The sequence below is a fragment of the Osmia bicornis genome, chromosome 5 (genome assembly GCF_907164935.1).
Source record: "Osmia bicornis bicornis chromosome 5, iOsmBic2.1, whole genome shotgun sequence".
In the NCBI taxonomy this organism is placed as follows: domain Eukaryota; kingdom Metazoa; phylum Arthropoda; class Insecta; order Hymenoptera; family Megachilidae; genus Osmia; species Osmia bicornis.
In genome coordinates this window covers 8873089-8933480 of record NC_060220.1, presented here as the reverse complement: position 1 = coordinate 8933480, position 60392 = coordinate 8873089, and the positions used below count along the sequence as shown (strand labels likewise).

The 60392-nt window shown below is 41.0% G+C and overlaps 6 protein-coding genes across 10 annotated transcripts; all 6 read left to right on the top strand.

The window, feature by feature from the left end:
* Nucleotides 1–14848: 14848 nt before the first annotated feature.
* Nucleotides 14849–25192, top strand: LOC114872310 (transcriptional repressor scratch 2). 2 transcript variants are annotated; one of them, XM_029179400.2, is made up of 3 exons: nucleotides 14849–15193; nucleotides 20271–20922; nucleotides 21319–25192. In XM_029179400.2, the coding sequence occupies exons 1-3, from the start codon at nucleotides 14866–14868 to the stop codon at nucleotides 21956–21958; spliced, it is 1620 nt and encodes a 539-aa protein (XP_029035233.1). In that variant the 5' UTR covers nucleotides 14849–14865; the 3' UTR covers nucleotides 21959–25192. The 2 variants fall into 2 exon arrangements, with proteins under 2 accessions (XP_029035233.1, XP_029035232.1); XM_029179399.2 differs by having other exon boundaries at nucleotides 21316–25192.
* A 13938-nt stretch (nucleotides 25193–39130) lies between these two features.
* Nucleotides 39131–41990, top strand: LOC114872307 (juvenile hormone esterase-like). The gene is made up of 10 exons (XM_029179395.2): nucleotides 39131–39435; nucleotides 39506–39643; nucleotides 39719–39878; nucleotides 39939–40124; nucleotides 40196–40395; nucleotides 40713–40875; nucleotides 40945–41096; nucleotides 41151–41298; nucleotides 41487–41619; nucleotides 41708–41990. Exons 1-10 carry the CDS (start codon nucleotides 39238–39240, stop codon nucleotides 41922–41924), a joined length of 1695 nt encoding a protein of 564 aa, XP_029035228.2. The 5' UTR covers nucleotides 39131–39237; the 3' UTR covers nucleotides 41925–41990.
* A 490-nt stretch (nucleotides 41991–42480) lies between these two features.
* On the top strand, nucleotides 42481–51236 carry LOC114872305 (solute carrier family 26 member 6-like). Of its 4 annotated transcripts, none has more exons than XM_029179392.2 (14): nucleotides 42481–42680; nucleotides 44786–44899; nucleotides 45076–45237; nucleotides 45297–45407; nucleotides 45778–45950; nucleotides 46334–46501; nucleotides 48441–48542; nucleotides 48612–48745; nucleotides 48806–48968; nucleotides 49143–49319; nucleotides 49570–49842; nucleotides 49969–50118; nucleotides 50181–50307; nucleotides 50419–51236. In XM_029179392.2, exons 2-14 carry the CDS (start codon nucleotides 44803–44805, stop codon nucleotides 50562–50564), a joined length of 1983 nt encoding a protein of 660 aa, XP_029035225.1. In that variant the 5' UTR covers nucleotides 42481–42680; nucleotides 44786–44802; the 3' UTR covers nucleotides 50565–51236. The 4 variants fall into 4 exon arrangements, 3 of the variants coding, with proteins under 3 accessions (XP_029035225.1, XP_029035226.1, XP_029035224.1); XM_029179391.2 differs by lacking the exon at nucleotides 42481–42680 and adding an exon at nucleotides 43851–44078; XR_003788746.2 differs by lacking the exons at nucleotides 42481–42680; nucleotides 50419–51236 and adding an exon at nucleotides 43849–44078 and having other exon boundaries at nucleotides 49570–49849; nucleotides 50181–50272.
* Nucleotides 51237–51370: 134 nt separating this feature from the next.
* Nucleotides 51371–52175, top strand: LOC114872315 (signal peptidase complex subunit 1-like). The gene is made up of 3 exons (XM_029179405.2): nucleotides 51371–51514; nucleotides 51664–51723; nucleotides 51801–52175. Exons 1-3 carry the CDS (start codon nucleotides 51470–51472, stop codon nucleotides 51981–51983), a joined length of 288 nt encoding a protein of 95 aa, XP_029035238.1. The 5' UTR covers nucleotides 51371–51469; the 3' UTR covers nucleotides 51984–52175.
* Nucleotides 52176–53356: 1181 nt separating this feature from the next.
* Nucleotides 53357–54204, top strand: LOC114872316 (signal peptidase complex subunit 1-like). The gene is made up of 3 exons (XM_029179406.2): nucleotides 53357–53468; nucleotides 53615–53674; nucleotides 53752–54204. The coding sequence occupies exons 1-3, from the start codon at nucleotides 53424–53426 to the stop codon at nucleotides 53932–53934; spliced, it is 288 nt and encodes a 95-aa protein (XP_029035239.1). The 5' UTR covers nucleotides 53357–53423; the 3' UTR covers nucleotides 53935–54204.
* A 93-nt stretch (nucleotides 54205–54297) lies between these two features.
* Nucleotides 54298–59320, top strand: LOC114872314. The gene is made up of 4 exons (XM_029179404.2): nucleotides 54298–57905; nucleotides 58293–58351; nucleotides 58511–58793; nucleotides 59084–59320. Exons 1-3 carry the CDS (start codon nucleotides 57885–57887, stop codon nucleotides 58755–58757), a joined length of 327 nt encoding a protein of 108 aa, XP_029035237.1. The 5' UTR covers nucleotides 54298–57884; the 3' UTR covers nucleotides 58758–58793; nucleotides 59084–59320.
* The last annotated feature ends 1072 nt before the right edge of the window (nucleotides 59321–60392 follow it).

Below are 60392 nucleotides of genomic sequence, written 5' to 3'. Positions count from 1 at the left end.
GTGGTTTGAGCTGGACGATGCGAGAGACGGACCGCGCGTCGTCTAGCAGTACGAAAATCGAAGACGAAGATGTACCACCTGTGGGCGCAGAAGCAACAATTGTCCGCCGTGTATCGCGGTGGAGGGTAGCCCGACTACATGGCTCGTACCGGGTGTGGCTGGGGTGCAACTGCCAATGCAGCGTCGTCGAGCAGCGTCGCCTCGCGTCCTGGGCGCCTGCGTCCTTCGCACACCTCGGTTCGTGCAGCTTCCTTCGCCTTTCCCTCTTACACCCTCTCTATCAGGCAGGGAGCCTTTCTCCGTTTCGCTTTTGCTCCGTTCCACCTCCACACGCGAGCTGCTGCCACAAGCTTCCCTTTCCCGATCGAGCGTTGAATGCGAGCGTAGGAACGAGGAAGCTGAGCAAGAGGGTGGAATCGGTAGGGGAACGCACACAACCCCTAGCCACCCCTAGCCGCGACGCCGATGGTGGCTCTTGGCCATCGATTTTGTACGAGTTCGGGGCCGGAGCAACACCTGTTACCGCGTCGGATGGAAAGCAGTCGGACCAGGCGAGAAGGGGATGCGGGGGTGGTGGTGGTGGTGGTGGTGGTGGTAGCAGAGAGAGGAACGAAGGACCAACGTACAGCTATCAACGGCGGGAGGGTTGGATGGACGAGGAGAGGACGTGGTTGAGGGCGAAGGGTGGTTGAGAGGTTTCCTGGAGGGGAACAATAGCGGAGGTAGACAGAGAGAGGAAGTCGCATGGGGCAACGAGTTAGGCTGACAGAAAGTTCCGAGTAAATAGAGACAGAGGGTGGTGGTCGAGAGTGGCGGAGGTGAGAACGTGGGAGGGAAATAGAGAGGGAGAGAGAGAGAGAGAGAGGTGAGATTCTACAAGAGGGTGAGTCGAGAGGGATAGGGAGAAAGAGAAAGGAGACGTCGGCGGCGGGCAAATAGCGACGTGGAGGAAACGCCGACGCCAATCGATAGCGTCGACCCCGGCGTTGTGCCGCGCCGTGTTCGCTGGCAGGGTTTTGCGATAGCGCATCGCTCGCGTTGCTTTTTCTCTTTCTCTTTTTCTACCCAAAACCAGCCTGCTCTTTCTATCCAACATTTTTCTTCAACCCCCTGGCTATCTCTCTTCCTCCGGATTTTTCCTTTTCGCCTTCAATTTAACCCTCTTTCTTCCTCTCTGTTTTGCAGCTTTTTGCCCCGTTCCTCTTCTTCTTCTTCTCATCCAACAGGCTACGATCCTTGTCCGTCCCGAGCTCTCCTATCTTCCTCTCTGTCCACGTGTTCCCGCGAATAAGAGAGAGGAGGACGCTGCGCGTCTCTACCTCCAACCCCCGCGACGCTTTGTATGCGTACCTTATAATCTCGACGCTTATTCTCGGACGTCGTCTAACCGCTCGTATCGTCTGCGTCGTTCGCGATAGCGCATCGTTCACTTTTCTCCCCCGTTCAACCCTCCTCCTCCCTCTTCTCTGTTCATCCCTCTGCCTCTCCACGGATCAGGGGACGTCCTGGAGGGTGTAGAACCGTTTCTTTCTTTTTCCTTTCCTTCTTTACTCCTGTTGGCGTAGGTTTAACGATGTCGGGGAATACACGAAATCCTTCGTGGATCGTTTCGTCACCGAGTATTTTTCTAATTCCTCATCCCTTTCATCGCGGATTAATCAAGTTTCCGTAGAGAACGTACGTCATCGTTAAAATGATTCTCGCGATAAATTCTCTGATTAATATTTATCCAACTGTTTTCAGCTCGGAAACGTTCCGACCGACAACGAGACAATTAAAACGCTGGAGCGAATTCGACGTAAGCCCCGAGGATTAAAGGAAGGCTAATTAGCGAATCGTGTTAACGTTCGATCTTTAATTAAACGCGACCTGAATTTCCATTTACGATTGTTATCCTTTCACCTTTCTATGAAATCCTGTTCCGATAACGTATGCCAGAAATTGCGTGTTTTAATCCTACGTTCAATATCGGACAAACGTAAGATCGTAAATAATTTTAAGGTTCTTTGTTGTACAACTTTGAATATCCGAATAAAATTGTACAAACGTAGCGGTATGATCTGAAGAAAAAAATTCCACATTGTATCCCGTGTGAAATTGGAACTGGCGCAGAAAATTTCATTCTTTGTACCCGGTGGTCTGTAAATGGACGGCTTTTACGGTATACGTTACAGCCCTTAATTTAATACTTTTAATATTTCTCCTGTTTCTCGGAACAACACATTTCTTCCTTCGCGCAAATATTCCACGGTGGAGAGAACAAAATTTCTCCAGCTTGCCATAAGAGGAGGGTGAGAAGGTACGATAGAGTTTCGAAAATTCATGAGTAAAAAGCGGGGTGTGTTTGGATTGGTCGGAAGGGGATTCGAGGGATGACCGGTCGATCCGGTCCTATTTTAATCGGTTCTCGGCCTTGGAGGACGTATTTGCGTAGCTGGTTTCGCGTCATCCCGGTCCCGGGATGCCGGTAGACCCGACTCCGTGCCCCGAAGGTTGCCGAGCAACCGGTGAATATGCGCAATTACCGGAGGACCGGGCGAGAACGAGCGAACGGACGGCAAGTGGGAGTTGCCGAGGAGATTGTAAAATAGAATGTATCCCGCAATTACCCGGCCATCTAACGCGATCGAACCTAAGAGCCCGATTACTATGGTGGACCGTTACCGAAGAACCCCTTTATGGAAACAGCCTAACTACCCCCGATCCGAATCTTTCCTTTGCTCCTTATTATTTTTTATTATCTTCGATAAACTATCAACCCGTTACTCGGTGCTCTTTCGACGACTAAAGAAAGGAGCATCCAAAATCGTAACCTTATTAAAATTACCGATCGATTAAATCGGAGACTGACTCAGTGGCTTACGAGTAGCAACGGAACGTAGGTCTTCATAAATCAAAGGATTATTCGAGGATTACTTCGAGAATGAAATACGCGGGATCCCGTAGTCACGATCGTGAATTCTGGATCGTTTGTTGAACCGGCGTTATCTGCGAATCTCCCGTTACCGTTGTTCCCCTTTCCAGGATACCCAGGCTACCGAACGACACGTCCACGTCTGGTGGATCCAATGAAATTGCTTATGTAAGTAGAGAAACGGCCAATAATTTTCCAGACGCTTTAGAGGCGTGCGCTATGCATTCCGTCGAGTAGCTGGTGAATAGACTGGTTGGAAATCGAGGCACGTTTAAGCGCACCTTTACGTGGATACCGATTCTATTTTACGTGATTCAATCTGCATGATAAAAATTGTACGATGTTGGATAGGTCACTTTTTATAGCTGTATTAAAGTAACTGAATGTATAACGTGTTTCTTCTACTTGTCTGATCATTCGACTACTTATTCTACTTTCCTCTGTATCTGTCGATGCGTTCGTTCAATGATTTGTTTACCAGCGACGAGATTCACGGGGATGCGAAATGGAATCGATAACTAAATATCGTTGAACGAAGAGAATCTCGCGGTGAATGGTCTATAAGCAGCGCACAGTAGTTTCGGGATAATGGAAGGATATCGGCGGATCTGCGTATTCGTTGAATGCCATCCGGATATCTAGCCAACGTATGGAGAGATTACATCCGCGCTGGTTTCTATGCCATTTGTCTTGCGCGCGTCCATCCGGTCCAACCTTCGTGGACTACAATTTCGCGCAATTAATTATTTCGCATATACCGTCCGGAGAGTCGGCGACGCACGGTGCGCTCTGATTCAACCACGGTATTATCGCCTTTCGATATTTCTTCCAGCAACGTAGCAAAACGGAGACTTAAATTGGCACCGATTGCGATAGACAATTAAACGATCTTGAATCCTCGAAATGCGAATCTCTTACGAGATCTCAGCAGCCAGCTGTATCCGTCGCTGCTTTACCGTAATCGCGAGCGAACGATAAAGAATGCTCAGCAAGCTTGAGAACACTCGAGTAAATCGCACGGTCGTTTTACCAATCGTCAGATTGCATCTTGATATAAAGAGGATACAAATGGATTCGCCGTCGACGTTCATCGACGAGAGCACAGAGAACGAGCGAGCGTATTGGTGGCAAGTACGAGGAGCTAGCGTCGATTGTATCGCGGCATGATTCACTCTGGAAATGCAGCGGGATGCAGCACGAGCACCCTTCTTCTCTCTCGATTAGATCTCCCTGGATATATATCCTCGCAGCACGCCTCGCGTTGCCCTCGATTCTCAAACCCCAAGGATTTTCATTTCCAAGCTGAATCGTGTGAACGCAAACTGGATTCTAAAAGGCAAGATTAGTATTTCTATGCAGTGCCCTCTCCGTTTAATATCTTCCTATTCGTAAAAGGATCGGGAAATTATAATGCACTGGGCGGAACCTTTGACTGGCAAGTAGATATAATCAATGTTCGGTCAGGCAATATTATCGGCAGTAGTTATAGTCAATGCAATGTATGATCCGACACACTATTTTAAATTATCCTTTTACAAAGAAGCATCTCTCCCTATCGCGAAACCTTGATAGTTAAAGGAATGAGAAGAAAAAAACAATCTCCAGGAAGCCAGTTCTCGAGGCGCTCTCGAAAAAAGAAAGAGCCAGGTCCTTCGAAGCCGCACTCGTTTTAATAAAATCTCCTTTCTGCAGGGTGCATTTGATTAAAACAAACGGAAGAAGGAAAAAAAAGCGCGGAAGGAGAGGGAGGAGGATAGAGGAGGAAGAGAAAATCCTCTCTTCAGGGTGACACGCTAAGCTTACTTAGCCCCACTCGACCAACCCCCTCCCGCCCCCGCGATTCTACGTTCCTGCTTGAATCGCACGAGTTGTGTTCCTTTCTCGACGAGTACGCGGGGGGATTTCGAGGGTTGGCCAGCTACGAAGCGAGGATCAGTTTCGAAAGGGGGGGGGGGGTTTGAAGAGGGGACGAGGGGGAAATAGGAAACGGAGGAATGCACCACTTACTTCGAGTTGAGAAACGGCCTTTTTTTTCTCGCAATTTCATCCCGGGCGTGCATCGGAAAGGGCGCGGGCGAAGGGTGGCACGCAGGGGGTGGACATATTCGACGAATGTCGCGCACGGTGAAAATATCGCCGCGACGACGGAATTTACTGCCTTGCTCTGGAATTTCGTCTACCCCTTTCGCAATCTCTCTTTTTTCATCCCCCCCTCGCCCCGGTTTCTTGTTTCTCGACGGTGGTTTGTTTGTCAGCCGCGATATTTGTCAGACGCACGGATATATTTTTCAGTTCGTTTCTTGGACATCCCCAAGTGATATTTCACCCTGCTTCTCTTGGAAAAGCTAAGTTTTATCGAAAATTCAATTTAACAGCCGTGTTCCGGAGAACGAATGAAGGTAATTAAGGAAATTTAATGAGGAACGTTTCGCATCAAGCCCGTTGTAGCGAAATGAACTTGTTTTCCGTGAAATGTATCAATTGTGATTATTATAAAGTCTGCAATAAACGTTCTACGAGTTCGTTGTTTTCTTTCCAGGAAAACGGGCCGGGAAATGAAATGTTTGAAGCGATTCGTAAATAAATTACAAATTTTTGAAATGTTTCTCTCGTGTGTGTGTTCCATTTAATTACGCTGAAAAGTTTATTTATTTCCTTGGCCCAAAAGTTATCGCGAGAACAATCTACTTTCTAAAAATCTACCCTAGCCAAAGAATAAAAGCAATTACGCGGTCGGTTCATTAACTAAAACTTCCGCAACGTAATTAAGAAACAATAGGGAAGATAAAAGTGAACACAGCGTCAGATTAAGCTCGGTTCCCCAGGGTAGAGAGGAAGTATGTAAGTGGTTGGTAGTTAAGGGAAATACCAACATAATATCAAGCGTTATAAGAATATATTAATGTTGCATGCTGTGTTCCATAAAGGTCCGCTATTACGGGCCAAGATCTCCGCTTTTCGTTGGCGAGATTCGCGTGACAGGCTGATAACAAGCAAGCAAATGAGAGGGAGCATAAAACCTAATACGATGGTGCCGATGCCCGACAACGTGCCACCTTACGATATTTATTATTATTACTCTCGTATTTGCGCCACACGTTGGATAATGATTATGAGAAATCGTTACTCATTAGACGCGGTTACCTTTCGCGTAGGTTATTTACCCTTAAGTTAAAATTGAACCTTTGCGATTTTCTTTCGAGCTATTATTAAGATAACTTTTTTCTTTTTGAAAAATTCGTTCGTAAATTCCAACTTCTATTTGAAAATTTTCAGCAAATGAACGGGGCTTTGTTTCGTTTCGGGGGCATGTTGGAAATCGACGTAGACGTATGCGTGTGCCGAATAATTTACGAGCCACGGTCCGATCCGATTTAGGTCCCGATTTCGACCTCCCGCCGCGTCGGGACGGCATGGCAGCGCAAGAGATTGCGCGCCGCTGGGATGAAATTAGGCCCGACGTGTATCCACGTTGCTGATACGAATCGCCAACGACACGCTATTCGCTCGTGTCTCCTAATCTCGGGATAATATCACCGAGGACCCGATTGCCTCCGAAAACGGACGGGGCTTAATGCCTTGAACCCTCGTTAAAGCCTTTACAAAGGGCAACGGTATATTTCGTCGGGTCGCGTTAAACGGATCTGCTCGCGGACGCGTTTTTATAATCATGGAAAGAATTTAATTAAAACGACGGGGGGACGTCGGAAATTTTTCGAGATCTCCACGGCTTCCGTATTCAACCACTAGTTGCGATCCGTTCCGTGTGCACAAGAGGAGGCTGGGACCAACAGGAAAATCAACTACCTGTGGATGCAACTTAAGTGAGTACGCGCTGCACCAGAGCCCCACCCACACCAATTACGAACGATAAACTTTCAATAACCCGATTTTCATTTCCATCCGGTCGACCCGAGATTCCATTCGATTCTTCGTTAGAAAAATTCTAACAAAGAATTCGAAATTTTAATTGGAAATCGGTTAAATAAATTTTAATATACTTAATGTCGGATGCGTTATTTTTGCATCGACCTTACCAGCTGCCTTGTACCATTCATTTAAATCGCTTTAAGCGATAAATCTGCGGGCAAATCCGTTTAAGCGGCTGCACATTAGTTGCGCTCGAACGACATATTTATGTTTCGGTTTACTTGAATTATTCCTGCGAACGCGTCACCGTAATTCCCTGCTACATCTGCATCCGTTTCGAACGCGTTTTTATCGGAAATTGTTTCAATTTAAAAAACCCTTCTAAATTCAGCTATCAAAAACGACTTAACACCCCGTCAAAATCCTCTCGGCTTTGCTTTACGATGAAACGTAGCGTCGGTGGTCGTAAAACCTCGACGAGGAAACGAAATACTCTGTATTAAGAAGACGTAGCGCTGCGTCGAGAATTGCCATTTTCACTTCCACCTTTATCCCTCGTTTCAGCAAACCTGTACCGTTTTCAGTAACACGAGTCAACGATTCGTCGAATCTTAGGGAAAGGAAGAATATCGATGATCCTGTAACCGCGTTTCAATCGCAAATCTCGACGGTTCTTTCCTTAGAAAGGAGGAAAAGTGAGCTCGAAGAGTAATTGATCTATCCTGTGATTTACTATTTCAATTCTTTCGAAATTAAGAGTGGATAATTAATAAAAATGCTGGTTGATACAAAGGGGTTGAAAAATCAAAAGAAAACTGATCTACGATTCAATTTTTCTTTCCAGAAAAAAATGAGGAAGAAAACAAGCCAGAAGTACATACTTTCGACGTATGATAGGAAGCCCTTTGATCTCTCTCTCTCTCTCTTTCTCTCCCTTCTTGATGCAAGTAAATTGTGTGTCCTCAAAGAGGTTGTGATTGAAGTGACACGAACCGTGCAACGATGCTCCGTTCGTTCGCCTCGTTTTATTTCTTTATCAAAGGAATTACTTTCGCAAATAATTGGGGGGTTCTCTATTTTCTTTTTTAAATATTTCCTTGAATTCTTAATATTTCCTTAATTCGTCCACATTGAAAATCTTTTATATCATTCTCTTTTTCATTTCAACGAAAAGAAGAGGAGCGTGAATTTCCTATTATATCGAGCGTTCCACCCTTCGAAACGGGGGTGGCTCCGAACGGTATCGTAAATATCGTGGCGCGAAAGTGGAGAGAAAAGAGGAAACGGAGGAGTAAAACGAGAAACGCGTGACGTTCGACTACGTAGTTTCGGCTGTTTGAGAAACTCGGTGATCTCGTTCTGAAAATTGCATAACCCTCCTAATCGATCGTTCGTAGAACTCGGGACCTCGTTCCTTTGTCGGCGGCGGGTAATTGAATTTGGAACAAAAGCGAGCGAGGGACGAGCAGAAAAGACGGCGAGGAACCACGGGGGAGAAAAGTGAAGATAAAAAAAGAATATCGAACGACGGTTCTGCGAAAGGGAAAATCCATGATGGAACTCGAGAAAATTGTATTGAATTATTTAACCTTTCGTTTGTAAACTTTGGACGATCGAATGAAATATGAATCTATATTTCAAAGGTTTTCGCCATCGGGGGGTTAATTCCGTTTCATTATTAAAATATATTCCCGTCAATTTTGTATTAGCCTTCAGATTCTTTTTAAATAATTTCGCCTCTTTGAGGATGTCAATGCTGTCGCTCGTTCAAAGTTCAAACTCGAAGCGAAAGGATCGATGAGGAAGGGCATAAATTAATGGCTTCCTCCCTCCTCCTGTCGTTGCGAAAATCAAGGATGACTGAGGGGCGAAATTCCGGATACGCTGACTTTTATGAGGCAGCCTGAAACTCCGGCCCCATCAACGAGAAGAAAGACACCGAATAAGGGAGGGAGAGAAAAGGGAAGGAAAAGGGGGATGAGTCATTAAGGGTGACCCGATGCGCCTAGATCCGCTATTAACTTTCCCTTTGCGCGAGATATCGCTGGCTCTTCGAATTTACGAAATTTCTTATGCAGGAGCAGAATTTCTTTCCTGAAAATGATTAGGAAGGAAATTAGCGAAGTATCGTTCGAAGTTCCACTTTGGCGACGAGTTAAATCGTGGACGGAAAGGATTATTCGAGAAGAATTTCAACGATTTCTGAAGAGGGTGCCGGCATTCGCGGTGGAACAAGTGGGTGGTTCGGTTTTCGCGCGAACCCGAAGATTTATGCCCGCCGTTACAGATTATCACGGGTTGGAAATTATCTTCCGAAAGTGGGGTAGCTCCCGTCACGGAACTGTCCGCCGTCGCATCCCCTGTTTTCACCCTTCCAGTAAGTGCGTGCCAACTGTTGCAAGGAAAGGGAGCTTCTAAAACAATACTAACACGCATCCCCGACTCCCCGTTGCGTTTTATCGCGACACCACTGATTTACGATTTTCCACCTTGGAAAACGAGATTTTCTTTTTGCACATTATAAAATACCGATAAGATGGACGAAAAGAAATTGTTAGACTCTATTTCTCAAGATCGCCGACATACGATTCTTCTTATTCCCTCGTCGTTATCGAGTATTCGATTCGAAGACGATTCTACCCCTCGCGAAGGGGATGTTTCTCGTTTACAAAATTGCCCTCGTCCGGCACAAAGGATGGCTCGTAAAGTGGTTATTTTGACGGAATTCTCGAAATTTCCTATCTGATAACGATCGAGTTTCAATATATCATTCCGGTTACACTGGTGGAATTAATTCTGGACACTGAATATTTATGCAGAAAAAGTATATTCTGCTATGCTAAATTGATACCGTAATATTTTTATTGTAATCTATAATGTTTATACTTAATATTTTCACATGATCTGATTTGTAAATGTATTAAAATTTTAATTTAAAAAAATCTAAACTGTCTTCTTATTTTTATTTCTGCGCCTGGCAATATGAAACGTCGCATGATGTGAAATATCCAATCACAGGATGAAATATTAATTTTTTTCTACCTCCTTTGATGTGCTGAAATTGTATTTTTTATTGTATATTAAAAGTATGGCTGTGAATGGTCTTTTTACTGATTTTTTTATATAAGCGACACCTTAAAATTAGAAAACAATGATTAGATCATAAAATATAAATGATTATATATTAAATAATTTTAATAAATGCGAAATTTAATCAAAAATTTTTAAAATGTCCAAAATTAATTCCACTAGTGTAGGTCAAAGGTCACGATCCATCGCATCCATAAAGGTTTCAGCAATATTTTTCCAGAACAGGATATTACTTTCAGCGAGCTTCTAATTTGCATGCAGGCGTCTAGTTGAAACGTTAGCTGGTATTATTAATCACTTAAGTTTGTCACATTTTTGTTATCTCTATCGCGATACAGCACGGTGGGTCGATTCGCGCTCGTCCAGGGCCAAAGTGAATTTCCCAGTTACGTAGGCGGTGCTCGAACGTATCTGGAACTTTATCTGATCCTTCTTTACGCGGATCCCTTGGCATTCTGCCTTCTTGGCTCCGTGTCTCGGCATTCAGTGATAAAACGTCGAAATAAAGTCGGCACCGCATCAGATTGCTCGATATACGCGTTCCTTTCCACCCTCTTTCCACCCTTGTTGCTTTCCTTACATTTTCCACCAGTGTGAACACGTCTAATCGATCGTCCGTCGAACGATGAAACTAGAGATCTACGAGTATTCGATTTATTCGAGTACTCGAATTTCGAGTCGGACAATGTACGGTCGGTCGAGTCGAGTCGAGCGCTTGAATTTGCCGAATTTATTCCAATATTCGAGCTGAAAATTCATCTTCAAGTAAGTCAAAGCTCGTCGATTTCGAGTAATTCGGCAAATTCAAGAGTTCGACTCGGCTCGGACAATCGAAGCGAGTTCAGTTCGGCTTGTAAATTATTTTAATGAGAAACCTGCAAGATATCCGAATCACGAAACGCTTACACCGGTACTCGAAGATATCCTTCTTCAAAAATCCATCCTCATCCGTTGCTCAGCGATGAAAAAAGATTCGATTGTTGGCGAGCGACGGAATGCCCTGTTGCTAAGAGGAAGGATTTAGATTACGAAAGCAGTTTTCGTTCGGACCAGCCCACCGTTCGCCGATCGATCCGATACAGAGAGACATTATTGACGGTTACGCAATATTCGATGGAATCGAGTCGGCGAATCAAGTGGAACGAAGCGATTGTTCTCGCGATCGCCAGAAGATTAGGAATCCGAAGGTAAAGGCGTGCTCGGCGGAAACAGAATTCCTCCAACCTGTTTCCTGACCCTCCCCTTTCGCCTAAACGAACCACCCTCCTGCGATAATATATTCGCTAATAAAGAAAATTCGTATTTTCTTTCCTCGCGATTCAAACTTTTTCAACTTCCTGTATTTCCTAATGACACTTTCTATGGAAGCTCGTTAATCATCTTATCATCAATCGCTGTTTGCTTTGCGATGCTTCGACGAGATTATTCTCGTTCACAGGGAGACTAAAAATTCCTCCAAATGTCAAGCTCCTGACGTTAAATTATACGCGTCATTAGCGCTAATGTCCCATCGCTTTTCCACCCACGTTTATCGGATCCTCCGCCGATCGATAGACTCGTTAGACGTTTCAATCGTCGTTATTTAATTTCAAAATCGACGTCGACAATCTCGTATTTTCGGATCTCTGTTAAAAATAATAACCTTTCAGATCCGTAAAATCGGTTATCGCGAGACAAGGAAACGGAAGCGAAGGAGAGACAGGCGCGCGTGTGTAGGTGGGCAGGTGGGAATCAGGATAAAAAGCCGGCTGCTCGTCGGGTCAATAAACGTGATTAGCTTGTCCAAGAGCGTGTAGGCGTGACACGTGAGTCGGTGTGGCAAGGATGCATACGCAGGGGATCGGATAAATCACGCCAACCCTGTGGAACGTGTAATAAGACTTGGCTCGCGCCACCGTTTAATTAGCGATTGATTAGATAGCGGGCGGAAAGATGAATGCGCCACGAGATAGCGGCCTGATTCGATGTAAAGCGTTGTTTAATCGTGGATCAGGATTAACGCGCGCCTCGGCTGTAAATGAAATACAGCCGAAGGCTATGTTTTTCCCCAAGGTAAATTCAACATGCCCTGTTTAACGTCTGACGAGTTTATTCGCCGGAGAAATCGGGTTAACGGCGTGCACCGAAGTCAAGGTACTTCTTCAATTGTTTGCCTAAATAAAAGAATGCTTACGGTTCTGGAAGTTCTCGATTATTAGTCATCCGGGAAGCTCTACGAAGGTTGCCGTAGTTGTCGCAATCGCTCCGATTGCCTTATTTGTTCTCCCGAGAGGGTGTCAAGGGGTGTCGAATCGGTACGTTGGCTCTCGAGGGTGTGCGACAAAGCGCGAGCGCGTAAATATTTGAAGAAAATCTTGCAGAAAGATTCGAAAATTATAAATCAACGTCGTCGAACGCATCAGCTGTTGCGGCACGATTTCACTCGTGTGGCACGGTTATTACGCGACGCCACTTAGAAAGTTTGCACCCTGTTGGAAGGGTGACAATAGTCTGTAAATAGGACACGAGTTTCCCGCAACGTGGAACATCTGTCCGCGAAACCAATTTCGATATCGTGTCACCAATTTCTGTGATCGGTGGCCTCCGAACTTTAACGACAAAGGTGGGTGTTTTTGGAAACATGGGTTTTGTTCAGAAAAAATGTTATTAAATTTCGTGAAGAAAGTAAGTTAATAGAAAAAGAAGCAAGCGTTCAACTGATCGGAGAAGACGTGAGTCAGAATCGGTCGGGATTCGTGCGTGGCCCATTAGGAGTTCGGCAAAGAGAGAAAACGATGAAAGACATGGTTGGCATGGGTCAGTAGACAGGACAGGAAGGCCAGCGTGATATTCGATAGGAGGGATCGCGTGCGCGGGGTGGCTGGTGCCACCCTAACGTGGCACGTGGGGCGCTACCAGGTGTTGCCTAGACGTCGCGCGTCGGGTCGATGCCGAACGTTGGCGCATGTGCGACTCCCCTCTACCCCAGCTTGCCTAACCCTCGCGGACCTTTCCACCCCTCCATCTAGCCGACATTCTCGTTTTCTACCTTCTACAGCTCCCCCTCCCTTCTCCTCCCATTTTGCACAAGGGGAGATAGAACTACCCTCCTGCCACGTCTCACCCCCGAACGCGCACCAACACAAACAGTGAGCTACCAACAAGTTCGCGTCGCGTATCGCCGACATAGCGTCACCACTATGCAGCCAATCTTCCATAGGAATTACCATTGCCCTCCCCCCTTGGGAGTTTGCACACTCGTCGCGGAGCTAGGAAGGAGGCCGGTGCCCGTGGCACCCTAGCCAGCTGTTTTCTCTTCCGTTTTCCATGTCTACGTTCGACACGGGCTCGAATCGTGCCACGACCACCACCTACCTCCACCAGTCCCTCCCCCTTTCCTAACGTTTCGAGGCTTGTTTCTTTTTTTTGCCCGACAGAGTTCACTAACCTCCTTTGGACACGGCCGGATTCGAACGAGCTGAATTTATGGGCAAACGGTGGCCGGGAATATCGAATTGATCGAATTTTATATTTTAGAAATAGATAGAGTCGTCGAAGCTGGGATTAAAATTCGAGTTCGTACAAACTGTTCTACGAAGTGCCGTGGAAGAATCAAGGATAACAGAGTCATCGTCGAATCGTTATCCCATTTGAGAAAGCAACTCATCGATTCAGAAGCAGCGGACTGTGGCCACGCCAATGGGGATGCACACACGCGTGTACCGCGCAAACGTGAAGCCCGCGCGCGCACGCAATGAAAAGGCCTGCAGGAATCGAGAACTAGCATCGGCAGCCTCGAGGGGTTGCGCAGCCATCCCTTGCTTCGGCATAAACCATCAGCAGCAGCAGCAGCAGCAGCAGCAACGACGGCGATGGCAGCGCCGCTCCGTGATGCTGACTCAAGGGGTGAGCCGCAACGGAGGGGCGACGGGGGGGTTGCTGGTTCAGTAAAGGTCAGAGGGAGAAGCGGCAACAGTCGGTGCCGCGCGACGAGGAGAGTAGATAAACGTACGGTAGGGGATAAGCAGCGGAGCGGCAGCGCCACCGACTAAACAGTCGCACCCCGTCGTTGTGATCGTATTCGAGGGCACCCCCTGTCACTGGCGAGAGCCGCGACAGGGAGCGACCGAGAGAGTATTTGGACAGACAGACAGACGGACGGACGGACGGACGGACAGACGGTCAGTCAGTCAGTCAGTCAGTCAGTCGGTCCACTCAGCCAGCCAGCGGATAAGTTTAATCGTGTTGCACCGAAGGGACTGAAGAAGCACGGTGAACGGACAAAAAAAAAACAAAGAGGAACGACGTCCAGCTACGGCAGAAGTAACCGGAAACGAAGGGGATAACTAACGAAAGAAGAAACAAACGAGTCGTCAGTAAGCAGAGTAGAGAGTAGTAGTTTCTAGGGGGTAGTGCGGTGTGTAGCGAATACGGGGAATAAAAGTAATCGCTAGTTAGGAAAAGGGGTGAGGCTGAGAAAGTCGAGGAGGGTTCTCTGGTGCGAACAGGCTGGCATGGTGGCGGTGCATCCTACGAAGGAGCTGCCCTCGCTGTGCCGATGACGAGGCTGCAGATCACGCCCCAACGTGAGCAAGGAAGGACGAAGAGGAAGCCGCAGCAGGCACCGTCTACGGATACCCTGATCCCATCAGAGGTAAACAGGCTACAGATACGGACGGCGCTGAGTGACGGACGGCGGCGACGGAGACGACGGCGTCGCAACGTAGACGACCACCAGGTCGTCGCGGTCGACGTATCGTGTAACGGGGAACGGGAGAAGAAGAGCGGCGATAGTGGTGCCGGTGGCGGGCTAGTCGCGGGCATCCTTCGGATCGACTCGGTCGATCGGTACGAAGTTGGTGGTGCGTTTCGTGCGATACGTGAGGGTGTTGCTAGTGGTGTAACGAAAAATCCGGAGGTTTCTCGTGACAGGGATACTTGGTCGGGCAGGTCGGCTGATCGGGTCCTGGTGGACGAAGGACAGGACGTCGATCACCACCAGCACCGTCAACATGCCGCGTTGCCTCATGGCCAAGAAATGGAAGGCCTATCCTTGGCCGGATCGCGTGGACGATCCACAGGAGGAGGAAAACGATCCTTCGGCTATGCTTCAGGAACAGACGTCCCCGAGTCATACGGGGATTCAACAGATATCCGCCACGATGGAGAAACGGCAGCACAGGCATGAGCCGGAAGACGAGGAGATCGACGTGGTCGGGGACACGGATAGCAGGCAGGTCGATCATCAGCAGACCTGTTGGGGTCCGCACAGTCCTACCGCTGGTGCCACTGCACCTAGCCCACCGCCTCTCAACGCCTCCGGCGCTCTTTACTATCATGGTGAGTAACCTTCGATGTTATTGATTACCCTCCGAAACACACACACTCTCTCTCTCTCTCACGACCATTTATCCATCGAGATAAGCATGTCAACTCTAATCTCTCTTAATATAAAATTCCACGTGTAGGCTTGGCTTGCTACAATCTTCTCGTCCGTATCAGATAAACAACTCATAGGAGCAATAGTCATCATCATCCTATCCATTTATATCCCATCGTGCCACGCCCAACATTTGTCCAGATTCGTCGAGTCTAATCTGACTTGTCGATCGTGTAAGATGAAAACCTCTTCTCCCGCTTGGATTTTTATCCCCGATTGAGATTCGACCTTCGGAGTCTGGCCATGCGTGGCTCGCCACGGGGCTGACACACCCGCCGATTGGACGATCGTCTGTGCTATAGAGAAATTGCGGTAGTCGTCTGCTATGATAACACGGTACACCTCCAATCGTAGCCAAATATCAGCCAAACAATATGTATCTCCTTCTTCTTTTCCTTCGATTAATGATTTTTCTCGGCTGACCGTCCGATGAATTCTGGCCATGCGTCGCATACATACATACACACACACACACAGGTTCTCGGTGACACACCCGCCAGGCCGATCGTTGATTCTACTGCGGATCTTTGGGTGGATCGAAGCAAAGGGGAGGAATGATTCCTCTTTTTTTTCTTTCCTCTCTCGCCCGTCCCATTTGGGTCACGTTCCTTTTACGAACAAAGCTTTCGCTACCTTTCTCCCCGTTTTTCTCTATAAAACTATCTGTCTCGTGCAAACGAGGACACAGGAATTTCGGTATCTCTACTTTCGACTTGCTTGTTGCGCGCGATTAGAGATCGCAACAATGTTGTCCTATTTTTCTGCGCGATGGCGAGCCTGGTGCCGTTAGCATCGCGCTATGGGACACTGTTGCTCGCGCAACAGGAACGAGCCCGGTTTCTATTTCGTCGTTCGAGATTTGAATTTCAATAGAGATTGTATCGGGCCGGTTAATTGTAATGCAGGAATTATGATAGCATTGAAAGGAAAATTCTTTTCACAGCTATTTGGGTCAGGTTCCTTTGTCGAACGACGCTACCTGGCGATTCTTTTACGCTGCCGGCTTAAGAGTTCCAGATGAAAACGAGCAGTTTTCGCGAAATTTAGGACGCGTACCATTCAGAATAAAGAGAGGATATTCGCTACCAACGAGAATCGAGAAACAAGCTTTTGTAGTTGAAATTAAGGAGATGACTGAAATGTTTAGATAATAGAATCTTTCGATAAAATTAATTCTTCGGTTCGAAATATTCACTTGACACATGTTGAACGCATTCCACAAGTTGTACCACAAAATGGATACCTTCGATTAATTTTTAATCAAACACAAACTTTCGTCGTTCAAAGGTGATCTAATTTATCGAAATATTTAAAGATACCTAATACAGATGATTAGTTTTAATTTTCATGTAATTATCTTTTAATTGATTATTCAACGTTCCTCTCTAAACTACCTCGTTTGGTGACACACTAATGATTTAACGTTTCACGACATTCACGACATTTTAGCTAATCGTATTAGGTGGCCGGTTGTTGCGAAAAATAACGTGCGAGAGCAGCTGTTAATTGAATTCCGTTATCGATTCTGACCGTCGGGTCTTTAACATGGCGCGAAGCGTTATGTAACACGTGTACTCGTTCCACGAGGCTAAAAGTTGGACCTTGCAACAAAAGTCAACCAATTTTCACTATTTTTTTTTAAATGCTCTGTAAATCAATTTTGCAACCGTGTATAAAGTACATTTTTCATTTAACCTTCGAACATTTTCAAACTTCTCGAAAATCTCATTTTAATCCTTTGATAACCGATGTAATAAATTTGTGATTTCGATAAGTATCAGTAATTTAACTTCGTTTCAACAGATACCGTGTGCATAATTTTCCTATGAAATCTTTTATTACTGGAAATAATAGGGCACGAACGGTTCCGTTTCGTTTCGTTTCGTTCGATTTTATGCATCGTCGAATACGACCTTGCACGTCGAGATGAGAATTCAGGTCGAAAAATATGTAAGAACGACGTGGCATCGATTAAACGGCTTCCTTTTGCTGTGACTACTACGCAAATAACGAACGGTACTTTCTTTGTAGTAGTCACGTAATACTTCATTGTACGGGCTCGCTGTTACTTCTTTTAATTCCATGTTAATGATTAAGTATTCCTGCAACGAGGGGGGGTGCTCGCGACCCAAATTAATAAATTAGCACTGGTGACTGGTACAGTGGAAATAACCGTGCCTAGTACGACAAGGATACCATTTCGACGGTCGTTTGTTTTATGCAATCAATGGCAATCGTAATTTTTCAACTTGCTACAAAATAATCAGTCCATCGAATTTCTTCAATTTTCCTCAAGTTTCTATTAGCAGAAAGTAAAGTTCGAAAGCCTGGATGTTGCAGGGAATGAGTTTGCGCAACGCTCGAGGAATGTTCGAGGCGCGCAGAGGGTGTCTCGGGCAGGGTTCGCTTGGCGATAATGAGGCTGAGGCAATTAGCGAATCCGGCGACACGATTTTCAAGCGCCACCCAATCGTACAAAGTTTCGATGCGGTCTTTTGCGTTTCATAACACAATCTGTTGCAATTCTTATTACACTAATCCCTCCTTTCATATGGTATTATTTTTACCCTCTTTACATGGTCGAGAATGAAACGAATGTAAGGGAATTCATATCGAACGCGTTAAAAAAAATTCGAATTAAACGTTAACCCTTTTCGGGGCGAATTTAAAGGACACTGGACGCTCTGTATAGCTCAACTCTTTTTCAAGTAGTATAGGTAGTCGCGATCGGGCCATCTTCCGCGCCAAGTGCAGGCTATCAATCACGCGAAACATGCTGCAATCTTTGTACACATACCATGAAACGCAATTACGTTCTTGCACAGTATCGAACACTAGGATTCCTATCAATTTCAATTCGGTTTTGTTCGAGCATCCCGATCGTCCGCCGTTCGAAACGATCGACGAGCAACAATAGCAAAAGGACCTTACGTCGCCCTTTGAAAAGGCTAGAATCAACAGACTCGTGGGAGCGTGCTGAGCGTTCATTCGACATTATTGATTCTCACCCTCTCCTCCAACCCCTCTCTACTTCACCATCCCTTCTCTTTCATTCTTTGTCCCTCTCACTCTCTCTAGGCCGTTGATGAAATGTACTTCCAGACACGGCCACTCTTCTTTCCCTCTGTGTTGACTTCCTTTTATTTCAGCCAATAATAGATGCGCGTCGGTTGATCGATCGCCAGCACAGTTTTCTGATTTATTGCTGTCACGAAGACCACCCTTGCGACACCCCTGGCACCCCCTCGAGGGATCCGAGACCCTTTGCGATTCGTCAAAGTGGTTGCTTCTTTATATTTTATTTTTTCCACAGAATCACTGAATTTTACGTGAGAATTTTTCATAATTTCTGATGATCGCTCGATTAACACTTTGATTCTTCTTTTTCTTGCCTTGTTAATTATTCGTGGAGGGCGTAGCTGGATGATCGGAATAGGGTAAACGACCCCGGATAAAAAAATAATTCCTATGCGATACGTCGATCGCAACCGCGTTTCTCAGCTCGACGATGGTAAAAAATGAAGGAGAGCTAGCGGTATTGTTTCACCGGGACGGATGGAAGATTTTTCCTCGCTGGAAAGAGTCGCAGCTGACGGAACAGAAGGGAAGCGACACGCTCGACAATTTCACCGTTCTGTCGTGTTCAGGGCCCGTTCGCAACAATGCGAAATGTCGCGTTACATTGTCGCAGCGAGGGTATCGATCGTGTCCGGTGGAAAGCAACAACGAGCCATCGAAGGCTAACTGTCGCGTGTCCTTTCGCGTGGACAACGGCAATAAAAAGAAGGGCTGCCCGTTTATGTCGTTCGAGTGGATATTAAGCCGAGTACACATTGAACGAGCCTGTGCAAACGTCACGGTGTTTTTCACCCTTTAACCGGTGAATTCTTTGAAGGTACGATTGAAATCGTGACTTGAAATCTTATTCGTTTTCACATCGTGAAAAGCAGGAGTCGCGTTATGAAATTAAGCGACGTTCTCAAGGGAGGAAAGAAAAATGTGGAGTGGAGAATATTGAATGCAACAGATACTTTACATAGTATTACGCAAATCCTTCTTACCCTCTCTTACGCACAGGGAGTACTTTTTCTGTGTCGTTTTCTCGTTAATAAACGCATATGGCGTGAGCAGCTGACGTGTACCGGCAACAGGAAATGAAACGGCGTGGCGCACCGGTTTCGTGTGATTCACGAATTCAAATATTCATGGCTAGAACCAGGGGGGGTTTAGAAGCACCGGATGACCAAGAAACGGGGTGGAAAGAAGGAACGTCGCGTTATCGGTGGCCTTTCATTTTCGACATCGCAACGTTTCGTTCCACTCGAGAAAATCCTCGAGGGATAATTAAAAGCTGTTATTTCGAAGCCTTCGCTGCCGTTTTATATTCTGTTCGTTGGTCCTGAAAATGCTTCACCTCGTGATATTAATTTTTCAAGAATTTTTTTCAATTCTCCGAGCACTCGTTGAAAATTGAAGAGAAACCTTCGATCTGCATTATTCATTAGCGCAGCCTCTAATCAGCTCTGAATTCCCTATTAAGTCTGATTGAGCGTATATCCCTCATTAATTAATATTCAACGTTAATTTTAGCCCCCTCGATACGGAACGAGCCAATTCGTTAACTGTATCAACACGCTGAGCTTGGTAATTTCAATCCTGTCCTGTAACCGATAATTTACACCACAATAAGTTTGCGAGATTCAAAGGCAATCATAATTAATCAACTCGTTTGCAGAATCTTGGATCTCCTAATCTTGTGTGCAGGATTACCCTTTCTGATCCCAGGATGTAGATTAATTAGAGGACGTAAGATGGAAATCCTCAAAATCCCAGTTTAGTTAATTAATCCCTCCCTTTTATCAGAAGCTGTGGATTAACCGCGCGAATAAATCAATAATAAATCACACTTCCCTATTCGTGATCCATCCGCCTTATCCACGGTTGGCCGATTACATTATAAAATAATATTTTGCGCAGGTTACACGCACGAATCGTGGATCAACCACGAGGAGCCGCCAAAATACGCGACCCTGCGTTCGGCAGCGGAGCTGGCCCGACCGGTGGTCCCGTCTCCTCCGCCTCCAGCCGCGCAGCAGGAGCTGCCGGTGGTGGTGACCGGGTCCAGTTTGCACCAACCACACCCAGTAGCCCCAACGACCACCCCTTCGTCGTCCGCGTCGTTGAGTCTACCTCCTAGAAAAAGCCTGTCCATGTGTTTCACCAGCACCGGGACAGCTCTCTCGCTGCCCCCGAAGAAGAAGGACATCTACCGACCCTATAGCCTTCAGCCAACATCGGAGATCCGGACGTCGGCCGAGGAGGATCTGTCAGCCGCGCAGGCGATCCTCGACCTGAGCGCGTCACCGGCTGCGCCCACGCACTCGGTCTTCATTCACACGCTATCACCACCGCCGCCACCGCCGCCGCCGCCAACAGCGCCAACGGCGCCTAGCGCTGCGACGGCCGGCCAGCTGCAGCCGGCACAGCAGCAGCCTATACCCGTGTCGGTGCTGGTCCCGGTACCTAGCTCGCAGACCAGCCAGCTGCGACAACAAGAACAGACGCCGCAACCTCAGTCACCTGCCACCGCCGAGGCGAACGCAGGCAACTGCTCCGCTGGTAGAGATGGGTGAGTATCCGTATACTGATCGTTGCAATGGATCGTATGTTGGTCACAGATACAGGGGGGACACATAAGGCGTTAGGTGTGTTGGATGAACGCGATTCGATGTTTGCTGTCTCGCTTCTGTATACGATCGCTTGTTGAGTGTGTTGATTGGTCGTTTCTCATTGTCAGTGTTGCATGTTACTTTCCTGGGGTATCGTTTGATGTTTGATGGGGTCAGCGAAGTAATGAAAAAGGGCACGGATACGAAGGAGATTCCTCGTTCCTACATCCAAAATCCTTCGAAATCGGCTGCCTGTCCGTGCCCGGTAACGATGAATCCTCGAGTCCGTCCTAGATCACAGGCACTCGACGGGCTAGCAGCCTTCAGTTACCACTTGATCCTTGATCCAACAGCAGCAGTGGCAGTAGCAAGACGGTCGCGTACACGTACGAGGCTTTCTTCGTGTCGGACGGCCGGTCGAAGCGTCGTGGGAACAGCACTAACGGCGCCGCGGTGCCCGACAAGGAGGCTACCCAACCGGACAGGCCGAAGTTCACCTGTACCGAGTGCGGTAAGCAGTACGCCACCTCCTCGAACCTGTCCCGGCACAAGCAGACCCATCGCAGCCTAGACTCTCAATCGGCGAAGAAGTGCATCCATTGTGGCAAGGCGTACGTGAGCATGCCAGCTCTGGCGATGCACGTGTTGACCCACAAGTTGGCTCACAGTTGCGGCGTATGCGGCAAGATGTTCTCCAGGCCTTGGTTACTGCAAGGTCATCTCAGAAGTCACACAGGGGAGAAACCTTACGGGTGCGCGCATTGCGGCAAAGCGTTCGCCGATCGTTCGAACCTCCGCGCCCACATGCAGACGCACTCGGCGGACAAAAATTACGAGTGCTCCCGATGTCACAAGACGTTCGCGTTGAAATCGTACTTGAACAAACACCTGGAGTCCGCTTGCCTACGCGACGACGAGATACCGCCGCAGCAAGCGGCCGGCAGCAACAGCAACAACGCGACGCAACACCAGCAGAGCAACAACCGTGGTTTGTAGCAGCGCTTCGACGACGCGAACGCGATCATCACCAGACGCCCGGACGTCCTTAGCGAGTCTAAGGAGAGCTAGCGGTCGTTCCCGGCCACTGCCGGTTAACAGCCGGGCTTTCGAGGAAATCAGCAGGACGAGGATAAACGCATAAGGTTTGCCGTAGGTTTTAAGTAGAAAAGTGCCAGTAGTGAATTTCGGGAATAGAGAAGTAAACCGTGAGATGTAGAGTAAAAAGAAAAAAAGAAAAAAGAAAAGACGAGGCAGGGGAAGGAGGAGATCGAACGAACGAAGAGTTAGAGGAGGTGTCGGCTTCGTAAAATAATGTCTAACATTAATAAAAACGTCCAATAATGTTAAGTCTTAAAAAAAAAAAGGGGGAAAAAAGGAGAAACAAAACGAGAGAAACGAGAACAGAGAACACGTCGAACGGTGACGTCCACACTGCAGTCTAGTCACTCTAGTCGATTATACCTAATACATTATGATATTATATTATTATATATTATATATTATATTATATTATTATTATTATATATATATAGTATATTTACTAGCGCGTACGGTTCTAGTCGCGAGCTCGTTACGGAGACACTATTTATTGATAATTTAGCTGCCTAATGAAAAAAAAAGAAAATAAAACTCTTCGATGCTTGAAAATATACCAAAAAAAGAACACACATACACACACATAAACGACATACATACAACATGGGGAGATACGTCAGTACTTGAAAAAAAGATGCAATAATGATAAATGATAACGTGATTTCCAGCCGATTTTCGATTCATCCCTTAACATTCGATGCACCCATCGACGCCGTTCGTGAACGTCTCGCGAGAATCGAATCGCGTCGAAAGAACGATCGTCGCTAGCTGGTACGCACATCCATCACCCCGAAACTCATTTTACCGAAAATTCAGACCCTATCGACCCCGTTCGCACGTTCCTCTTCGATGGATCCTTCGGTGGACCACGTTATATTCGACCAGGGGTCGATCTCACGGTGGATGTACCTTAATCCCGTGAACAAAATTCACGTTATTTTTATTCCACGGTGTACATTATGTAAATAAGATAATGGTTCACTTATCGAAAGTGGATGTTTAATAATTTCCTTTCTGCGATGCTACACGAACGAATACAAAGTGAAAAAGAAAAAGGAAATTCAAGATTCACACGGACACAGAGACACAAACACGTAGGGCAAAATGAACACAAGCGTATATTTAGAGCAAATTCAAGTAATAGATGCGTAAACATTGTTATACACATATTTTATAGAAGCAATATAACGAGTAAGAAAATAATTAAAAAAAAATAAATAAATAAATAAATAAACCAGTAATAATGACGACGCGTACGGTCAAAAAGCAATGTTTCGACACAACGAATTATATAATTATACATATATAGAGGCGAACATCGAAGTTTAACGCGATGGGAAATTAAAAAAAAAAACAAAAAAAAAACGATGATTTGCTTCGGTATCGAACTTATTCGATCGTCCAACCACGCTCTTCGATCATTTTCGTGATCGTATGTTAAACTGTTCGAGTTTCATGGTTTATTTATTTCACTGTCTCTCTATGCTTAATGAAAAAAAAACAATTTCTTTCGTATTGGTAAGCAAAAGCTATTCCTATTTTAGAATCTAATATATATATATATACATATTTGTATTAGAATGGTTGGATAAAATAATGGGAGCAATCGAGGAATCAGCGACTCAATGATTCGCCTTTTTCACAACACCAAATTTACATTCTTAAGAATTTAGTTACCTAGTAGCGTCACTTTGATATTAGTAATTAACGACTGAATACTAATTAAATAGGTATTATTCGTTCATTTGCTACTCGAGATACGGAAAAATTAATGTGCGCTGTAACCAACGAGAAAGTTGATAATACTAAATCAATCTTTCATGTTTTAATTATTTAAATAGATAGGGGTTAAATTTGTAACGTCGTCCTTAATGAATGAACAACGACGGACAATATTTCTTGTCGTATCGAATATTACATACATCGAATCTTGCTCGTTCATCATCGATTAAACATCGTACATTAGTTAACATCGTTCTTCCAAGTACAACGATTATGGAGAGACAGAGAAATCCAGCCGAGAGACTCGATCATTTTTTTTCAATCGATCGACGTTGCTGTCGAAAGATAGCAACGATTGTACCAGGCCAAATTATTGTAAAAAAAATATTTTACAAAAAAAGAAAAGCGAAGAAATCGCGAGAGAACAAAGAAGAGCGTGGATCAGAGCCAGAAATGGCTCGACGATCCAACGAGTCCTTTTGTAATAATTATTGCCGACAAATAATTACCGCGTTGCATGTACAGAGTAGCCGACCTCTCACCGCCAAAGTAACGAAGCAAAAAAAGAAAAAAATAATGAACTGCAAAAAAGAAAAAAAAAATGAAAAAAAAAATGAGAAAGAACCGAAGCACACGGAGAACAGAAAAACGAACACGATATTCTTTGTTATTTTTCCCCTGGTTGCTTAGACGGTTCGATGGCCCAGAATTCAGAAGAAAAATCTGGTCGATCGAATTTAAATTGATGAGAAAAAAAAGAAGCTTTTCTAGTTTTTTCCTTTAAAGGAAATTGATTTCGTGAGTTGTGTGCCGTGCGTGCAATTGCGATCTCGCGTACGTAAATAACATACGAACGTAGAGCAATAAAGTCCTAAGCAATACTAATTAATTAATTAAAGAAGGAAAGCAATTAATATAAATTAGTAAGTCGATTCGAATAGGAAGAAATGATGGCAGAAACGTTCAGGTGAACGCAAACGAAGCGCACCGTTTGACGCGTGTTTTTTTTTTTTAATTTAAGGCTCGACGTGGACGAGCGACTTTTGTCGTTGAAATTTTGCAATAATATTTTCAAAATGTTATTGAAATTTTAGATATTTGATATCGAATTTAAATGGAATCAAGAAAATTGAAATGAACCTAGGTTGGTTTGGTAGAATGGATGAAGCAAATACCAAATCGAATACTCATTTAGTACCATTCAAAATTAATTAATTATCCATAATCATATTCGAAACTTATTAAAATTATTCTAACGAAATAGTCACTCGTCTGCTCGAGTTCTTTCGCTTCGTTTCTAATTGCATTTATTCTGTCTCAGTTTCATTGTTTTTCATTACTTAATAATATATTTATTTCTTTTTCTCTTACTAATTGTTATCAGTATTATTATTATTATTAGCGTTTGCATCATCGTCGTAATTTATTATTGTCATCGGTATTTATTATATTTATTATTATTATTATTGTGTACTTTATTTATCCTTATATTAAATTCACCTTATTGCGTTGTTGTTAATTGTATTATAATCATCATTTTCTAATTTATCGTTTGTTATTATTGCGCCTGATACAACGATTTTTGTACAACGATCGGTGAAAGAAAATACGTGCAATCCCTGTCGTTTCGTATATTTTCCCGTGAAAAAAAAAAAAAAAAAAATAATGAGAAAGAAAGAAAATGGAACGATCGAGGCTAAAACATTTCGTTGAACCAGTCTCAAGCGTGTACAGTCGTTTTAATCGATAATGTAATCGAACTTCCGGAACGTGGTAATGTACATTATGTACTTGTAGCGTAGAATGTACATTATACGCGTTCTTGTACGTGAAAAAAAAAAAAGATACTCGTATAAGTACTTACACATAATTGTAGTATCTGGTAAACGCGTAGATCGTATCGTGAATTGGTGATTTGTCTGGAAAAAAAAAATAATTTCATTTTTTGATGAATCTTAGAAATTCCAAGGAACGATTGGATCGTATTTTTCTATGATGTTAAATAAAATTAAAAAAAAAAAATAAAATAAAATAAAAAAGAAATTAATCGTGACTCGTCCTCTACGATTAGCTTGCTTCTATGATTATTAATATATTATGAAAGAAAAAGAGAGAAATTGGAAATTGTAAAGATTTGAAATGAAGATTTAGGGGTGTTTGTAATACGTAGATGGTATTGGGAATTTGTGATTCGTCTGGAAACATCATTTTTCGATGATCTTTGAAATTGCAAGGAACGATTGAATCGTATTTTTGTATTCGGTTTATAACGTGAGATATAATGATTGAATCGTGACTCGTTCTCTGTATACTTGATTAGAATACGTTGAAAAAGGGAATGGAAACGAAAAGAAGAAAAAAAAAAAAGATTGATCGTGTTCCAAGTATTTTTTCAAGCGTGTCTCTGGCGAAATATCGAGAGACGTTGATCCTCGATTAAAAAAAGAAACCCGAGGTTGAACGCAAATATTCGATGAGAAAGAAAGAGAGATAGAGGTAAACGTGGGTCGAGTTCAGAGTTCGTTACTGGAAATTGCACCGGTTCGTTAGGGAAGTCTCATGGACAATTAAACTATTTTAATTGACCGGCCGGCGGCGAGGCCATTTCACGTTTGTCGTAACTTCGTGGCGTTATTAACGGCCGAAAGCGATTCTCAAACTAATTAACAGTTCTTTTCCCCTGCATCCCTGGAAAATTCTCCATTTTCCACTGTTTCTTTTCTTCGTTATCGAGCAAATTAAAATCATTTAATTAACATTTCAACGACCGAGCTACCTTCTTACTATTCTTCGAATAAAAATTATTATTAAATCCACGATAATGTTAATTGTATTTTTATACTTCTTTTCTTCTTTCACTCAACACGGTTGGTAGGAACGGTTTACAGGTTTCGCAATTCCTGCTCAATCGATTGGAACGACACGTTAACTATGTAGTCAGGATTGTTTTGATATCGATTACAGGAAACAGAATCAATTTGCAATACTGTATATATTTACCGAAGGCTACAGGTAAGCCAATTGTTCGCTGAGATACACGTGTCAGTTCGAAAACCGTGTATAGTCGCGCTAGATGTATAGTCTACCTGTATAATTCATGAATGAAACAGTCAACAATTACTTAACACACTCGGCGCATTGAATATGAATATACTGATTACGATAATTGCGGTCGTTACATTTGGTGTGACTATTTAATTAGGTGTAATTTCGTTCATTTTCATTGTAAGCCTGGAAAATACATAGCGAGTCGACCAATTATCGTACAATTCAATTCGGTGCTTTGTCCAGTAATGATACGATAAAAAAAATTGACAACTGTCTGAAACGCTCGGCAGCTCAATCCTGTCAATCACGGATTCGTTGTTAATTAGAGATGCTCAAACATGTGTGTACAAAACGTAGATGAGACAGAATGAATACCGTGTATTTATCGATAACGAGTGACGAGGCACGGCAAGTAATTAGAGATAGATATAATCAACGATAAGCGAAGCAATATTTTACGATTATTTCTGTAAATATATTTCGCAAATATTCAACGAAGCGTCGTTTCAAGCGCAACCATTAACAATTTGCATTCGATAAGAAATGATAAGAATAAAATTTAGTAATTATCGTTAACGTGTTTCAAGGAATCTCACGATCTATCGCGTGGATCGATTTTCAGCTGAATTTTCACACCACGAAAACCGGAAGTAGCGACGGTAGAATCTAGCCCTAGTTTGCACAATCCAACTGAGAAGAACTTCATTATTTTCTAGAAAGTAATTAAAAAAAGGAAACACTTTTGTTTCGACAAAAGTACCGACTCTTTCCTCCGCGGCCATTCCTTCTCGAGGACGAGTTCCAATCTTGCCCAGTTGAAAAAAAAAATGGAAAAAAAATTTAAAAAACGCGCGTATCTCTTAAACAGTATATTCTGTATATACCTATCTATTCTAGATCTATATACACTTAAATATTATACATGTATATAATACGTACACGTATGAGAATTTCCTAAAGACACACTCGACAACACACTCTCTTACACCTACACGATTACACGATTAGATCTCTCTCGTGTAAACTCTCTGTAACTTGTGACTAGTCTAATCTTCCTCTAATCGAAGCGATCGTTCTTCGTGCTCGCTAATTCGATCACTATTTCTTGCTTGGAAACTGAGAAGTTGGGAAGTGGGTACAGTAACTTTGGGAAAATTTGCAATTATTCAAAAATACAAAAATTAAAAATTTTGAAAATTTACCATCTGCTTTTTAATTACGAATCACTGTTGCTGTCTCCACCCCTACACCTCTACTTCCGCTGTTCCTTCTACCCTTACCTTAAAGAATTTCTACTCGCGACATGATATTCTTCGTCGCTGTCTGCTCAAATATTGAATTTGTCGAGCAAATCTTCGATCGTGTTCCTGAAACCTCTCGGTTCGATAGAATAATCGACAAGCTCGTCGTCTACCCCTAATCTCTACCCTTGTCAATAATTCTCCAAAAGTGATCGATCAGTCCTGTACAATAAAATCTAAATCATGAATAATCCAATAATTTGTCGAGCTTCCTCGATTATCCCTTACGAATCGTCACGTTTTATCCTAAAAAAAGAAGACTATATTTCTCCCCAACCCAAAACTGTGGATGCAAGAAAAAGTATCTTCGACCAAAACTAAAGGAAACTTCTTTCTTCGAAATTTCAACGCTGAAACGCTTTCTTCTCGCTCGACAGAGCAATCTCGATCTTCGCTGCGAATCGACACCCTTTTCGAAGTCGATTCGTACAAGCGAGACAAGTTGTCTCGTCAGACTGACGCGAACAAACGCGACGGAAAATAAAAAAATAAATAAATAAAAAAGTGGGAACATTCGTTACTTTGTCGCTCGTTTTACTCGTTTAGGTTCTATGAATCGAAGCTTGAAAAGAAGAGAAGAGAGGACAGGAGATCGAGGCTCGTGATTGAAATGCCGGAAGCGAACGAGTAGATATACCGTCAACCCCCAGCTGCATTTTAACGACGAGACTCTCTTAGTTCCGATAGTATCGTTCGCTATATAGGGTGACGCGTTTGAACGATACGCTGAAATCTTCTCGTTTATTCAAAAAAAAAAGATGATATCGACCAACGAAGGAATTCGTCTCGAACGCGTCCCGTTTTGTAATCCTTCCAACGAGAGCCTTGACAGTTTTTTAACTATTCGTTAGTTACCTTAGCGTAAGAGATGAAAGAGGGAGGGGAGGAAATTAGAGAAGAGGTGGGAAGGAACGGTCCACTTTCGAACGACCCTTTGGCTACTTATCATTATTTGATTTTCAAGTGGAATTCCACTGGATTTTAATTGCAAAATAAAATATTAATATTTGTCGATTTGCCAATTTAGAAAAAATTCAAATATCAATACTAATTGACACCAAGAGTTCAATCGAGGCCCAGCCAAAAGAGTTAAGTAGCTAAAGGGTTAACGAACGTCGGTGTTTCTCACCAGACAACAAAATTCCTTTTCTGATCCTAATAATTTAAAGGACGAGAAACAGTGTTGCGAACGACCAGAACGATAGACTATCGTCTACTAAAGACCCGTGTGTCCAGGAAGGAACCGGACATCCGTTGTACCCGCTGTGCAAACGAGTCAAAGATTTGCCCGTTTATTCTTGAGAATCTTCGAATGAAAGAGGCGCCTAATATATATATATATACATCCACACACATGTAGAAATAGTATAGTTTCAGTATACACACACGAGTTATACATAATATATTTTATATAGTTGAAGGGAAAGAAATCTAGAAGGAATAAAGGAATCCGTGTAGCTTCGACTTCCGATAGCATGGAGAACAGTTAGCCACGTATATGAAATAATTATTAAATAAAAAATAAAGCCTCGCACGTTTTCGACAGATTCACAGGTCTCGTTTTTTGCGGCGGCTTCGATGTGGCTGAGATACCTTTAGACTCCGTCGATGATAATAAGATGCGCTTAAATAGCACCATGTCACTTTAGAGAACAATGTGTTCAGGTTTCTAGTTCTAGCGTTAAGTACGTACACACTCTGAGGGCAACTTAGGCTTCCCTTTGTTAGGGAGAAGTGGAGGGGAAAGAATAATCATATTTGCCTATAATGTTTATTTGCAAAGATGGGGGTTTCTGTGTTATGCTGTCCTTAGATTCTTTTAACGCGTTCGCTGCTACCCAGAAAATTTTAGGGACATCATGTGTGCCACTATATCCTAATTCCTACGAGCAACGTCGATTAGGTGCTTCTAGGGTTCCCTAGGATTCTCTTACGGTTATCCCTAGGTTTGCCCAAAATTTTCGTAAGGCCAAAAGCAAATGGTGAAAAGAGTTCTCTTTTCAAGAGGAAAAAGAGTTTTAAGCTTTTCCTGGATCCAAAACAAATATGAGGCTCCTCCCCCCCGCCTTCCCCCTCAACCAAGAAAGGCCTACGTTGCAGCCGAGTGTACACACCAAAAGTAGCCACCGTAAGCGTGTTTTTCACGATCGATCCATCCCGCTCTCACCGGATTCTTACTTACTTTCGCCCGGTTCTCCTTCCAACGCTTGGATTTCGCCTTCCGCTTCCTTATACGCGATCGCGATGACCATCGAAAATGCACGTATCAGGAAATATATATTGCGAAATTCTTCCGATCGTTCTTAATAAATGAATGAAAATCTTCTATTTACAAACTCACGATTACGAAATGAATTCTCGCTGACCCCCAAGCTCTTCGAAGAAACACAGTATCGCAACGATTGTTAATCAATATACGTTTCGTAAAAGGAAGTTCGATTGAGAAAATAACTACGATAGCTTCAGTTCCTCGCGCCATTTAGAGCAATATGCTTTCATTTCTCCTTCGACGAAAGCAGAGGAATCGCGATAGAAAATATTCTACAACTATTTTGATCTACTTTAAAAGGATGCAACGAGGAACAAGTTCGTTCACACGCACACTATTGCATAAACAAGGATTAATAGTACATATATACACTTGTACATCCATAATATATAGACGTATATACATAGAGAATTAAACGAAACTCGACTATTTATCGCCAATTACGGATTGAATATCACTACAATCATTTATAACGTTGTCTCTCTAAGTGATAATTAATTTTAAGTTTATTTTCTTGGAGGATCATAACTTTCTAAATATGGTAGAATTGAAGTTTTCAGGCTCAATAAAAATAGTTATTAACAAGGATGGAAAAATTATCAATGGGCTGATAGGGATTCGGAGTCTAATTAATTAAAATCAGGGCTCCTCGTGTCACTTTAAGTCCCAGTCTACCCCTGGTCATGGAAACGTGGCTCAAGGGGTTGATGGTGGTGTACAATAACCTTCGCATTTATTATTTATAAAAATAAGAATTTGATCACTTAGAGAGACAACGTTATTATCCGTGATCGCTATGGATTCTTTCGGGTCGGCCGCATCCGTTTCCCTTTTGGTTCCCCTTTCTCCGCGTTCTAGTGTAAATAAAAGAACCGCGTAGGGACGATGTAACGATATAAAGAAGTTAGTAGGGTTTAACGATAATAGGGAAAAAAAAAAATATTAAAGGTGAAAACTTTAAAGCGTATAGTATGTAAGAGTCTCACGGGACGAGGTACACTCTGTAAAGTAAGTAACGTTATACTGGCGAGAACTGGGTTCCCAGTCGGGCCAATATTCGATAAATATCGGCGTGATGATCTATTTTCATTTCTCTCTATTTTCCTCGTTCTGTTCGTGATCGTGTAACGATCGTTGCTTATTCTCGGATGTTGCAAGTCTGTCTCGACGTGACATTGCCCGGATTCGTCGGTTTCGAAGAATCGAATTCTCATTCCCTTCGTTTCGTGCATAAAACCTTCACTATTTGTTGTTTTTTAAATTCCCAGTTTCTTCAAAATTTGCTCAATATTCGTAACGCGCTAAATTTGAAGCGCGAAATGTCTAAAAATACATTTTTCAATCTCTCACTGGGTAACTGGGGCAACGATGTACAAGCTTCGCGTACGATTAATCTATAAATGGTAATCGAATCCGGTGACCTGAATCTTAATGAATGAACCCGGAATTAATTGCACGAAAATGACACGGGACGAAGGTGACGAACAGGAAATTCGCGCAGCTTCGCGTGAATCTGATGAATTATACGTTTGAGGGTTAAACGTGATTAAAAGTCGATCGCTTTAACGGTTTCGCCGAGGATCGCGGATAAACAGTGTTGTCGAAGAGCCTTAAACAGAGAGAGAAGGGAACCTGACGGGTAATCAAGTTTATCGTGAACAATTTATGGGGAGGGGGGGAAGATGGAAAAGTTTGTGTTCTCATTACACCCTTTCACCGTGTGTGTAGAATTCAATTTGTTTGGTAATTAAAATGCACAGAGGGTTAGAAAAAGAACTAATTTTTTTCGTTCTAAAAGAAAAGTGAACCACAAAGCGGACATCGGTTTCACGAGTTTTCAGATCGCGTGCAATTCTTCCCCACACGTAACCAAAAAAAGCTCGCATACCAACTCACCACCAATACAGCTGAAACACGAGACACCAAGTGGCTACTCGTGTTGAATGCATATTTTGTGTAGTCGATGTTTGATGTCGAAAGAAAAAAAAAAAATAACATACGAGATTACGTATTAAATGTTCGATTATACTTGGTGTAATACGCAATAAGAAACTTAAGAAGACGCGTCGATAATATTAAACATACGGAACGTTCATTTTTCTTTTTAATTGAAACGACTAGACCATTCGTACGATCGTCGAAACGACAAAGGTTTATCGCGAGCTGAAACACAAATACGTTTCTCGCTCGTGTCTAATCGCATAGATGCTAGTCGTGTCAGGTGAAAAGCAATACTCGATCGTAGAATAATTTTCTTGCGTGTAATGTGTCAATGAGCATGTACAAATAAGCAATAACACGTTACCCCTTGACAAAAATGAACATCGGATTCCCATGTCGGTGACACCCGACAGCATAAAACGGCCAACCGAAAACGCGCGTGCTCGATCGATCCAGGATTGCTCAACAACTAGAAAACGAGTCAATAACGAGTCAATAACTTCGTAAGTGTCTCGTTAGTTTAATTAACGATCGTAGTTAACCGTCTATAGCAGTGATATTAAGTACAAAGAGAGGAAGAAACGAAAACGAGAAGGCGCGAAATTAAAAAAAAAAAATTAATCGATAATGTCAACTTTCTTCTTCACTTAACGGCGTTGATCGCGCGCATTTTCAGTCGGTATTGGAAATCGGATAAAAGTGATCGTCGATCGGTATTTAACACGTGGACTAGATACTCAAAGAAGCAATATTAGAAAAATGTTTGAAATTGAAATTAAAAATAATTGTATTTTGAATAATACGTCAACGTGTTAAAATATTGATAGAAAATATTTTGAAGACGATCACTTCTCTAGCATCTCGTGTCACAAGAAATAATCTCTCTAACTGTTCGCTGTAAATTTTCCATTTAATCCGCGACCTATATGCGTACGACGAACACCAGTCGCCGAAAGCGTTCGCAATTAATAATTAAAATTACTAACAACGAACCGCACGCAGCAGTGCGTGACGACAAGTATATTTTCACGGACGTGGAGAAAAGATAAATCGAAACTGCGTCCAGGAAAGTCCTCTCGCTCGAAATTTCTTCTATCTGTCGCTGTAACGTTTCATCTTTCGATACTTATCTTCCATTCCTACCAGATCCTTTATCAACTTCAACAACGAATAAGTTTCTCCCTTAAACGACACCCGTAAAAATGGTGTTCTCCTATCCTCTGTCTCCTCCCATCTGTCTCCGTTCTATTTCAATGTCACTACGACCCTTCGTCTGTCAACGAAGAGCATTCGACGATTCTTCGTCTTCGGTGTGATAAACGCGAGTTCTGATTCGATTCCGTGGTGTTTCTAGCTTTAAAAAGTGACGGCTGTTTCGATAAAGAGACTGGTCAATTTTCTTTCTCTCCAAGATGTCTCTTTATCGATTACAAAGGGGGATGAAAATTTGTAGAGGAGTTTGTTAATTTTTTTTTTTCTGAAACGCGTGAGAGGGAGAAAGAGAAGGAGAACGAAGAAAAAGTGCCTATATACATCAGTAAAAAAAAAAAAGAAAAAAAATTATTCGTTAGCGTGTACGATGCGTTCCAACGAGTACGGACAGTGTCAATTACAGGTTTAAAGAAAAAAAAAAATTGAGTGACATACGAATTGCATCGAGGAAATCGAAGAATAATATACAGATACGACGAAAGCAATATCGAGCGACGATCCGAGATTACAAAACGCTTGCGAGTACCAATTATTAACAACGACTATGATGACGACGATATAATGATTGCGAACTATGATTACTATTATTGTTATTATTGATTGCGAACCTAAATTAATGAGCTAATTGCCGTGGTACCGCGAGCGAGTCTCGTTATTTTAAATAAAAGGGACAGCTGATGTAGGAACGTTGTTGGGTTTCAGTAGTATAGCCCAGACCTGTCTAACTGCTAGAAGTGAAATAGCCACTGCTCCCATTCTTACCGCTTCCGACTTCCCCCACCATCCAGTAGTGCAAGTAGTGGGGCAGCGGTTTCTCGCAGCATGACTAGGAATACCCGTGAAATATTGGAAGAGTGGGGAAACCAACTGGAAGAGTGGGGGGAGTCGAGCGCGAGCTCTGTGGTAGGGGAAAGAGCCACGAGTGGCCCGCGGGTCGCAGGTTAGACAGGTCTTATAGTCAATAAAAAGTCAGACTACCATTAATAAGGACCCGGGTTCAAATCCCAGCAAAGTTCCATTTTTCGGAAATTCCTACATTAATGTAACAGTGACTTCTTCGAAATTATAAATCCGATCGATTAAAAGAAAGAAAAAAAAAAATTCTTACGAACTCGCTCGTCGCGAACCACGGCGTGTTAGGGACGGATGTGATATAAGGTGAACCTTAACCTTACCTATAAACGCATATAGAATGTTGATATTGTATGCATTGTGATAGTACCCTCGAGGAAACAACAACAAACACACACCAATTTAAAAAAAACAACAACAATAATGAACCGCCTAAAAAAAGAAAAAAGAAAAATCCCTGCCTCCTCCAAAGTGCGACTGATATTTACAGGATATTGTTCCAATTGGATGCTCCCAAGGAAGCCGGGGTATTCAAAAGCAATAACTTCGTAGACGGTCGCGGATCCTCGAGCGAGGCACACGCGCGACCGATATTAAATATATAAAAATAAGAATAACGGCGCAGAAAATAAGAAGAAAGGTAAAAAAAACGTTGAGAATAGGCCGAAATGAATTTTTAACCTTATAAATACATTAATTTAGCGGCGCAGCATCTCCACGAACACTTTCACACGTACACACACATTCGCATGAACACGTAGCGTGAAACAAGCATACGGTAACGCGTCAGGATTTATTAAAAATAGAAAAGAAATATTAATTTAGCGAGAATGAGAGAACGAGTGATAGAGAACGGTACGAAAGAGAGATAGTTGAATAAAATATAAGCGAAGAATCATTTATATTACATTCGATTAATCGCTCACACATACACAGATACACCATACAATGAGCCTAATAAAAACCTAACGATTTAGTAAGAGTTATTATTATAAATAATACAGAGAAGAAGGGAGACGAGATTAGCGATGGCTTTTATAAGATGAAGTAATACGATGAAGCGCGCATGGAACGCGCACCACTGGTTACATTGATATACATAAATCTATTATAAATATATTATATATATACATAAAGAATATTATATATATATATTATAATATTCGAACTTTGGTTCGAAGAAAATAGCGACGAACGAATAGAAAGAGCGCAAAATAAAAAAAAAAAAAAGAAATACAGAGAGAGAGTAAAGAGAAAAGTGTGGGATAAAAGAGTGAGAGTGTGTGTATAAAAGAAAATGGGAAAAATCGCAGAAGAAAAGAAAAGAAAAGAATTTTTGCGCAAGTATCCATATTTTATAGCTTTTACTTAAGAAAAATTAAACCGTACACGCAGAACGCGAAGTTAACTATATATATTTATATAGATACGTTGACAACAAATTATATATTGAATCGTACTGGTAGGCCTGCTAAATTGTCACGATAATTTCAATTAATTAATCATCACGTTGACTTGGTGCTAATAAAGCCAAGGGAAAATTTGCAATAATACGAAAATCCATCGTCTTTATTATTTATTATGATCAACATTGTCAACTGTCTCTTGTATCATCGTTTCAATAATTCTCATTATTATCACACGATTTGTAACGACACGAAGGTACCAGTTACATTCTATCTATTAAACGAAAAAAAAAAATAAATAAATAAATATACAATTATACCTTGCATGACTACGTAGGGCTATACTGCCGCCGAAGCAATACAAAGAGCAATATAGAGTTAAAAAGGTAATTAAACGAGATTAAAGGTACTAAAGGTAAACGAATATTAATAACCGTGGAGATTAAACAAATAAAAAAATGACTGTAGCCATCGAAGCTACTTTGACACACTTTGTACACTGAATGGCAAAAGTGTTTGTATCCTCCCAGGTATATTATTCCAAATCAGAAATTTTTCATCTAAAATTTCATTCCTTGCAATTTTCTATTTCTTTAATACCCGATAAATTTTGATAAAACGAATACTTTTACCACTTATTGTACACTGAACACTTACACACAAGCTAACACAAATATAAAGAAACACACGACTGTAACCGTAACATGGACGCCCGTGATATTCGGGACACAGGACACGCCAGCAGGTGGACACTATGTATGGTCATTAATTTATTCTGACCGTAGTACTAATTGTACTTAGCATTTACGTAGATGACACTAATTGCCTAGGTTGACCGGATCGTCCAGAGTTCCGTGTCACCCTCCGCGTAACCCTGCCTCCCCCTTCACCACCCCCACGAAATGACAAACCGCAATGATCGTCATCGATTTAATTTCCTACAGGGTGTCGCGTATCGGTTACACTGGGAACTCTGGTCGACAGAAAATTCGCCTAATAAATTTAAAAGAAAAAAAAAGTGTAGTGATATATAGAGTTATCGTAGAGGAAAAAAAAAAAATATTAAAAGTAAAAACGCTAATGTATTTCACTCGGTGCCTGTGACAGCTAAGCTCGCTATATCCGTTCGAGAACGAAACGATTGACAATACATTGTTGAGTAGAGAACAACGTATTCGAACTTGTTCTGATCTTCCTTCGCGAGCATGGTCCCTCTTTCTACTTTCTTTCTGTCCAAGTGTTAATCGTCGCCATTTGTCGTTCCTTCCTACGATTTCTTTTTTTTCACACTGATGTTAGGCTAGGTAGAGTTTGGATCAAGTTTGGGTTAGGTCTAAGTTAAATTGAATTCGGGTTAACGAATATCTGGTTCGAAATGAAAAATAAATGTAGGGTGGAAAATTGCTTCCGGTGGGAAATTAATAATTTTTATAAAATAAAATAATTCATATTTCGATTTGTTCTATAGAAAAAAAAAGGAACGACAATGACTCGGTATTTTCACCCATCTATCAACCCCAAAAGCCCTGTTTCTATTTCGTATTATTTGGTCGAGAAAAGAACATTCGGCCACGTACGACACGGCTGTTCACGGGTACCACCTGGAACACGTAGTATTAGCATGGTGTGAAAACGATAGTGACGCTAGATGAATTAGCTTTAAGCTTCTTTCTCGCTAAGAGGGAACCTATTATTATAATAACGAATATTTACATACATTTGTATTATTTGTAAACTAGCGCTAATACAAAACTCCAATTGTGCATCGACACACGCGAAACAAAGAGGAAAAAAAAAAGAAAACGATGAAGAAAAGAAAAAAACCCCATCCTAATAAACCTTCTCCTGAACCGACGAGAAGCTAAGACGGATCGAGGTGAAATAAAACGCTCCCACCCTGTTTTTCCTGAACAAAAAAAAAAAACACACAATTTTTCTTTTTTGTAACAAAAGGAAAGAGAAATTTTCGTTTCCACGTTCAGATCTGTAACGTCTCGTCTAATGTATTCTCTCTAAATAAATATATATGTATATCGGGCCTTTCCTCCAAACGAAATGAAAAAAAAAAGAATATATTAAAAAAAAAAAGATGAAAACGAAGGGTCAAAAAAAAAATAAAGACGACGAAGAAGAAGAACACGGAATAAGAGAACACGATTTTACCTGTCCTGACATGCTTCTCATAGTGTTGGATGGTAACGTTACAAGACAAAAGGGAATAAAACGTTAATTGAGCATTGTTATCTATGTAATACAACATAGGATGTTTTGTATTATATTTTCATAATAAATAGACACGTAGAAAAAAGACGTATTAACCATACCAGCGTTATTTTTCTTCTCTCCACCGATTCTATCACCTTCTCTTCCCGCAATCGTCCCTTAAATTTAAGGGTTTCTTTTATAGCCGTTTTGTTCCTAAATCGTTCGAATAATTCTCCCATTTGTAACAATTCGGACTCCCCGTACGTACGCCACCAAAGTTACTCTACCTCATCAAGAATGTACTTAGGAATTCTTGCAGCCCAGAATTGGACCATGAAATATTCAACAGGAAGTTGGTGCCGGAATTCATTGCGTTCAAACGCTGCTTTCTACAAATGTTACAGCGAAAAGCAAATCATTTTCGAGTAATTAACTCTTGTTACTTTAACCTATCATTGGTTACTTAAAATTTGTATCATTCCTAGGAGAAAGGGTTAAAAATGGCTTTAAGAAAGAAGAGATCTGTACGAAAGCTTGCGAACGTTCCACATTCCCTGGCCACTCGATAGACGGCTGCTAGATCTTACCAGCTGTAACTTAAATTTCCACCACCCTCTCGTCCCCTTCAAACCTAACATCCCCCAGCGGGCTTTCATTGTTACCTAGCGTGAAAGGGTATCGAGATTGTTGCTTTTGAACGGAAGAGCCAATACGTGACCGGTTGTATAGCTTTTCCTCGGGGCCCTCCTAACGAACTATTAGATAACGCGTGTTCGCAGAATTCATTTTCTACCTTCTGACGAAATTTACACCAGAAATCGCCCTTCTTATTGTACAAAAAATAGGATTAAGAGAAGGTGAAAAATTTGTTGAATCTTTGTGCAAACTGAAATTTCTGCACACACGTTGATCAGCACATAATTAAATCGCAATTATGGATTCGTTTAAAAACAAGCTTTGTTATATAAATCATCTACGTCATATATTATCCAAACAGAAGAAGTCTCAATAAAACGATTACATAAAAAAGAAGAAGTTAAACAGTCGTTCAACATGTTTTTCCTGTACGCCAATGATGTTTATACGTGACCGATAAATTTTCCATGATCAGGATTCCTGTATCGAGTAGAAATACCACAACTTACAATTATCTGTGGACAGACATACTTTGAAGCAGTCGAAAAGAACAGAATCAGCGTATTTTCGCTGTTCCATTGAGGAACCATGAGTGGCGCAACTTTGCTCGCACTCGTTTCCTTTTCGTTCTGCTTGCTCGCGAATTCTCGTCGAACACCCGTGGTAAATACGTCGATCGGGCCTGTACGAGGCTTGATACTGCAAACATACTGGAATGGAATCGAGTATTCGTCGTTCAGAGGAATCCCTTACGCGCAACCACCGGTTCGTCAGCTCAGATTCAAAGTAAAGTGAAATTTATTTTTCTATTTGCAACTAGAAAATCTAGCAGAAATTAATATCATCTAACAACCAGCCCCCAGTGCCCATTAAACCATGGAGGAAAGTGTTAAACGCTTACCAAGAGGGTAATGTGTGTCCACAGAAGGAATTTCAAACCGATCTTCTGATAGGCGATGAAAATTGTTTGTTCCTTAACGTTTTCACTCCTGAGGTAAATTTATACTTTTATATATATATATAATATTATAATTCTAATTAAAAAAATCAATGAAATAATCATTATCAGACGAGGTTCAACAGACGGTTGCATCTGAGACCAGTTATGGTGTGGATCCACGGAGGTGCCTATAGTTCAGGCTCCAGCAACACGTCTCTATACGGACCTGATTTCTTTTTAGAAGAGCACCTCGTTGTCGTCAGCTTCAATTATCGCCTTGGACCTCTCGGTATTTTTAATCTTTTCATTCGCCAAATTTTAGACTCTAAAGAGATTTTCTCATTTATAGGATTTCTGACACTGAAGCATCCGGATGCAACAGGAAACGCTGGTCTGAAGGATCAGAATCTAGTTTTGAAATGGGTGCAGACGAATATCGCGATGTTCGGGGGTGATCCGAGACAAGTGACAATTTTTGGAGAAAGTGCTGGTAGCACTGCTGTGGGTTTCCACGTGTTGTCTGAACGATCAAGAGGTATACAAATAAGAAGAATTCTTTGTTACATCGTATTGTATAATTACTTTAATGACACGTTTCCTAATCAGGTCTGTTTCTACGATCGATTAGCATGAGCGGTACACCCTTGTGCCCGTGGGCATACCACACCCCAGAGAATATCATTGCGAACGCTTATCATATTGCGGCATCCCTTAACTACGTCCCAAAGAGCAAGAACGATTTGCTGAATTTTTTTCAACGTGCTCCTGCAATGGATCTTGCACGTGTTGGGTCAACGATCGGATTGGTAACTACATAATCAAAGAGTTTTATTGAAACATTTAGCGTAGCACTTTATTAAAAGGCGTTTCGTCTCGGGATCGTCTGCCAGACTCGTCAGTGGGGCTGACGACAGACGATCCCTGCCCCAGACGCCTATGATCGCATGCCGAGGGACCGCCAGCGAGAACAGATCCAATCCCACTGCCACCTGGCGGTCGCCGACCTGAACTAAAGGGCGTCCGGGGAGACTCACCGCCTTCCCCCTCCACTAAACGCCAACAAAATTAAGTTCGTCTCGAAGCATTATAAACATCCCTGGAAATTATTTCCTTAATCATCTAGGATTTCCTGCCATTTCGACCGACGATAGAAGATCCCAGAATCGATCCCACTAATAGCTCATTTTTGACGGAGTGTCCTATAACTCAGTATTCTAATGGAAATTTCTATCGACACGCAATGATGATGGGCTATACTCGAGATGAAGTAATTCTATTCCTAGGCCGTGAGTATCATTCTATCAAAACGATAGAAAATCACAGATATATATAATATTATTATTGAATTTGTTCAGCACCGATCGGTATAGCGAATATAATCGATTGGGCTAAAAGGTACATCAATCAGATGACCGAACGTCGTGGACATATGAACGCTGAACCGATGGATCAAACAGCGTTACTCGTGCAAAGAATCTACAATGCTACCTATGACGAAGCTATGAAGGTAAATTTATCCTACTTTTTAATTAGAACTCGGGTGAAATTCTATCATTTTCAGATTGCAACGGACGTTTTCTTCAGTGGTCCTATCGATCTAACTCAAAGACTCTTGGCGAAACACAACGCCCAGTATCCTATCTATTACTACCGATTGTCATACGAAACGGAATATTCTATGCATAAATTGTATGAAAATCCTTTGAATGGTAAGCGGAGCAAAGTTCTTCTAAATTGTTAATAATAGAATTATCGACGTTTAATGCACTTATTTCTCAATAATAAATTTCAATAATAATAGCCAACATACGTTTCAACAAAAATACCTCGATAAAATTTATAAATTAAAATAAGATACTAAAAATCAATCATTTTGACTGGTTTGAATACGTTTCAGGAACTTCTCATTTCGATGATATCGGATACATATTTTACGTACACAATCTTAAAGCACCCAGGGATGGAAGGCACCCTTTCAATAGATTCAGAAAAAAGATGGTCAGCATGTGGGCTAACTTTGCCAAATACGGGTGCGAAAAATGAGAAATTATCAAGTCACCTTTGGGTACATCTACCCATAACAGGTTTCTTAAGTAATCAAATTTCCATCTTTCGCAGAGATCCAACACCGAAGCATTTAATGAATTCTAATTACAACGTGACTTGGAAAAGTTCTGATCAGACTGGCTTGCAGATAGAACTCGATGAAAATGAGGTGATGCATAATCGTACAGTAGACGATGGGACAGAAACATATATGAAAATTTTGGACGCGGCGTTACCGGTGATTAGCTCCTGCGTGAAGATACCAACGATCCATACAGATATCTTTTGATATTTGTAATATAAGACTCTTGTTTGGAACGTCATCTTTTGGCAAAAAGCTCTGTATAATACTGTATAAACCAAATATAATTTTTTTTTAATAATACAATTTGTTATTTTTAACAGAGTGAAATTTAAGATCCTCTAATCCCAAAGATTCTAAGATTTTCAGTTCGCACAGGAGTCGTCAACGCCTTTTACGATTTCAGGTTCTGCGAATATTATCTCAATTGATAAATAAAAGCAAACAGAAGGGAAGTAAATAGATGGTACTGATTAAATAAATCCCGATCATAAATATACCAGTAAACTTTCTATAATAAGTACATACTTTAAATTTCAAAATCAAATTCAGATATTCTACTGAAATAATTTTTAGGTAAAATTTAACAGTCGAATTAACAATCTATTGCCATGTTTCTGGTTACTTTTCGATAGACTTCGGTTCGAATTGAAAGACGGCGATAATAGTGTCATCATCCTGTTATTTCCTCTCTGATAAATAAGATAACAGTAGTGACGTTCATAAATCGCGAGGCGTCGCTGTTTTCACGAAATTCCACGTGTTTGGAAACAATTACGCTTTTGATTAATAACGAATGACATGTCAGTCAAAGATCAAACAGAAGAACTTCAGCAAAGTCAATAGAAACGTGTAGCGTTATTGAATCTTACTGATTCTCGATCAGTATCAGTGTTCCACTCGTGTTCGTAATTTCATCTTAGCTCCGTTGATTCATCAATTTTACTGGATAAATAATTGCAGGTAAATAAAAGCTTTGATTCCAAAAAAGTAAACAGAAACCTGGATTAAGTATGAAAACGAGGCTGGTTGAATCGTTGATGAGCATTTCAGTATCGCGATAAGTGAATTCAAAGTTTTACTCTGTGTTTAGAAACTTTTTTTACATCGTTCTTGCGGTTATCGGTTTCGACTCGCTTTTCAACGCTATCGACATCATATTTTTTCCTTCTTATCGTGTTCGCTACTTCAGTTAGTAACAATGAGAATCATGTGACTATGAGAAATATGATTTATCAATCTGGAAAGTTAAATTATTATAAAATTGTCGAACGATTAAATAACACTTTCCATTGTTCGCTTGTTCCTTGTACCCGATACATAACGCTTCAAAGGCTTTTCAAACGCTAATTTATTCGGTGTCTACCGTATGCATCAAAATTAATGATAAGCAACGCGTATCATTCACGTCGGAGCACAATGGTAAACACATTTGTTTTGCAAAAATAATCTGAATATAGGTATTGAAAAATAGAAATAATTCCTACTATAATTAGGTAACAAATTAAATGGTCAGTATTTAAGTCCATTTTCGGTCAGTATATAAATCAACTTTCGGTCAGTATTCTATTACCAAAATGGTCAATATCAAAATACTAAACGGGGATTACTGACCCTTCACATTTAAATACCGACAAAAAGGGGTTAAAATACTGACCAGTAAAATACAAGCCCTATAATTAATTTTCGACAACAGAAATGAACTCGATACCTTCAAATAATTTTTGGTAGGAAAATTAATTTTTACTGAAATAATGATCACTGATTCACAATATTCAACCTTATCGCGGGAGCAATATCATCCAAACAGGGTCAAACGGGTTAGGAAACACCCAAACACATTTTATCATATTTTCCTTCTATTCACCGATGAATCGAAGGAAACACAAGATTTTCAATTCGTTTGAAAACGTTCGCCGACTATTTCCTGGGACAAACATCTCTTTCAATTAAAGCCACGGCTCGGTCAACACTGTTACATCAGCTCAATTAATCGTTGAAAAGTATGTCTACATTGACGAGAGCGATCATCCCGAGAAACGCAAGACGTTTTATTCGGTGGTTCTCGCCGCGTCAACGGCACGTGACTGAACGTCGATGAAAAATACGAGCAAACAGTCGGACGAAGTTCGTTCTGTTCGCGTCGTCGATTCGTTAGTAACGCATAGACGGTGCAACTTATCGTTTCGCAACTTCGATCCTCTCTCGATCTTCTGCCTTTATCGTTAGAAGTGATCGGTACGCGCGTGCGAGTGGCTCGCGCCGATCTAACTCGCCGTAACGCTTCGTCTTCGTTCCATCCGTTTGTTTCTCGTGCGAGTTAGATCGAAAGGAAGCAGATTCTATTCGCCGTGATGACAGGTTTTTATGAATTTTATTGAGATTCTAAGAAATCGGTGATACAAGATCCGAGGACGTAAATTAACCGGTGACCCAGATGCCGGTCAACGAGTTAAACGCCACGCTGAGAACGGAAAGTTTTATTTTCTAATCGAAACTTTCCATTTTCCATCTAACGAAATTAATATATCGTAAGATTCTAAGACGTCTCACTGCACGCGTCTATTTTCACGATGCCAACTCGCGTCGGTGATGCCGGGTCAATCGTAACCCATGTCTCGCGAACGATGCACCGAGTAAAATTAGACGCTCAAAATTCCGAAGACGTCTTCGCTTAAATAATACTTGCTCGAATGTGACGAAAGCAATGAAGAAGAAGAAGTATTAAAATTAGTGTGATAAATGTCATCGCCTGTGATTGACCGATCAATAATGTCGGCTTAACGATTCGTGATAAGATTGGATAACTCTCACTGTGTTACTAGGTGGAGGGAAGCGGTTCATTGCGATTCGAAAGTGGATAACGCGTTTTTCTCCTATAGATCTTAACCACGTGCTCCACTAGTAGCACAAATTTACGCAATTCTATGTAATCGGTTCCCATCGACCGATAAATTTCATTTCCAAACTGGAGTTTCAGTGTTTCCTTTCCTCTCAACGATGCGTCTCGTTACCTTTTGCGTGCGATCTTTCTAACGGTACAAACATTACATAATTTACCTTCGTAGACTACCTGAGCGACGAGATGTCGACGAACAATCCGGAGCTGATGGTCCGGCGACCGGTCTACCAACAAGACGAGATCAATCACTTGTACAAATATGTCAAGCCTAATGAAACGGGTAAGCATTCCCCGCGAACATCAAATATTCGAAAAATTGCTTTAGGAAAAAATTTACGAACATTGGATACTAGTATTTGCTTTTCTTTATTAACCGATCGGTGAAAAGATTGAAATAAAAATGTTGTAAAGAGCGTCATTTCATTCATTTCAGTCACAATTTTATTATCGTTGTAGTTTTTCAAAATCTATCATCGAGATGCCGAAAATTCAACTGTTTGAAGGCTGCCAAAGAATCGATACCTTTAATTGGTTGGTTATCGAAGTATAATTGGAAAGGCAACATCCTTGGAGACATAATCGCCGGGGTTACCGTCGCGGTGATGCATATCCCTCAAGGTAAAAGGATTTAAATAAAATTATAGTAATTGGAATAATTAATTTAATTCTTATTCCAGGATTGGCGTACGCGATACTGGGCAACGTACCACCGATCGTCGGAATTTACATGGCATTCTTTCCCGTTTTAGTTTACCTGTTTCTCGGCACTTCGAAGCACAATTCGATGGGTAAGTAATCAATCGAGGCACGATAAAACGTTACGTCAGCTTGGTGATCGATAATACGACGATCAATCATTAACGGGCTAATTTATGGTACCATTAGACGAGCTTCACTCCAACATTAACACTTTATCGAACAGAAGACTATTAACACCTTAAAGCGAACGGAGAGTGCATACATACATATATGTACGTATATATTAACATGTAAAATAATCTTGACCCGGTGATACAGATTTCACGTGCAAATACGAATAATGAAATTTCCAATAAGATTCATTTCATTTGTACCACCAGTTCAAGAACAGCCTATGGATTAAAAATCCCAGGATTAAAAATAAAAGGATATTTTAATTGCTACTTTTATTATGCGAAGGTACGTTCGCGTTGGTTTGCATGATGACTGGAAAAGTGGTAGCCACTTATAGCACCCCGGAGGAATTACAGACGAACAACAATGCTACGGATAATCAGGAATTATCCAGGAATAATCAATATTCCCCCGTGGAGGTTGCTACCGCGGTCACGTTCACCGTAGCTATGATTGAGGTAATCGTCCTTCGATCTCGTCGCTTTTCTTTTTTAATCTATGAAAATTCTAATTTCTATCTGTCCGTGAAGGAGAACCTCCCAAGCGTTCCGTTGATATTTAATCCTTTCGTTACGGTCCAATTAGAAAAACCTTCATCTTGTCGGGAGACAAGGTTCAAGTTTCATTAACTTGTTATTAGGTGTACAAATTAATTCGATGCCTTTAGTATTACGCCTTCTTAATTAATATTTTTAATTTGAATATTTAAAAAGTGACAAGACAACATAATAATAACGATTATTTCAATAATTGGAATTACTATGGCTTTTTAAAAATAAATAGAGAAGGCACCGAATTAATTTGTACACCTATGTTTTCATTTTTTTTTTTTCAAATTCAGCTATTGATGTATCTACTGCGATTGGGAGTGATCGCCTCTTTACTGGCGGACAGTCTGGTCAGTGGATTCACCACCTCGGCGGCGGTTCACGTGTTCACGTCGCAAATAAAGGATTTGTTAGGACTTAAGAATCTACCTAATCGGAAAGGAGCCTTCAAGTTGATCTTCGTAAGTACGGAAGGTAGAATACTTCCCTGGGGACTGGGTTAACGCGTGGGTGATTGGTGAGTAACGAATCGTTGATTCACGACAAACTCTGTTTTAATGACAATACAGCAGCGATGGTTATAATCGATCGTAACTGACAGAAAGAGCGATGGGTTCGAAAGGAAAGTTTCTACAGGATCAAATTGCAAGACCGTTAGTTAATCGATTGAGATGTCTGGGTTATCGATAGATACTTTCTCTCTATACGTAATTAACGGGAGATGAAAGGGAAGATTGCTTAGTTACGTCGTTGGAAAATTATTTTTCCAATCTAAAAATCTGAAGTTTGCTCGAATCAATATTTCTTACAAATTGATAGCAACTGAATTGTGCAATTTAAATTACTTCAACCATTTCATAATTTATCATTACGTTACATCGATCGGCTGACAACTTTCCGATTGCTTCGAACCACACGTACTGACCGAACGTATCTGTCCTGATCAATAAACGTGACTTCTTATCAGAATTTTATCAATAATGTCGTTGAAAGGCCTTCATAATACGTGGTCGTTTGTGTAACATTTGCTCGATGATTTGATTCAAAAATTTAGAATCTTTGTCTACTGACACGTCATTGAAAAAAGCAAAATTTTTCCATACGATAAGAACGTTTACTCGAGTAGTCAAATGACTTTTGTACGGAACATTGTTGAAACGATCCAATTCCGAGTGTACCGTGATTATTATCGAACATTTGTGTCAACATGAAGGTCGTGTTATCAGTTTTTCGGTTGAACCTTGAAACGGCTAAAAATAAAAACTTCGAAAGTCCAAACTACCGTAGTTTCGAATGTTCAACTTAAATTGTATAAAATAATTCGGATGATATTTTGTATCCGAAACGATGCAAAATTATTACGAATCAATAATTCAATAATAAGAAAAACGATCTCTAAAGGGTAAAGCTGGTTAAGATGGTGAAAAGTACACCGAAACCAAATTCGCCTTGCGATGGTTCATTCGATAGCTTATCAAGAAAAATCAGTCTGTGCCAAATTTCAGCCCTGTATCTCATCTGTAGGGGTAGTAATGAACAAAAATGTAAAACACAGGTTTTGGTCGATTTCTTTTACGAATGAAAAATTCCGAAAAAAATCAGAGATATTTCTATTCACGAGGCACATATTATAACAGCTTTGTAAATTTTTAGATTGAAAATCCAAGTTGCAAAAAATCAAAGACCCAAAAAATTTTGAGAAATTTGTTAGAGAAAGAATTATGCGAATCTTGGCAGCAATTCTTGAAATTCTATGTTCTTTTATAGATTAACGAGCCGTGTCGATAGACCTCGTTTCAAGCTGACCGTTCACGGCGTTCGAGAAAACGAACTCCAATGTCATTGCTGAAGAAAAATCAAATTGCACGGCTAATTTTCACGGAACTATCGTAAAAAAAAAAAGAAACTCGAATTGTTTTATCGCTACGAGAATTGATATTAGAATTTCTAACGCGCTTCACTGTTCTTCCGGGTCTCGTAGCCGCGTTTCCGGTACGTTCCTGAAGCGGATATCCCCTTTTTGATATCAAAACGTAAAAGTCGTTCATGACCGCAAGGGCCATGATCGCCGACTGCCAAATAAAGCCACGTTTTACAGCGCTTTATTATTCCCTTCTCTCGTTTCCGACATATAGAATACATCCGTTTCAGGAAACTCGGTTCCATACGGTATCCCGAGGTGAACGGAACGAAAATTGCGAAGAAACTAGTCGCAATGAAATGCCGGACGAAATTCCTCTTGCAACTTTCTATCGGCGATTACTCGGTCGAAGAAAGAGATTCCTTTTCATCTACCGGCGAGAAGTCCCACAGTTTTGTTCCGTGGAAACGGAAGATTTCTCGAAGGACAATCGTCGAGATGTAGACGATTGTTATATAATTAAATTTCATTGTTTTCAGACTTACATAGATTACTTCGAGAACATCAAAACCGTCAACTGGGTCGCGATCGTCCTTTCTACCGTTATCATTCTCATCCTGATCCTCAACAATTTTCTAAAGGTTGTTTTAAAAATCTCATTGTTCGCGTAGATATTAACCCGTTGAATATTAATTATATTTTATTCGCAGAAGAGAATCGCAAGACTTAGTCCTCTACCGTTTCCCATCGAAATGCTGGCAGTGTTAATTGGAACTATTCTATCAATGTACCTGAATCTTGGAGAAACTTATGGACTGGCGACAGTCGGTCACATACCAGTCGGGTAATTAGAATATTTTTAAAAACGCAAGAAAGGTAGTTTTCATATATTTTTCTCTTCTAGATTACCAACTCCGTTTCTACCTCCGTTCTCGTTGATACCAAACATCCTTTTGGACAGTTTCGTAATCACCATGGTGTCCTACACCATAACCATGTCGATGGCGTTGATCTTCGCACAAAAATTGGGCTACGAGGTGGACTCGAACCAAGAACTAATGGCTCAGGTAACGTTAAATAAATCCTTGACTTAAAAAATTGATCCCAGTTGATCCTCGACCTGCTTTTGATTTCAAGGCTCTTCTAAATTGACCACAAAGTGTTTTAACGATTCATATTGATAATAATTGTCTCGTTAAAACTCAAGGCATAGAATAATTCCTTATTTATTATTATTTCAGGGTGTAGGTAACCTTGTTGGATCCTTCTTCTCTTGCATGCCATTTACAGCTTCCTTGTCCAGGTCTTTGATCCAGCAGACTGTTGGAGGACACACTCAGCTGGCTAGCCTGATATCCTGTGGCCTTCTGATCAGTGTCCTACTATGGATTGGTCCGTTCTTTGAGCCTCTACCACGGGTAATAATCATTCTCTTATAATCCCCAGAGTGTTTCATATATTATTGAAAATCTTAATAAGGGGACTATAGCATTTAGACTTTCTGTCACTTTTGTACAGACCAAACGATAAGAGTTATCAAAAAAATTCTTGCGCCATTGTTTAGTGGGTCAAAATTTTTTCTTGCCACTTTTGCCTTTTCGGAAATGGCCGAAAATGGGTTGGCACTAAAGCGAATCTCGTTCTAGTTCACTTTATTTTTTGGAACAGTGTGTTCTAGCCAGCATCATCGTGGTAGCTCTGAATGGAATGCTGATGAAAGTGAAAGAGTTGAAGAAATTCTGGAATCTGGACAAGATGGACGGAATCATCTGGGCCGTGACGTTCATTACCGTCATTCTGTTGGACGTGGAGTATGGTCTGATGGCCGGGATATTCTTCTGCATAGGGAAACTGATCCTGTTCGCCGTTCGTCCGTACACCTGTTCGCTGGCCCAAGTGCCTGGTACCGAGCTTTATCTGGATAGCAAGAGATATAAAGGCGTATGGAGTAATGACAGTCACTTTTCGTTCTTACTATCGTCTCTGCTGTAAAGTGGATTTCATTCGTGTAGTAAACCACCGAATCCTATCCCAAACGACTGATCCCCACGGGCATTGCGTTTCCAGACGGTCGAGCTACCGGGTATCAAGATATTTCATTACTCCGGCAGTTTAAACTTTGCCTGTCGTCAGCAGTTTCGTGAGGAGGTGTACAAAGTGGCCGGACGAAAGCCCCGGAAGAATACGAGGCACGAGGAGTTGAAGGAAATTAAACAGGTGAGGATTAATCCTTTCTCCATAAAGGAATCAATCAATTTCCTTTTATTGTTACTTCGCAGCTGCAAACGTTGATACTGGACTTCAGCGCGTTGACTCACATAGATCTGGCGGGTACAACGACCCTAGGAAACCTGATCAGCGAGTACTGCGACATCAATATCGCAGTGTACATAGTCGGCTGTTCCGGTGAGTAGAATCGACGAACGTTCCTCGAGGGCGATCGATCGGAAGCGGAAGCTTGGCCGATCGGTTCGAGCGATAAACGAACGGGATTCGATAGAGTTTAACCGATTCCAGGACCCGTGTACGAGATGATGAGAAAGTGCAATCTGACGGAATTAGGAGGCGGTCTCTTCTCCATGTTCCCCACCGTGGCTGACGCGGTGCACTTTGCAAGATGCAACGAGTTGACGCACGCACCGGCATGGTACTCCTCCATGTAGGAGGAGCCGAGAATACTAATCGTCGGTGACCAGTGTTCATTCATGTTTTACGAACAGTGGATACTCAATTAACGCAACGTCTGTTGCGATCTTTAAACTGCCCCTGTTCCTGCGTGATATATTTAAGCGATTCCTTGATGAATGAAGCCTCGTAAAAGAGGCAGTACGCTTGATTAAATGTGATACACGTGGGTGTGTATGTATGTGATATTGTTCTGTGATTGATTCCTAGCTCGAAAGAGTTTGAAAATTCACGAGGACCAAATGGAAGCAAATTAGTCCGGATCGTAAAGGGTTAAGGATTCCTGAGAGTACTTTTGATATTTGTGATCGGATATTGATCGATTATTAGTTTGCTCAATTTAGATATTCCTGATTCATTATCGCTCTTGGCGAGACATCATCGCGACGTGATTTCGAATTCCGTGCATGCAGAAGCACGTGCCGATCGCACAATGTTAAACATGAATATATAACATAGTTGCATGCCGTTGCAACGTTAGAAAACGCGTTTTCTAAACTATGACGACACGAAGTCCTTACGGTGCATTAAAAAAGTCAACCGACTGTGATCGATGCGTTTTGTTTCACTGATCAAATTTCGTAACATCGATTTCTAAGTATTGTGAAAAAGAACAATATTATGTTAAATAAATTTATGTTGTAATATAACACGTTTCGAGTTTGCATTATTCCCTTCTTTATATTTAAAATGTATTTACTATATTCATTTTAATGAACATCAAATTTTAAATTCTAATTTCGCGCCACGGAGAAAGTTACACGCGACAGCAGTAAACACCTGCGCATGCGCTAGCAACGTCAACATTTCTTGTATGATTTGTGGCTGAATTAAAGTTTGTTTATTGTTAATTAACCGACTAATTAGTATTATTTATTCTACAATGAGTGCCTGGGTACAATACATTAAATCCATTCCAACGTATATGGTGAGTTTAAAGATTAATTTTAAGTTATATTCTTCTGGCTGTACGTGTACCTAACCATAGTTAGGTTATGTCTTACAATACAACAGGTGTTTCTACATAATTATATCTTTTGTTATTTAATATTTAAGGAATAATATTATCATTTTCAGGACTATGATGGTCAAGCTAGAGCAGAAAGATTATCAAGAATCATCATAATATTATTTGGAGTAAGATAGTATATTTAAAATATTAATAATCTATGTAATTTCTTCAAATTCACCATAAGCCTGATTTATATTTATAGGTTGTTGGATTAATATGGGGATATGTTATCCAACAATTTTCCCAAACAATTTACATACTTGGCGCTGGATTTGTACTGGCTGTTATAATTACAGTACCGCCGTGGCCTATGTATCGCCGTAAACCTTTGGAATGGCAAAAGCCACAGTCTGAAGTTACAGTTAAACAGAAGAAAAAGAAATAGTTGGCTGCTGTTTGTAATTGTACTTCATAATATTTTGTAATAAAGATATGTGGAAAAGTTATATATTTATGACTGTTCTTAATGAATACAAGAACAGTAATTTAAAAAAAATACCATTGATAATGGTAAATATTGAAGACTTTCATTAAATGTATATGAATACACAAATAAACTAGTTAATTTTTCACTCTATCTGAACATTTACTATTTAAATAAAGGAATTGTAAAAAATAGCAAAGAGGAAGAATGAAACACGACTAACATTTCGTAATGTTTACCGGCTGATTTTCTTACTAGATTTCAATACTCTCGTAACACGTCGTTACCCTTGAGACATTTTACCTGAATCTTATTTTGAATTCCGCGCGTGTTTATACGCGGGTAGACTAACATGCTACGCATGATGGTTTCTTTTCTAAAACTGTTACGAAGTATGAATGGACAAGCATTGCATGCCATTGAACAACTAGAAACGCGTTTTCTAACCGATGATGACACGTACAGCGTTGTCGACACCTCGAAAAAGCTAACTGACTCTAATTAATAGTTTCTGTATAACCGATCAGTGACACGATCTCTGGCACGAACTATGATAATTTGGAATGCAATCCCTATCAGTGATTCCTTCCGGAAAAATGGCGGAGGGAACAAGAAATAGCATAAGAATATTCTAAGGCGGGAAATTTTCTCGACTAAACTATTTTTCTTGCCAGATAGAAATTATAATATAAATTGAATGGTATATATGTATGTACGAACTAATATATTGATTTTTACATTTTTATCTGCTATATATGATGTCTGCCTTTACATGATAATCTCCTGAATTTTAATGGAGAAATTCGTATTCGAAAGCATTAGAAAGCACGATATACGTAACACACATTCAGTTTATATCCGTAAAATGATAAGTTAAGAAATTGCGTAAATACTGTTCGGTTAAAAAACTAAATTCGAATCGAGTCACTGACCATGTTATTTAAACTACGGTCAGTTTATGCATTTGCGTATTTCATTTGAAATGCTATAATTAACATTTTATCCACGTACAGTCATTTATATGTCAGCAGGAAAATAGTTTTGAAACAAAAAAAATCGAATATGTACAGTAAAAACAAAATAATACTCACAGGAAGAAGAAAGACGTCGAGAGATTCTCAAGTGAAATTGGCGGTAGGGTTCCAAAACACTATTTCACTAGTAATATACGTTGCCACCGTAAAAGTATAAGTTCAACATAATGAGGAAACGTTACTTTATCACTGTATCACTACTAAAATTATTAAAATTGTTAATACGAATAAAATTTACACAATTAGATTGCTAAATACGAACGTCCGCGCGTACGACGTTAACGCACCGACCGGAAGCGAGAACCGTACTGAAGTTCGTTCGCATTAGTACGCAACCGGCGCGGCACCTCGATCTTGTTTGTTTACGATGAATCTGTTGATACAGTATATCAAATCTATTCCGACGCATATGGTAGGTTTACAAAATGACCTATAACTAGCATTAAATGAATAAATACATTGAACAACTTTCGAACAATATTTTATTTTATTTTAATTTTGTTAAGGTTATGTATGGCCGTATGTTAACATTTTTAAAACACTATTTATATTTCTTAGGATTACGATGGCCAGGCTCGAGCAGAAAAATTCTCAAGGATTATTGTAACACTTTTTGGGGTAAAATATTGTATTTTAAATATTTGTAATTATAAATATCCTTTAAAGGATTAGAAATATTTGATCTGTATTTACAGATAGTTGGATTAATATGGGGATATGTAATCCAGCAGTTTTCACAGACAATTTATATACTTGGAGCTGGATTGTTAATGTCAATCCTGATCACAGTACCAGCATGGCCCATGTATCGCCGTAAGCCTTTAGACTGGCAAAAGCCTCAACTTACAAATGCAGCTAAGTTAAAAAAAAAGAAGTAGTCAATTACTACTCATGATTATATTTAAGATATTTTTATTACTGCATTATATTACATTATTATGTAAGTCTTAAAATAAGGTACTTACAATTGAGAGAAACAAGTGGGCATGATTGCAATAGAGTGAACTGATATTTTCTATTTAAATAATTAGTTTTAAATTAGACTGTATATTGTATTACTGGCAAGTAATACTCGTACCAATGGATTGCATTTACACACAATGCATTGATGTTTCAAAGACATCAATAAAATTACTCTAGTAACCATACTCTGCTTACATAAATTTCATTGTATCGTACCGTTAATGTTGTTTACCGTTGGAAAGTAAATCTTATTGCGAAACACCGCGTGTGTGGAGATCAATGTGGACGATCTCACCGGTACAAGCGTATAAAATATCGTACTCAGAATTTCCCTTCCGCTTCGGAACCACTGTTATATAATCGTACCGGTAACAGGAAGGAGCCTCGGTTACAAAGTTGATCCAACTCCTGTGCGTAGTCTTTTTTTCATAAGCATGCCCACTTCGATGTATTCCGGATTCTATAAATTGCCCGTTAGCAACGAACAATTAAACACCGGTTTATGATCGTGGCGCATACCACGCACCACACATTGGATCGGTTCCAACGTTTGACTTTCATCGGTCACGTTTCTCATTTTCTCCCATTGCACGGTAACCGAAGCATATTTCCCTCAAAATCGGCCTGCCGACGTGACTTTCACAGGACAGAAGAGGTAGAAGCCTTTTCGAACGGTGGGGCATCGCGATTGCAGGCGATCCTTACGTAAACGACAAACGATTATAAGTACAGTTGATGGAAGCGATGTAGGGTGGTCGCAAATTGGTCGAATCTGAATTAGAGGCTCGTTCAATTTAATTCAAAAATCAAAAGGATCGATATCAACGTTAATAATATTAATCAAGAGCGGTGGGGGTCTGCGACGTCCACAGCGAACGCGTTAACGCACGACCACCCTACGTCTCTTCCTCCAGCTGTACAAAATATGCCGCAAAGCACGTCCGTTACCAATTTCTTCTCTTCGACAGTTTTTTTTCTTTTTCTCTTTTTTTTTGCTCGCGTTCTCTAGCCTTGCCCCTTTCGTCATCGACTCTCGACACTTTGTTCTTCGTGTCTCGTGTCACGGATACGGAAAGGGAGGACGAGATTGCGCAACGAGGACGATTTCGTTTGCGGACTCGTTGCGAATCGACGTTCTTTTTGTCAACGCGTTCACCAGAGAAATCAACATTATTGAGCAATAATGTTTGAGAAATCCTTGTCATCGAGAACAATCGATTTACGAGGTGTCCGAACGATCAATTTCCATATCACAATTAGCGCACAGTACAGTAGTAGAATGAAAACAAAGAAAGAAAGCGAGACCGAAAGAATGGCTAATTTAACGCAATCACAATTTTCTATAATTTTCATTCATCAACGTTTCATGCGATCCTCTTCCTGATACCATCTCGCGTGTACGTTCTCTAAACAGTCATCTCTTCTGGGAAATACGGATCACCTTGCTAAATTCCTGCTTTCCCGTTTCCCGTACGGGTGGTCCCTCCCAAAAATTGGACCTTAACCGAAAAGTCGTGTTACGTAATCGTAATTGTGTCTTTCTCACCTCGTCCGGTTACCTGGTGCACCCAACTTGCAAGATACGCACAGTCGTACAGAAAGGGGTTACGAAACGCTTTCTCCCTGTATGATGGATATTTTAAGCATGCAGGCTGCACCACTTCCTGCAACACTGGCCGGGCCTACACGTGAAAAAACGAAAAAAAAAAAAGAATGAACATTGGAACAGAGACACAGTCTCGACCGTTACCTTGCTCTTAACACTGACGCCCCGAGATCATTTAGAAAGCAAGCAAACCGATTCGAAGTATTCGAACGGAAGTAACAAAGGAATCTGGACTTCAACGATTTATGCGTTTCTATATAATCATTGTTTTTCCTGGCCTCGAGCATTAGATTTTCCACGCGGTTAATCAAGTTAACATCGTTGACCGAAGGTCTCTAAGGAACAAAGTACACTTTCTGTGTTTTTGTTATTCCATATCAGTAATTAGTAGCCAAGTACTTCGTAATGCTAACAAAATTGCGTATATACGATTTATATTCCAGAAATAAAGACACGTTTGAGAATTAGAATTGAAAGATTGACGGATCTAGGGTTCCCTAGACTAACCGCGCACGAGCTAAAGTCACTAGACTTAGCACGTTGCGCACGGGAAGTAAAGTTATTATTCGTTTACTTTCCATGCAAGTTTGTTGCGATTAATTAACGCGACAGGACAGACGGAAATTCAGCACTTAAATTGTTTCGTGCTCGACGAGCTGCGGGAGTAAAAGTGTTTCGAGGAAAATGCATTTCAGACGCTTTTATACCGTGTCCAGAATATTACGTTTAGTCGAAAACGAGAAGATAATGACGATAGACGAAATCGTCGAGCGGAAGGAAAGTTTTTTAAGCAGAACGAAACGGACCCCCTAATCTTTTCACGATTAAACGAACTGTTTGTCGATGGAAAGACATAGTCTTGATACATAGTCTGTCATTAGATAATTCTATTTTCCTGTTCCACTTCCAAGTGGTTCTGGTTGACTGACGGTGAGCTAGATACAGCTTCGATGTAATTAACAGGCAATAAAGTGGTTTATTATGCACGTGATGGTGTTTATTATTATATCATCCAGATGAACAATATCAAACGAAAGAGAAGAATTTGAGTTTTTATAATGTATTTCGAAATTGCACAAGCGACACGTAACAGAATTTCTCTTTTTCGAAAAGAATATGTTAATCGCGTTTGAAAATGTCACTGCTTGATGAACAGAATTCGAAATAACGAATTATTTATGATTTATCATTTATAATTACTTTTTCATTTAAATTCTGACAGTTTTAATTAGCGATGATGATATATAAGGTGTTGTATCTGAAATAATGTAATTTAAATATCCTTTATTTGTATATAAACAGGATAAATGGAATACATTATTTTGCAAAAGATTTTTGGTGAAATCGATCACGTAATACAAAAATTCCACTAGCGTCGTCCTGTTACGTGACATCAGGATGGCATAAAGTATCGTTCAAAATTTTTCCATTACCAAGTAAATGATATCAGTAAAATTTATAGGCAATATTTATATAAGAAGCGTGATGGATCTTGGTAAAATTTAAAATTCAAAGCTACCGGTACAAAAGTACTAGACAGAATATCCAGAGATATGAATTTTAAATCATTGTATTTTTTACTATCCACTCTTATTTATGATCGCACTATGATAAAACGAAGCGTGGTCCTATGACATTTTGTCAACCTTTTAAAATTCGCAAGGATTTCGAATTTTTTTAATAAACAAATTTTCTTGCAGACAAACACAGAACCTTCGTATTCGCCGTCTAGAGATCACCCCTTAATGTCAATGAACCCTCTGATCCATAATTCAGAAAAATGAAGGAAACTCGTCGAACGTTATCGTTTCTCCATCTCATCCGCGTTACGATGAGTTACCTTCTCGAATAAAGAATAAAACGGATAATATCCAGAAAAGTTGTACACATGCCCCCTGTACGCATCGTACGTTTTCTGTTACGCAGCTGGTGGAACGCGCGAAACGAACGTAACCAACGTTGCCCGCTTCCTAGCTTTTACGTAACCGTAAAGTCGAGCGACTTTACTCTCCCACCTGGTCGGCTTTTCACCGGGTGGTTTTGGCCACCTCGGTTCGTCCTTTATAAGCACACATCCCTGGCCGTTCAAAGCCAGAAACGTATCGACAACCGTGACACGGTGATCGTCTTCGGAATTAGTTTCTTTTCTTTCCCTTTTTTTTGTTTTTAATTAATCTCGTTATTTCCATCGCACCGCGAGCTCGTCCGAGCGGAGAAGTTTCGAAGGGTAGAAGCTCGAGAGTAAATCAGCCGACCAAGATGCGCTCCCAGACCATCGCTGTGAGTAGATCGTTCCTCATGGAGAATTTTATTTGTGAAACAATTGTGATCGGGAAGAAAGTATTACTCGTGAACAGCAGTGGTTGTTGATTTATTTTTGTGTCAGTCTCGGTTTTAAATAAAAATTTTCGTGGATATTCGCGTGGTGATATTTTTGTGATACCAAAACGAGTTTCCATAAATTCATCTTTTCTTTTCTTTCGATATTAGTATTTGTAAGAAATTTTGATACCGATCGATCGACTTGCTGAAAATTAGAACGAGACACTTTCACCCTGTTGGACGGGCAGTGAAACTTGAAAAAAAGAAATAAAAACGTAGCGTCGTGCATATAAACGACGGTGCACTTTTCGCCTTACGAATCAGAAATTCACATTCGTGTTGCAGCTAATCGTGTTTGGAATATTGACCGTGGCACTGTCTTCTCCGGTACCAGGCTACCATGGGTGAGTCTTATTTCAAGAAGCATTCATTTTTCCCAGCTGGCACGATCAGCTGGAAAAATGATAAATTCACAGTTCACCCTTCAGAGTATCTTAAAAATATTTCCTACGATCGTAGGAACGATGGGGACGATTTAAAGGTAATCGATGGTTTAATTGCAGTTCGTACCACCACGTCAAGGTGCACGTGCCTTATCATGTGCACACGGTGCATCATCATCACGTGAAGAAGGTACCTGTGCACGTGGTCGAAAAGGTGCCCGTTCCTGTTCCAATTCCCATCCATCACGTGAAGAAGGTGGCTGTCCCGGTACCGGTGCACCACGTTGAAAAAGTCCACGTACCTGTCCCGATCGTCGAAAAGGTCCATGTGCCTGTACCCGTTCACGAGGAGAAACAATGGTGGTGATGGGAACGCTTCGCCTTTCGGCTTGTTATTGCTTAGGTAATTATGAAAACAAGCTAAAGTGAAGTAGAGCGAGATTCGCTCTAGAGCCAACCCTTTTTCGGCCATTTCCGGTCAGACCTGAAGTGGCAAAAAAGAAATTTTGTCGGCCATTCTTTGAAATTTTGACCCACTAAACACAATGGCGCAAGAATTTTTTCGATAACTCTTACCGTTTGGCCTGTACAAAAGTGAAAAGTGATTTTCGATCTTAGAAACGGGTTGGCTAATAAAGATAATTTTAGAGAAAATTTAAAAGGATAAATTAATGTTTCTTTATTCTGTTTCAGGTTGTAAAATAAAGAGAGCGTTCGAGTTAATATAGTGTTTCGTGAGGTTTCTTTTTGATCGTTTCCGGAAGTATGCACGCTAGAATTTAAATGATTCTAAAATAGTACAAAATAACTCGAATCGCTTGTTTTAGTCATTTAAGTATGTAATATAGGTTTATTGCCACTTGGTATGCACATGTGTGTACTTAGTTCAAAGATACTTGTACATACTGTATTATGTTACATTATTTTTTTTTATACAATACACGTGTTTAACAAATATTCCATTGTTATTATCCTTCTTTTCTTATTCTTTCTAATTGCGAATATATAAGTGAAATGAGATGATTTATTTCCCGAGTGTTTAAATATCAGTGAATTAAAATCGAAGATGGCAAAGGGTGAAGAGGATAAGTTTTTAATATTATTTTATTTCACATAATATTTGGCAACAGTGATCAACAATTAAATACAACAATAACAAGAACAAAATTAACAATTAACAGTATTTCACCATTCTTCTATGTGTTCATGTCCATCGTCACCCCCTTCGTCGTGAGATTTTATGTGAATCTTCTTCACATGAGTGTGATGATGCTTGTGAATGAGTTCAGGTACGTGGATGACGAAGTGTGTGCTGAAAACAATATTTTTGTGTTAATAAATAAAAAATAATTGGTACGATCGAAATTGTATCGAATAATTACTGTTCGTGGTGACCACCCCCAGGATAGGGCATCGAGTACACCAGGGCAAAGGATACCAGCAACACAAAGAGAACAATCTAAAAAAGAAAAATGTTATTTTGTAGATTACTTAAAACTTTCACATTCTTCAAACATCACACTAGAATGATTAATCTCGCAAAATCTTGTTTTCAATATAAAAAGAGAAATTTCTTCACCATAAATATATTTTCTAATTACTTAAAATGATTCCACTAATTGATCTTATATTTTTGAGAAATCACCAAACGAAGAAAACAAAGGAAATTGAAATGAACACCCACGTGTGCTCGTAGCTTCTCCATTTCTGCTTCGAGATTGCCTTCACTGAAATCGGAGTGTTTCCCGAGGCCGCTGTTCTTGGGGAACTAAAATGTTGGATCCTGGCAAGCCTTATAAACGGAAACACAATCAGTGAATGGTACAGGAACGAAGCAAAATACATAGTTCCTGTGTGCACCCCACCCAACCCTGTTCACTCTCACCTGAGATCACCTGAAATTCCACGAGAACCTTCTATCATTGTCGTAGACATCATCGTATCTCTTCTGTGAAAGAAAAACATAAATAAAACATTTTTCTATTTATCTGTTGCTCTCACT

What these genes read in the sequence shown, in the direction of transcription:
- LOC114872315 (XM_029179405.2), top strand. Translation starts at nt 51,470, where the DNA reads ATGAGTGCCTGGGTACAATACATTAAATCCATTCCAACGTATATG. An exon ending in AATCCATTCCAACGTATATG is followed by an intron (nt 51,515 to 51,663) that starts GTGAGTTTAAAG and finishes TATCATTTTCAG; the next exon opens with GACTATGATGGTCAAGCTAG. An exon ending in TCATCATAATATTATTTGGA is followed by an intron (nt 51,724 to 51,800) that starts GTAAGATAGTAT and finishes TTATATTTATAG; the next exon opens with GTTGTTGGATTAATATGGGG.
- LOC114872316 (XM_029179406.2), top strand. Translation starts at nt 53,424, where the DNA reads ATGAATCTGTTGATACAGTATATCAAATCTATTCCGACGCATATG. An exon ending in AATCTATTCCGACGCATATG is followed by an intron (nt 53,469 to 53,614) that starts GTAGGTTTACAA and finishes TATATTTCTTAG; the next exon opens with GATTACGATGGCCAGGCTCG. An exon ending in TTATTGTAACACTTTTTGGG is followed by an intron (nt 53,675 to 53,751) that starts GTAAAATATTGT and finishes CTGTATTTACAG; the next exon opens with ATAGTTGGATTAATATGGGG.
- LOC114872305 (XM_029179391.2), top strand. An exon ending in TTCGAAGCACAATTCGATGG is followed by an intron (nt 45,408 to 45,777) that starts GTAAGTAATCAA and finishes TATTATGCGAAG; the next exon opens with GTACGTTCGCGTTGGTTTGC. An exon ending in ATAGCAAGAGATATAAAGGC is followed by an intron (nt 49,843 to 49,968) that starts GTATGGAGTAAT and finishes TTGCGTTTCCAG; the next exon opens with ACGGTCGAGCTACCGGGTAT.
- LOC114872314 (XM_029179404.2), top strand. Translation starts at nt 57,885, where the DNA reads ATGCGCTCCCAGACCATCGCT. An exon ending in TGCGCTCCCAGACCATCGCT is followed by an intron (nt 57,906 to 58,292) that starts GTGAGTAGATCG and finishes TTCGTGTTGCAG; the next exon opens with CTAATCGTGTTTGGAATATT. An exon ending in CCGGTACCAGGCTACCATGG is followed by an intron (nt 58,352 to 58,510) that starts GTGAGTCTTATT and finishes GTTTAATTGCAG; the next exon opens with TTCGTACCACCACGTCAAGG.
- LOC114872310 (XM_029179399.2), top strand. Translation starts at nt 14,866, where the DNA reads ATGCCGCGTTGCCTCATGGCCAAGAAATGGAAGGCCTATCCTTGGCCG. An exon ending in CGGCGCTCTTTACTATCATG is followed by an intron (nt 15,194 to 20,270) that starts GTGAGTAACCTT and finishes TATTTTGCGCAG; the next exon opens with GTTACACGCACGAATCGTGG. An exon ending in TGCTCCGCTGGTAGAGATGG is followed by an intron (nt 20,923 to 21,315) that starts GTGAGTATCCGT and finishes TTGATCCAACAG; the next exon opens with CAGCAGTGGCAGTAGCAAGA.
- LOC114872307 (XM_029179395.2), top strand. Translation starts at nt 39,238, where the DNA reads ATGAGTGGCGCAACTTTGCTCGCACTCGTTTCCTTTTCGTTCTGCTTG. An exon ending in TTCGTCAGCTCAGATTCAAA is followed by an intron (nt 39,436 to 39,505) that starts GTAAAGTGAAAT and finishes TCTAACAACCAG; the next exon opens with CCCCCAGTGCCCATTAAACC. An exon ending in GTATGAAAATCCTTTGAATG is followed by an intron (nt 41,299 to 41,486) that starts GTAAGCGGAGCA and finishes AATACGTTTCAG; the next exon opens with GAACTTCTCATTTCGATGAT.